General features: G+C 58.4%; 1 protein-coding gene and 1 long non-coding RNA gene across 3 annotated transcripts; one reads left to right on the top strand and one right to left on the bottom strand.

The window, feature by feature from the left end:
- Window positions 1–16,873: 16,873 nt before the first annotated feature.
- On the bottom strand, window positions 16,874–28,847 carry LOC142048168 (maestro heat-like repeat-containing protein family member 2B). The gene is made up of 20 exons (XM_075074810.1): window positions 28,835–28,847; window positions 27,298–27,437; window positions 26,025–26,147; window positions 25,302–25,467; window positions 24,806–24,904; window positions 24,098–24,252; window positions 23,632–23,775; window positions 22,987–23,079; window positions 22,414–22,483; window positions 22,189–22,302; window positions 21,628–21,701; window positions 21,163–21,282; window positions 20,237–20,344; window positions 19,882–20,041; window positions 19,445–19,485; window positions 19,003–19,144; window positions 18,219–18,271; window positions 17,671–17,778; window positions 17,301–17,420; window positions 16,874–17,097 (listed from the first exon to the last, which is right to left on the bottom strand). Exons 1-20 carry the CDS (start codon window positions 28,845–28,847, stop codon window positions 16,882–16,884), a joined length of 2,259 nt encoding a protein of 752 aa, XP_074930911.1. The 3' UTR covers window positions 16,874–16,881.
- Window positions 28,848–31,484: 2,637 nt separating this feature from the next.
- LOC142048359 (uncharacterized) lies at window positions 31,485–41,200 on the top strand. 2 transcript variants are annotated; one of them, XR_012657458.1, is made up of 4 exons: window positions 31,485–31,625; window positions 36,976–37,113; window positions 39,772–39,956; window positions 41,036–41,200. It is a non-coding gene; the product is annotated as an uncharacterized LOC142048359 (long non-coding RNA). The 2 variants fall into 2 exon arrangements; XR_012657457.1 differs by lacking the exon at window positions 41,036–41,200 and having other exon boundaries at window positions 39,772–40,584.
- The last annotated feature ends 18,004 nt before the right edge of the window (window positions 41,201–59,204 follow it).

Raw genomic sequence — 59,204 nt, 5'->3', positions numbered from 1 at the left:
CCGCTGTGCAGCGACTGGACCATGCACACCTCGTAGGGCTCTGATGCAGAGCTGCTCTCCTGGGGAGCCCCCACCTCCTCCCAGGCCACCCTAAGGCGGCTGGGGGAACTCTCCAGCATCCTGCAAATGGAGGAGAGTGGAAGGGGACAGCGGGGCAGCTTAAGGGAAACGGCTCGGTGCCGCAGGGCTGCCAGGGGCAGCAGGGAAAGGCGTGGGCTGCGCTCGGGGTCTCCTCGCCAGCTCCGCGCTCCTGCCCTGTCCCGTCGCTGTCTTGTCAGACACTGCAGGGCCGCAGCCACGCTGGCTATATATGGTGCCGTGGGGTGTCAGAGGGGGGTGACAAAGGGCCCCATTGTGACCCGCTGCCCGGGCCGGGAGGGGCGGGGCGCCGACAGCAGGGCGTCGGGATCCAGCTCGGCATTGGCCTGTGGGTTCTCTCAGGGTGCCCCCTGGTCCCCAGTCTGACCTTACGTCCCCTCAGAACCTTCCTGTGCCCTCCGGCTCGTCCCAGGGCCCTGCATTCACACACCCCGGCATGGACTTCCCTGAGAGACCCCTGCTTCTCCCCCTCTGTGTCGTGCCCCCTTCACGGCTCTCCACTTCCTGGCATCTCACAACTACATCCTTTCCTCGACTCCGAAAATCTCTCTCAGCACCAGGAAGCAAAAGATGTTTACATCGGCTCCTCTGCTCCGATCGGTGTTTGGGGCTGCAGCTGTCGATGGGACTCTTACAGTGTGGATCGCTTACCAGATGCTGTCAGAATAGGAAACCCAGAAGAGATAATCTCTGTCTTCTGCACTGCCTAAACATCTTTAATCAATGCCCTCACCTGCAGCCTAAGAGACAGAGGACTTGAGGAGTCATTCTGAAAAGCCTGCTCCGAACACATGGATCTCTCCGGGATCCAAACCAACGCCAACTGACCTGGACAGCTTCTAAGCTGCTCCTTATTTGTGCCTTTAGAGATGTCTCGAGATTTCTAAGGTGGGCAGTGGCGAGGATGGACATGTTTTGATGGTGTCTGCTGTCTCGCTGATTACAGAAGCTTTCATTCACCACTGTCTTCAGCAACCCTGGCTCGAGGTGCAACTCACCGCTTTAGAGAGTGGGAGACTGTTGGAGGTGGCAGACTAGTTGGCAGACTAGTTGGCCTGGGGTGAAATTGGTGAGACCACAGAGGGGAAACATGCCAGCCAAAAGATTGTCAAGTAGAGCATCAGGATAAAAGGGGAAAAGAGGGACTAGGAGGTGCAGCTGAGAATGAGCCAGGGATGTCTGGCGGTCCCAGTCCAGCAGCCCCGTACCCGCTCCGTGCAGCCTGCAGCAGGACAAGAAACCTGTTGCCCTGACTGTACCGACGGTGCCTGACTGGCTGCTGCTGTCAGGCGGAGCAGGAGCGCTCCCAGCGTCAGCAACGGGGCACCGTGGTGTGCTGGTTTTGGCTGGGGTAGAGTTAATAGAGTTAATAATAAGTATGCCCTATCCTCATAGTAGCTAGGATAGGGCATAGTTTGGATTTGTGCTGAAAACTGTGTTGATAACCGAGGGATGTTTTCGTATTGCTGAGCAGGGCTTACCCAGAGTCAAGACCTTTTCTGCGAGTGGGCTTGGGGCGCACAAGGGGTTGGGAGGGGGCAAAGCTGGGACAGCTGACCCATACTGACCCAAGAGATATTCCACACCGTATGACGTCATGCTCAGTCTATAAAGCTGGGGGAAGAAGGAGGAAGGGGGGGATGTTCAGAGCGGTGGCGTTTGTCTTCCCAAGTCACCGTTACGCATGATGGAGCCCTGCTTTCCTGGAGATGGCTGAACACCTACCGCGCGATGGAAAGCAATGAATGGATTCCTGGCTTTGTTTTACTTGCGTGCATGGCTTTTGCTCACCAGCTCCAGCGTGGCAAGGTTTTGGTAGCAGTGGGGGCTACACGGGTGGCTTCTGTGAGGAGATGACAGAAGCTGGGCCCTTGTCCAGCAGAGCCAATAGCAGCCAGCTCCAAGATGGATCTGTCGCTGCCCAAGACTGAGCCCATCAGCAATGGTGGTAGTGCCTCTGGGATAACATACATAGAAGGGGTAGAAACTGTTGTGCAACAGCAGCTGGGAGAGAGGATTGAGGCTATGTGAGAGAAACAACTCAGCAGACGCCAATATTAGTGAAGAAGGAGGGGGAGGAGTTGCCCTAGGCTCTGCAGCCTGCGGTGAAGACCATGGTGAGGCCGGCTGTCCCCCCGCCGTGGAGGTAACGGTGGCGCAGGTATACACCTGCAGCCCCTGGAGGACCCCACGCTGGAGCAGGTGGATGCACCCAAAAGGGGCTGTGATCCCATGGAAAGCCCACGCTGGAGCAGGCTCTGGCAGCACCTGTGGACCCATGGAGAGCAGCCCACACTGAAGTAACTTTTCTGGAAGGACATGTGACCCCGTCGAGGACCCACGCTGGAGCAGTCTGTTCCTGAAGGACAGCACCCCGTGGAAGGGACCCATGCTAGAGCAGTACGTGAAGAACGGCAGTCTGTGGGAAGGGCCCAAGTTGGAGAAGTTCATGGAGGACTGTCGCCCATGGGAGAGACCCTGTGCTGGAGCGGGGGAAGAGAGTGAGGAGGAAGGAGCGGCAGAGAGGCCATGTGATGAATTGGCTGCAACCCCCATTCCCTGTACCCCTGCGCTGCTCAGGGGTAGGAGGTGGGGAAATTGTGAGTGAAGTTGAGTTTGGGTAGAAGGGAGGGTTGGGGCTAAGATGTTTTTATGTTTCTTCTTATGTCTCATTATCCTACTTTGATTTGATTGTCAAAGTCAATAAATTCATTTCTCCATGACGAGTCTGCTTTGCCCATGAAGGTAATTGCTGACTGATCTCCCTGTCCTTAGCTCAGCCCACAGAATCCCAGAATGGCGGGGCTGGAAGGGACCTCTGGCGATCATCCCGTCCCACCCCAGGCACTCCCAGAGCAGGGGGCACAGGACCGCGTCCAGGCGGGGTGTGAATGTCTCCAGGGAAGGGACTCCACAGCCTCTCTGGGCAGCCTGTGCCCCTGCTCTGGCACCCACACAGGGCAGGGGTTTGTCCTCATGTTCAGGTGGAACCTCCCGTGTTCCAGCTTGTGCCCGTTGCCCCTTGTCCTGTCGTTGGGCACCACTGAAAAGAGTCCAACCCCATCCTCTTGACACCCACCCTTCAGATATTCATAAGCATTGATGAGATCCCCCCTCAGCCTTCTCCAGGCTGAACAAACCCCGGTCTCTCAGCCTTTCCTCATAAGGGAGATGCTCCAGCCCCTGATCATCTTGGTAGCCTTGACCCTTTCATCACGTGCTGAGGAGGGGGAGTGATAGAGCAGCTTGGTGGGCACCTGGTGGCCATCCAAGGTCAACCTACTACAGCTGTCCACCTGGCAAATCCTTCCACAGGTGTCTCTTGGGTGCCCAGAGTGATGCCTGTGACTGATGGGTGGGGAAAACTCCCCCGGCACGGTCCCCATGACAGACCTTGATTCCCCATCATCCCACAGCCCTCCTGCCTTGGCACCCCTGCCAGCACATGGCCCCTTACCAGCCCTGGCTGTATCCCATGCAAGGCTTCACAGGGAGCCCTGCTCTGGGGTCTGCTGGGGTCTGGGCATGCGTAAGCCCAGACTGGCTTGGGGAGGGGGCCCACGTGAACCTCACAAAGTTCAACAAGGCCAAGTGCAAGGTCCTGCACCTGGATCAGGGCAATCCCCAGTATCCCCACTATCAATAAAAACTGAGACATGAACGGATGGAGAGAAGCCCTGAGACAAAGGACCTGGGGATATTGGTGGACGGAAAAAGTTGCTCTCCTGGGGAGCCCCCACCTCCTCCCAGGCCACCCTGGGGTGGCTGGGGGTTCTCTCCAGCATCCTGCAAATGGAGGAGAGTGGAAGGGGACAGCGGGGCAGCTTAAGGGAAACGGCTCGGTGCCGCAGGGCTGCCAGGGGCAGCAGGGAGAGGCGTGGGCTGCGCTCGGGGCCTCCTCGCCAGCTCCGCTGTAATGGTTTTATCTGGGGTAGAGTTAATTTTCTTCACTGCAGCTGGCACAGTGCTGTGCTTTGGGCTCAGTATGAAAACAACGTTGATAACACACTGATGCTTTAGTTGTTGCCGGGTGCACGGGAAGCCGGGAAGGGAGGGGGCACAGCCAAGAGAGCAGATTCAAACTGGCCAAAGGGATATTCCTTTTCACCTAACATCATGCCCAGAGTGTTAACTGGGAGGAGCTGGCCGGGGGAGAGAGGCAGCAATAGCGGCTCAGAGACGGGCAGCATCAGTCGGCAGGTGGTGAGGCTTGTATCGTTTGTGTTTCTGGCTTTCTGCGCCCACCCCACTGGAGGAGCAGGAGCAGTCGGTGCCCGTCACACCCGAGCAGTGGCCCCAGCGGGAGCAGGTGAAGAAGCTGGCCCAGGAGGAGCGGGAGCGGCCCTGCAGGTGACACTGGGCCAGCTGCAGGTTTGTGTGCAGAGGGAGTTCGATGCGCAGATAGCCGGCAAGTACGGCTGCCCATAAGCCACCAGTCCAGCACCGTCCCCCACATCATCCATGTGCAGAGGAGATGCGGAGCCCTGCACCCAGCTGCTCAACCACAGCCTGCCCCCAGATTCCTGTGTCTCGCTTAATTCATTAAAAAAGTTGGGTGTTGGCTTTGCAGCTCCTCTCTCTGCCTGTGGGCATTTGCTCGGCAGGAAGCAGGGTGGGGGGGTTAACGCAGCCCCTGCCCACCCCACGGGTGGATGAGCACAGCTGGGGGTGGCTCCCATAGACAAAAGGGTACTGTTTAGTATGAAATAATACCATCTTATTTTATGAATAATAGACTTATTTAGTTATTAATAAATATTTTTATATTATAATATTTGTATATTATATTAGACATAGACATATATACACATACATAAATACATATGTACCTACGCATCCCACCACAAAACCCACAGAGGGAAAGGGAAGGGGCTGTCAGGAGGGACTGGGATGCGGAAGAGGGGTGACATGACCCCAGGGGCCCAGGACTCACCACAGTTCCTGCTCTCTGCACTGCCAGGCACATGGCACAGCTCAGGCACTTCTGTATGTCTCTCTCTGTCTGTCTCGCCCTCCCTCTGCTGCAGCCCCGCTCCCTCGACTGCCTTCCACCTCAGGGAACCCACGGGTGCCTCACAGCTCGCACCCCACGAGGCCGCCCCGAGGCACAGCTCAGGGAGGCCGGAGCGGGGCCCAGGCCCAGCTGGCTGCTGCCAGGACAGGCCCGGGGGCGGCCTGGGGCTGCGGGACAGGCCTCGGGGCAGGGGCTGGGGCCGGGGCAACATGGCCGCCCGGCAGCCCCTGCCCCAGGCCTACAGCTCCCAGCATGCCCCGGGGCGCGCCTTCCCGCCGCCCGACCCTGCGCGGGCACCGCCCCCCCAGCCCGAGCCAGCCGCCCCCCCGCAGGCCCCACGGCCGCCTCCCCGGGGCTGCCCAGGGCCGGTGCTGGTGGGGAGGGAGGGAGAGGGGCGCAGGAGGGTGAGCACGGGGAGCAGGGCTGGGGCCAGAGAGGAGAAAGTCCCCGGTGCGGAGCAGGCCCAGGGACAGCAAGAGAGAGCTGGAGGCCCGGCCGGCTGAGGAGGGGAGACGGGCAGGAGAGGGGGACAGGCGGCGGGACAGGCAGGGGAAATAAGGCCAGGGCGCAGCAGAGGGTGATAGGAAAAAGAGAGGCCAGGGAGCGGGGGAAAGAGGCGTGGAGAGGGAGAGAAATAGCCAGGGGCTCTAGCGCAGGCAGGGAGGGGTTAGGAAACGCTGACAAGGGTGTGGAGAAGACAAAACCAGCAACAGGTACAGGGCTGAGAGGGAGGGACTAAACAATCAGGTCAGGGAGCTGGACAGAGAAAGAAAGAAAGAAAAAAATAAATAAGTAAAGACAGAGAGGGAGGGATTAAAAAAGGGGGTCAGGGAGCTCGACAGAGAGCGACCGGGAGAGACCAAAAATAGCTGTTACTATCAGTTGTCCCCATTTCTTGAGCACTCCCCAGAAAGTGCGTTACCGGGAGCCTCAAGAAATGTGCTGCCTACAAAAGCCCTGCCCTGGGCCTAATCCTGCAGCCTAACATTGCCGATTGATTGTGGTGTTAAAAAAAAATACTACCTGAGCTCTAAATAGAACCTGCAAGGAAAAAGGAGCCAGGCATACCAGGTTGGACACGTTTAAAGGCCAGACCCATTCAACAGCCGCACGACCCATCGCTCGCTCGCTCCTGCTGCGCACAGTCCACCACCTGCCTGCAGGTACAGGCAGCCGCCCTTTTCTTGCGCACTCCCCAGGAGCAGCACCACCAGGCTGCTCAAAAAGCCATACTGGCTGCAAAGCCTTGAGCACAGCTTAATTCTGGACAGTTATTCCCTCTTTTTAGGCCTGCTGGTTAAAGACTCAGCTATTGAGAGGTGGCTCAGGACTACACCAGGGCTGGCAGGGCTGCTTTCTGGATCCTGTGGCACCAATGGGCAGAAGGAGAAGCTGTCAGATCGATCCAAGGGCTGGGAACACGTGCAGGGTGTCAGGGTCACCCCTGCCTGGTTTTTCCCAGCGAAGCCCCAGCTCTGCCTTCTGCTAGTGCCGGGGGCACCGCAGAATGTCTTGCCCGCTCCCCACAGCCATCCTGACCCACACCTACAGCTCGTACGTGGTGTCCACATGACACAGCTGACTTGGGGGTGGTGGGTCTCTCTGGCGGCGCCTTGGGCATGGGGGCAAAGCAAACCCCATCCCTCCCTTTTGATCTTTGTCCATAAGGTGACCAAGTGGAGGGAGTCCTACCGTGTGCAGGAGAGCGCCGTGGAGGGAGGTGACAGCTGATTGCAGAGCGGCACCGAGACCCGCCTGACAGCAAAGGCGCCCGATGGCCGCAAACAGCCCAGGTGAGCTGGTTGGCTTGGAAGCCACCTGAGCAGCAGGGGTTGCAGAGCACATGGCATCAGAGGGCTGACAGATTGAAGCAATGTCCCTCCTCAGTTGGGTTTTTGCCGTTGTACTTCACAGGAGCCATTTTGCTGCACATTCTTGGCATGTAGTGTGTCCTGCTGCACCATCAGGCAGAGTCATGGCTTCTAAAGCTCAGCTGACCCCCAACATGTGTCATTCCTTATGCCTTTGCTTTCCAGAGCTGTGCTCAGATGCGCCTGGGGCCCGCGGAATAAAGGTGGCGATGGTGGGTCAGGCAGGGGTGCCTCTTGAGCAACCACCCTCTTCGCTCTCCAGCCTGGCAGAAGGAGGGGGAACCACGGCCAGGGAAGCTGAAGAAGGGGAGGGATGAGGCAAAGCTGGGCTCATGAACCCTGTAGCAAAACAACCCATATCTGCAGCCAGTTTCTGAGCCAAAACCAAGGAAGACGACTGCTTGCTTGGAAGCCGTCGTGCTCCGGTGCCACCAATTCCAGCCGCTCCAGACCAGGACCCCTCCTGCCATGCTGCTGGAGCCCAGTACAGACCAGTGCCACCCACTACGGTCCTGCCTGGCTGCTGGAGCCCAGCCTGGTGCCTGGGGATCTGGAGTCTGCCCAGGCTGAGGAATGCAGCTGCCACTTTTACACTTGCAGGTGTAACTAGTAGCGAAGCTGAGCACGCATCCCAGAGGTGCACACAGACAGACACACACGCGGAGGACACCGGCACTGCCAGTCGCGCAGGCTGCCGCAGATGAGGTGCTGCATCAACAGCACCCATGTGCAGGACTCGGATGAAGCACAGAGACAGCCACGTCCACTCCTCCTCTTGGGCTGGCAGAGACAGGAGGTCACCGGTGCAGGCACACCCACGACTCTTTCTACGTTCACAAGCACACGCGTGTTCATGGATCCCCTGAGCCCTCTCCGTCCCCCCACGTACCCCTGCCCGGATCCCGGCCCTCTGACCCACCCCACGGGTCCCCCACTCGCTGGCTGGTCCATCTCGGTGCTCCCTGCAAACAGGCAGCACTCACACGTTTGTTCCACAGGCGCCCCACGCTTGCGTGTCTCCCCAGGTGCCGGCACGGACCCTGCGCCCGCCTGAGACCCCAGCCCAGACCCGAGGCCCCTCTGGTCACCAGCTGGTCCAGCCTGAAGTTTGCTGGTGAGTGCACGTGCACATCTCGTGCACACCAGGTTTGGGGAAGATGCAGACTCGCAGAGCCTCTCACTCGCCTCAATCATGCTGCTCCCCCCAAGTGGGTGGCTTTCAGGACACACACCGTTCCCACCCCGCTGCCTGCTGGCCGAGACCCCCACTCGGTCCAGTAGCTGCACTGGGACCCCACGCCAGGAGCTGGCACCACAAGCCAGGGGTGCCTACACCCCCTGGCTGACTCCAGTAGCTGGCACCCAGTCCACCCACGCCAGCCCCCCAGTAGCTGGCACAGAGGCCTTTCAGTTCATGTACACGCAGGGTAGAGAGTGAGACTATGCAGCGAGCACATTAAGAAAAGATTTAACCAGCAGATCTAAGAAGACAGGACATCATCTTCGGTTCCTTGCATACGTCTGAGCCCTCTGCAAACACTCGCCTTCCTCTTCTTCCTTCCAGAGTGCTAACTTTGTCTCCTCACGTTCTTGCTCCAGCTGTTAACTTCTTTCTGCCATTTCTCTCATGGCTCTCAGATCACGCTCTGCCTCTTCCAGCTGGGTTTGAAGAGAGATGTTCGTTTGCATGGCAGAAGCTCGCTCCTCTGCCACTCACACTAGTGAGGCTAGTGAGCCGGACAACCCAAGCAGCAGTATTGCAGTAAAACCCCTCTGAACACTTCCTTCCCCACTCCCTGACTTACCTCAGCAAGGCAAGCTGTAGCTTGCATGCGCAGCCTAACTGAGTAGAAGTCCAGCCACGGCAAGAGGTTCCTCACCAGACAGGGGGAGATGAGCCCAGCGCGGAGCAGGACGCTGCACAGGGGACGCAAGCGAGGGACACACAGTTACCCAGGAAGGCCTCAGGCTGGGTCTCCAGAATTCACTTGCGCTGATGCTGACACTATTCTTTAGCTCAGGACGACTTCCCAGGCATGCTGGAAGGCTCCCGGCAGCCATTTCCCTGGGCACAGCCCCGCAGGAGGCGGCCAGGTGCCTCCCTGGGGCTCCTACCTGCTCAGGAGATACACCCCCTCAGAGTGATGCAGGGGGTCTTCCAGGCAAGCCCACACTGACTTATTCACGAGCAGCTGCATCCATTTCTGCGCCATGCATTTGCCTAGCACCAACTCTGTAGCGGAAAGGAAGATCCTGGCAGAAGAAACAAAACACAAGATAAGCAAACCCAAAGAAACCACACCAAACCAAATCCCGCCTGGGAGCCGGAGGTTCTCCGTGAAGGAACAGAAGGAAAACCAACCACGACGACTGGTTTCCACACCTAGGAAGCGGGGCAGGCGAAGCACTCCCTCAGCCCCACAAAGGCACACGCCTTGGCAAGGGGAACTGAAGCCAGCTCCTCCATCTGCCCCTTCACCTCCTTACCTGCAGGGCTTCTCCTCAAGGACCTGACCCTCAAGGAACATCCTTCTCCAGCTGCTCACAGGGCAAAGCAGCCTCTCCTTGCTCAGCATTTCACTGGCCCACCTCAGGAGGCTGGGAAGGATGTGGGGAAGCAGTTGCTTGAGCTCTTCTGTGCTCCTCAGGGCAGGCACCACCTGGGAGATGGCATGGGTGATCTGCAGAGAAACGTGACCAAGACACACCTCTTCAGGAAAGGCCTTTAACCACCAGCCTGCCTGGGGCAGGGGGGTTACTGCTTGCAGTTGTCACTTCTGCAACAGCCTCGTGGCTCATGAGCACAAAACTGTCCTGGCTCCCCACTCTCCTTGAGGCCGGCCCAGCACAGTACCCTGGGAGTCTCCACGAGCTTCCCCAAAGGGCACCTGACTTCCTTGTGCCCAAGTACGAGTTTCAAAGCAGAGGCAAAGCTGCAGAAACGTGTCTGCTGTTGAACGTACCATCAGAACCTCCAGAGCGGTCTGACAGTTGCACCGCTCACAAGCAGAGGAGTCAGTCCCCAGGACGTTGTTTCCTGCTCTGTTTAGTTTCTCCACTAAGCACCTCAGGACCTGAATCCCAAGGGTGCTTCTCCCCAGGCTCCTCCACAGCTCCACCGTGTCCCTGCAAGGGAACAGACGTTCACCCCTGAGACCGTATCCCTGCAGGCCTGCAGTGACCTCCAACCGCCTCATCTGCAATGGGGCTTACAACGCCCCACTCACGGCAGAGACACAAGCACACAGCCTTGCAACGCTCAAAACTGTTCAGGCAGAAAAAGAAAGGACCTGCTGCTTAACAGGATCCCCCCAGCGCAAGCAAGTGCTGGGGTCTCCGTTTGACTGCAGCGAGGGGAAGTGCATGGTGCACGTACCTGTCCATGGGCAGACCTTTCTGGAGGAGACTGCTGATCGTGGGTTCCTGGTGAAATCTGGTGAGGAGAAACACCGCGTGGAGCAGGAAGGGCCTGTGGGTGCTCTGCTGCATGTAGGTGTAAAGGGTGTTCAGGATTTTTGGCACCTGCATGAAAGAAGAGGGAAAGAAGAGCTCGGTGCATCCTTTACCCCATCCTGTGGGGGCAGACACAGTCACTCAGCAACTGAGCAATGCCTGCTCCCTTGACAGAGCCCAGATCTAGCTCAAAACGTCACCCCTTCCACCCTGCCTGACCCTGGCCCACGTCAGGAGCTGAGGATGCTCTTGGCAATTGTGCACACGCACGTGCACTCACGCACGCGCTCACACGCACAGCCCCAGTCACTGCATGTGCTTGGGCCCAGCCATACGAGCAGCTGCGTGGCCTGTGCGCACACAGGAGACGGACGCGTTTCACACCCAATACTCGAATAACCCTCCCCACGTGCCTGTAGCGACGCAAGAGCAAGACCAAACACGCTCTTTGAGACCCTGAAGATGCCTTGCACGACCTCCGCCAGGCTACATGGCTCCTTCCAGAGGGACCCAGTTCTCCAGGACACCTTTCCTTGACTCCACCCTCTTCTCCCAAAGAGCCAAACCCTTCTGCACACAGAGGACCTTCCCCCGAAGGAAGGGGTGTTTGTTTGAGCCTTTCACAGCTAGAAGCCGTGGCCATGATAAGGACAAGGAGGCAGCCAGGCCCGTGGTGCAGACACAACCTGCTCTGCGCCTGGGGAAGCAGCAAGGGGTGACCCTGCAGACCGTGGATGCGGCACTCCCGCTGCCCGAAGCGGCCACGGGCTCCACAGGGACGGCACAGGGACGCCCTGCCCTGGCCGTAACAGCAGCCGCCTAACAGCTGGGTGAGCTTTAGCTCAGCTGGGCGCGCTCCTGTGGGCTGCCTCCCATCGTGGCTGTCACTGTGACTGACCCACTGAGTTAGCCTGGGCTGAGCGAGCTGCTGGTGACCCTAGAGCCCAAGCGGAGCGCAGCGGAGCAGGAGCGGAGGAGGAGAGCAGGAGCCTTGAAAGGGCAGGCACAGCCCGAGGCCAGCGGCTCCCAGGCCACTGACGGGCAGCAACTGGTGGCTAAAGGAAGGGCACCTGGCGGGCTGGGGAACACCGCAGTCGGGGAAAGCAGTGCGAGGAATGACAAGTGCCCAACCTGTGGAAAACCTAGCGTGCCCAGCAAAGCTCGGAGTCGAGGGAATTGGGGTCCAGTGGAGAAACAGCAGGGTGGAGTGGATCCCAGGGCTGGCAGGACTGACAGTGACCCTGGAGGAACGGGAGGAACGGCAAGGTTGCTGCCCCCCAGTGCCTCACACATGGGAAGGACCTGGGCCAACGGGAGACTTTGGACAAGAAGTGCCCGTATCCTTGTCACGGAGCAGACGCCAGCAGCAGGTGCTAATGTGCGACTTAGACCATCGGTAGCCCCTCGGTTCGCCATAGACACGGGGGTGTTTCTTCAGCCCATGCCAACTGCACAGGGTGTAGTGCGACAGCCGACAGGAGAAGAGACAAAGTCAAGTGGGAAAAAAAGGTCTCCTTTACCTCCTGGAGTATTTCCATTCTGCATTCCACCAGGAAGACGAACACCCACTCCCACACTTCTCTTGCACATGTGGGTGGGACATGCAGCAAGCTGTCCAGGACAGCAGTCAGAAAGTCTGTAGCCTGTGCTGGGGGGATGCATCTGCAAACAGCCTGGAGAGAAGTCGGGAATGGGAGAGACTGTGTCACAGCTCTGCTCCAGCAATGCGGAGAGGAGAGGAAACTTGATGGGACTGTTAGTTTCGGCAGTCGTGGAGGGGGCAATCACTTGACTCTCCTGCTGCCCATACAGCGCCGTTTACACCTGATGTGGCTAACCGACTTGGAAGCATCTTCCCCCCACGTTGTTTGCTCATATACCAAATTTGTGTTCTGACACGAGCACTCACACACACAGACACACACGTGCGCACAAACACACACATCGTGGCATCTGCTCCAGCAGGCCTAAAGGAGAGTCTTGTCTCAAAGCCGTCCTGGACAGCTCACTCTGGCAACAGCAAGAGACTCTGGAGGGGAGCAGGGATATGTGCAGGAGCCCAGGAGCTGGGCCCCCACCCTGCTGTTTTGTTACCTTTGCTATTTTGGTAGAGGCCTGCACCAGAGTGTTGGTGTCTGGGCTGTTCAGCTCCTCGCAAAGGCGCCTGATCTCATCTGCCTCAGGCACCACCTTCATGGTCTTGGCTGGAACAAACAGCAGGAGAAAAGAGGAGTCACGTCTACAGAAGCCCAACCTCTGGCCCCAGGTACCAATAAAGGAGAACCCAAGTGGTGGCAGTGAAGGCCACAGGGAAAGCCGGGGCCCTCCTCAACTCCGTGCCGCAGGATTTCCCAAACCAGAAGAATGCCTGACAAATCCCGGGCTGGAAAAAGCCTCTTTCTCCTTGAACTCTTTGCTGAGGCTTCACGGTTTCAGCAGCCTCTGCTCCCAGCAGCTGCATTCCCTATTGCCACACAGGCCACCGTCATCTCTGGGAGGCAGGAAACCTCCCCGTGTCTTCCTCAGCACAGGCAGACCCTGCTGCCTGAAGAGGAAAGGATGCAAACACAGTCCTTTGGAGCTCGAGGCCTGCAGCTCAGATCCCTCCTCCCTGCCCAGTGTGCTCTGGGCAGCAAATTGATTCCCTCTCTTGCGCTCAGCAAGAGATCTCCTCCCTGTCAGGGATGAGTCTGGAGACTTCCTGGCTAGCTGCCTGTCCGTCCAGGCTCAGGGCAGGGAGCGAGGGCAAAGGCACCCTCTGAAATGTCAGGGATCTCATCCGAGGGAGTTGTCTGACCACCCTCTTGTCTCTCCTGGAATGTGGACAGACGTGGAGGGGGACAGTCCCCAGCATTGGTGACAACGACCCGCTCTCAGGCAGCAGCGGGGGATGGCCCTGAGCACCCACCCTCACGCATGCCTGGGGGAGGTGGGACTCAGCAACCCTCTCCCAGGGGTCCTTCCTGAGATGGCCGGGGAGGCAGAGGGCTAACAGGGTGGGGGCACAAAACCAGCCGAGCATGTTGCCTCCCCCTTCCCTCCCAGCGGTGGGGCCTGGCCCCACGGGACCCTGGTGGCACCAGGCTAGGAAGGGAGGGAGGATCAGGCTGAGCAAGGCTGGGAATCGCCTGCTCTCCTCACCTTGCATTTGGAGAAGGTAGCCAAGGCAGAGCCATGCCCTCTGGTGGGACGTGGCCAGGCAGTCGCTGGTCAGAGTCCCCAGCAGTCCCACCAGGGAGCCCAACTGCTTGCAAGGACGTCCTGCCTGCAGGGGAGATCAGCAGGAAAAGGGTCGCAGGGAGCCCCAGCATCTGCTCGCCTCTACCGCCCATCCTGCTCCCTGAGCCGCTAGTGACCAGGCAGAGGGCCAGGCAGAAGGGCTGTCCCATAATCCCAGGAGCCCCAAAAACCAGTATCTGCTTGGGCAGGGCTCCCTTCCGGGGCCAGGAATCACCGTGGGAAGGGGGCACCAGGGCACGCAGAGCGGTCCCTACTCACCATGAGCTCAAATCGCTCCTTGCAAGCTCCCAGCACGTGGGCGCAAACGTGCAGGGCTCTCTCCCGCTCCCATTCTTTGGCCGAGGTGAGCCAGCCCTTCAGGACCTGAGGCAGGGTGCATCTCTCTCACAACAGGCATCTTCCTCTCCCTGAGATCCCTCCCCCTCTCCCTCCTTCTCTGGCCCCTTCCCGGCGTGGCCCCTGGCCCCACCAAGCACTGCCACTGCAGCCTCCACCACCTCGCTCTCTCCAGCCGCCTCCGCCCTGAGCCAGGTGTTGCTTCCTTGCCAGCGTCTCCCAGCTCCAGCCTTCCCCCAGGCTGCTCTCACCCACCTCTGGGCTGGCTCTTGGCGTTCCCTCCGGCAGGGCCCACTTCTCTGCCGGTCCTGAGGCTGTCCCCCAGCTCAGACCCTGGCCCCAGCAGACGCACAGCCTCAGAGCGAGGAGCCAAAGCCCCACTTTCCCGTAGGAAAGGTATCCACCTCCTATCACCCTCTAAGGCCTCGATTCTCTGCCCCACAACACTTTCCCTGTTGCCCCATGGCTACTCACGTGGACCATGTCGTCAAAGCAGGCAGAGGTCTCCTCTGCCTCCAGAAGGGTTCCCATGAGATGGCCCAGATCTTCCAAGCCTCTCCTGTGCAGAAGCTGAAAGCAGCAGAGCAGAGCTGAGGTTCTGCATCCTGGGGGCTGCCAGGGCGCACTGTGGAGGGAGCCTGGGCCAGAGGTGGGCAGGCACTGGCCGGTGGGTACCTGCATGTTCACAGCTGCCCTCACTGTCTTCCTTCCCCTGTTCATCCGCGCCTTGGAAGGACAGGACAAGACGCTCTGGCAGCACACTGACAGCAGCTTGCGACTTTCCTCCCTACTCAGAGGTGGCCGCAGCTTGCTGGACGGAGGAAAATGGAAGAGAAGACAGACAGGGGATTTATTAGCCCTCTCCAGAGAGGCTTAAACCACAACTGGGTTCTTCCTAATCAAGGGCCCCATACCCAACAGCCCCAGCCCATGGCAGCGAGCACTGCCTTCAGCTCCAGCAACTCCTGCCTCCTCCCAGGCAGCCGGCAAACCCCCGCCCCTGGTGAAGGAACCCCTGGGGCTCCCTTCCTTTGGGAGACACCTGAATGCTGAACACCCTCCCACTCCACAGCCCCCGCAGCTGCCGGCCCCATGCTCAAGGCCACTGGGGCTGCCCCAGCCAGCTGGGATGGGGCACACTGGGAGTCCCCAGAGCCTGGGAACAGGCCTCACCTCAACTCCTCCAGGGCCTGAAACACTCCATACACCAGGGAGTCGCAGGGCTCCCGCTTTATCCAGTCCTGCAAGTCCCAGGAACACAAGCACAGAGTTGGCAGAGGGCAGGGACGTGGGACAGCCCTCCCACCTCCCCTGGGGACAGGCTCTGCCACCAGGCCTGGGCAGACACTGCCCCACGGACCCCCAAAGGCACCGCAGGAGGGACCCTGCTCTCCAGCCACAGCCACCCAGCACCAGCACTCAAGGGCCCCACCAGCTCGGGACACAGCTCCAGGAGCTGGCATGAAGCCGAGAGACCATCGTGCCTCTGGGGAAACCAGTCCGATGGCGCAGCCCAAAACTGCCCCGTGCAACTGCCCCAGCTATGGGCACTCACCAGCAGGGTCCGCGTCGCCTCCTGCTTTAAGGAGAGCTCAAAGCTGCCGCAGTCGCCCACAGCCTGGATGGCACAGCTGACCTCGGTGATGCTCTGCACCAGGGCGAGCTTGAGCTGCGATGCCTGAGGCCAAAGAGAGCAAAGCACCCCTTGAACTCTTTCCAGAGCTGGGAGGTGGAAGAAGAGCATGGGCAGGGGAAACCCATGGCGAGGTTGGATGTGGACGTTGAGGACAAACCCTTCCTTGGGAGATCTTTAGAAAGAGACTGTCCGTCTCGGTACACCCCAGGCCCAAGGGGCTGGAGCTGGGGCTCCCACACATCCCTGCCCTGTGTGCCCCGCACTCCTACCCTCTGTTTGGCTGTGGAGAGCCGCAGGATGTTGCCCATGATTCCTTTATCCACGCGGCTGAGCAGCTGCTCCTTGGGGGCATGCCATGCGATGCCGCTGTAGGTGCGCATGAGAACAGCGCAAGTGGCCTGAGCTCGCTCCATAGTGTGCTGCTGCCGTACCTGTGTTGACAGAGATGACCTGAGACATTAGCCCCAGGACTCCTGCGGCTCCTGCAGCAGGGCCTGCCCCACACCTTCACCAGCTCTTTGTTTCCCTGGGCACCTCCCAGCAGCTCCCCGAGCTGCTCACTGAGCTGCGAGCTCCAGGGCCGGGAGCTGTTTCCGTCCCGCAGCTTGGCTTCTTGCGTGGCGATGGGCAGGAAGTGCAGCCAGCATCCCACACACTGCTGGCTGTTTCACCACTGATTTGAGAGGTCCGGGAACTGTCTGGAACCTTTCTGTGGAAAGGTATCTGACATAGCCTGTCACGGTCCTGCTCAGAGACACCCAGCCTGTGCAGGTCAGCGGTACAGATGAGCCCAGCCTCTTTGCCTTCCCAGGCCAGGCTACACCGCGCTCTCTGCAGGGCCCTGTCCGGCCCTGCCCTGCCCTGCCCTGCCCTGCCCTGCCCTGCCCTGCCCTGCCCTGCCCTGCCCTGCCCAGAAAGGCTTCCCCACAGCCCCGAGGTGGGGATCAGAGCAAGCGAGACCTCGCCAGGCTCCTGCTCCCAGCCCCCGGCTTTGAGGAAGAGGCACAGTGTCACACCGCGCGCACCCCATCTTGTCACCAGCTCCTGCTGAACTTCAGTCGGGGCAACGTGGCTGCAAGCAAGCAACCGCTGCAGCTGCCCCAGCTGGGTGGCTCTGATCCACCAGGTGCCAAACCCCATCCTTTCCAAAGACACCTCAGGGGCCGCAATGCCAGGACGGCCCCTCTGAAACACAGGTCTCGGGTACCTTGGGTACCTACAAGAGGGCTAATCTAAAGGCACCTGCCGCAGTTTGCCTGCTGCAGCCGTAGAAGTGGAAAGAAGGCCAAAAAAAGGAAAGGCAAACAAAATCCTGGATCCTTTACCTTCCAGCCCATGGAAGTCTGATAGAACCAGTCCCTGGTGAGAGCAGCAGAGAACATGGTCACCGTGTCCAAAACCAGGTGGAAGTGGTTCTCGGCAGCATGGGCCACAACAGATATCATTCCCTGCAGTCACAGAGAAACAGGGAGTCAGCTCCTGCCCAGGCACTCAGCCATGGCCAGTGACAACGGCCAGGCAGGACGCTGCAGCGAGGGGGAAATGGCAGCAACAGGGAAATCACGGAAATCTGGAGCAGGGCCAGCAGCAGCCCTCCCTCTCCCCCAAGAACAGGCAGGGCATGCTCAGGAGGACATGAGCATCAGCTCACCTGGACCTCAGACAACTCCACAGGGTTTGTCTCCTGGAGGAACCTCAGCACCTGCCTTTGGACGTGTCTGAGGTCCTGACAACCTGCCAGCGCCGTCCCAAGAGCCTTGTGCAGGAATGGCTGAAAGAGAAGAGGCCGAGCCTAAGATGCGGTCATGGCGTGGCCTGTCAGGAGAGGGCTGGCCCCAGACGGACCCGACGACCCCTGGGAGCGGGCAAGGCCAGCCGCGGTGCCAGGCTGTAGCCAGACACTGGGGCAACCTGGGGGGAAGTGCCTTCTGGGGGCAAGTGAAGGGGGAGCAGTGAAAAAACCGCCTGTGTGGGCAGAGCACCGGCGCCAGCCCAGCCCCAGCGCGGGGCAGGAGACACACCTTCTCCCAGGAGCTGGGGGCAGAGCTGCCCAGCTGCTGGCTCAGCTCCTGGCTCAGGCCCACGGTCCACGCCTTGTCCTCGATGGGCTCCAGTGAGGCTCGCAGGAACTGGGGTGAACAGGAGAGGAAGCGAGTCTTCCCCTGACCTTGGCCAGGGCACTTTCCACGGCGCGTATCCCGGGATGCTGCTGGGGGAGAGCTGCTGCAAACAGCAGCTTCTTCCCCCACCCCACCCAGCCCTCTTGTCACCAGCCTCCCTCTTCTCCTACCACCTCAGGGGAGACCCCCCGGCACGGCGGACATCGGGGAGGAGGCAGTGCTAAGGCACGTGCCACAGCGTTAGAGGGCATTAGCCATCAGCCGTGGCACATGTGCAGACAGCAGCTCCTCTGAGCGGGCAGGCACCTACTGCGGGGGGAGGCGCAGGGTGCTCAGGAGGTGTCCCCACCTCCTGCTGCCCACACAGGCAGCCCTGAGCTTCCTCGCACAACTTTGCCTGCTCCCTCTTCTCCCCCTCTACTTGTGACACCGCGCCAAGGATGCTGTACCTTAAGCACACGGTGCTCCCACTCTGCAGAGTCCAGGGAGCTCTCAGTTCTTCCTAGAAAGCAAGAAGAAGCAAAAGCTCTTGCTGCTGCTTAAGCTCACACCAATGACAAGCCCGCTGGTCTCCTCTGCGGCCAGACCTCCCAGAAGTCCCAGGCCATCAGGCTACAAAGGGCCTACAAGCACCTACATTGTGAGGCCAAAGATACAGGCGGGGTCTCCCAGGGGCCTTTGTCAAAGTCGTTTGTCAGAGCCACCGATTCAAGCTGGGGAAGGACGCACTGACCACAGCTGATCCCCACTGCTTGACTGCAGCTCCCAGAACAACTCTGACCACTGAGTCGCAGCACGCACCAGCCACACACATTTCCTTCTTCATCACCCACCGCTTCCTGCCCGTTTCAGCCCTGCTCCCAGGCTAGTGCCAAGGACAGCTGCTGCAAACCTGGCCTGGCCTGGGGACTTGGTCCTCCAAAGCCAGAGGCTGGAACCCCTCCAGGAGCGCCAGTCCTGCCCCTCTCCCAAACACCAAGTCAGGCAGGACATGGGGGTGCCACCAAGACCTGCTGTCCAAGGGGACATCAGTGGCCCCGTCCATCCCCTGGGCCCGGTTGACACCGGGGGAACAGATGCCCCCAGCCTCAGTGCTGGCTCCCTGGAAGCAGAAAGGCAGCAGAGCAAGTGCAGGGGAACTGGGGACAACTCTCCTCCGTCACACTGGCAAGCTGCATTTTCCTGCCCCCCTCTCCCTCCCCGCCAGCCTCTTCCTCCTCACCCACACTTTACCTTCCAGGTACTGCAGCAGGAGGGGGACCTCGGTTGCCCACACCGCCCCCAAGGCTCGGTGGATCCTGCCGTGGAGGGCCTGCAGCAGCCGCAAGGCAGCGACTGCGCGTTCGCCACTCCTGTAAGGAGCTGCGGCCACCACCTAGGCGAGGACAGGAGAGAAGAGTCGCTCCTGCTGCCAGAGCCACAGCTTCTCCCGGGAAGGAGGGGAGGAGGGAGCTCGGGAGCTCGGCGCTGATCGGCCAGCAGCGGGCGGCCAATGGCTTCACCCGGGGCGCTGCCAGTCCCGAGGAAGGAGCGGGATCCCTGATGGGCTCGGGCAGGCGCGGGCACGCTGCCGCCTCCTTGGGGGCTCCCAGCACTGGATTAAGAGCATCTCTGTCCCAGGTTCTCCCACCACCCCTGTCCAGAAAAGCTCTTTCTCCAGGGCCCTGCTACTCACCAGCAGTCGAGCCAAGAGGGCCTGGGGAGCCGGCAGCTGGGCTGCGGGAAGGAAGAAAGGCTGGGTGAGCTGATGAGCCCCCACAGTGCCCTGCCCCTTGTACCTCCTATGACCCACACAGGGCTGAGGGCTGAGAGCAGCAGCGCTGCCACAGCGCTGGCCTGAGGGTTATCCCCAGGACAGCCCAGCATGAGACGAAGGCAGCTCCAGCATGGCCAGGAACGAGCCCCGGCTCACCAGGAGAGTGCTGCGAGCAGGAGAGACAAGTCTCTGTGCTGGGCAAGGGGCAATGTAGGGCAGAGCCCCCCACGCCCAGCAGCAGAGCCTGGCTCTGCCCTTTGGTTTCCTGGGCTCCTGCTCAGGGCTGGTGGGGCACAGGGAGACATGGACTGGCCCAACCCCCTGCCAAACCCAGCAGCACTCACTGGGGCTCCTACCTTGCTCCTGGGACTCTGTGGCATCTGTCTCCTCCTCTTCTTCCTTGCACCCTGCTCTCTCCCGTCTCTCAACTAGGGCTTGGAGGCAGTGGGAGAGCGGGACCAGCATGCCACTGTACTGGGCTGGCACGACATACTGCAGCAGCCTCGGCCACAGGAGCTGCAGAGAAGAATGGGGCAATTCACCACACTGGCATTTCCACTCAGCTCCAGGACAAAAAGGATGGTCTGCATTTCCCCGAGCCTTGTGCACTTCAGCACGCATGAGGGGAGAGGCTCAGGGCATGAGAGAGCACGAGGGAAAATGTCCTGAAGGCAAGAAGTAGCCACAGCAGCAGCGCACAGGGCGGCTTACTCGTGTCATCCCTCTCAGAGAGACATCCAGCGAGCCCAGGATGTCCATGCACAGGGCTCGAAGAGCTCCATCCTCCTGGGTCTCCCAGGGAAAAAGGCCTCCTGCCACCTGCAAGACAGAGTTGGCAAAACCCCCATTACGCTCAGGCCCTGACCGACAAGGCTCAGGCACGACTCACTAGGGCTCCTGCGCCAGCCTCCTGGCAGCCCTGGCTGCAGCACGTCCAGCCCAATGGATGGGGAGGAGCATCGGAAGCCCTTTCCTTATCCCTGCTCCCAAACCAGAGCCTCTCTGAGCCTCAGAGCAAAGCGATGCACACGGATCTCTCGGCTAGGGGATGCTCTGGCCAGAGGGCAGATCCTTGGCAAGTCAGCAGGAAGCTCGGCCCTCCCCAGCTTTCATCATGAAAATGCTCACTGAAGGGACGGCCAAATGGCCTGTCCCCTTGCCAGAAGCGGTGTGGGCCCCCAGACTGCTCTCAGATGGACAGGGTGTGCTTTGGAGGGCCAGAGCTCGACAACACCACAGAAAGCTCTTCTAGCCAGGCCCACCCGTCTGCACTGGCTGCCTTTGGGTGATGGTCCATGAGCATTTAAGGACGGAGGATGTCCTGTCCCTGCAAGCCCTTCCCTTTGCAAGGCGGCTTTGCGGAAGGCCCCTGTGGGCACAGCTCAGCCCGTGGGGTGTGCAGGCAGCCCCGCAGTCCCAGGTGGCACGCCCGGGTGCAAACCCACGTCATCCGGTGACATCTCCACCAACATCAGCACAGACACCCACGAGGAACGGCCATTTGGAGGCCGCTCTGATGGCAGTGCCGGCAGTGATGGCCCTGCAGCGTGAGCCCTCCGTGGCCAAGGACGCCTGCAGGAGCTCTCAGCACAGCCCATGCACCGGTCAAAGGCCTGGGTGTCCTGCTCTGCACTTACCAGTCTGCCCGAGGTCCGGCTGAACTCCGTGAAGATGTGCCCCACCACATCCCATGCCCAGCAGCTCTGGCAGACAGAGCTGAGCAGCTCCCTGATGAACTCCAGAACTGCCCTCCGCACCTGCCCAGGGGAGAGGGTGGTTACGACCTTCCTGTTCAAACCCCAAAGGGAAGCCACCTTTGCTTGGGGGCAGCCTTTGAAGTGGCTCGCAGAGGCATGACGAGCGCATGGCAGGAGCTTTTGCTCCTGCCGTCAGGGCTGGGCTTTAGCACGAGGCTGCACGGGCGTTTGCCCCACAGAGCACAACGACCTCCCCACTCCACTCTGTCAGCTCTTCCCAGGGAGGAGCCATCACCCACCTCCTGGGCAACGTGCTGGCGCTTCCCCAGGCACCCCAGCTCTGCCCCAAGGGTAAGGGTTTCTCTGCCTCCCCTGATGGCACCACCCCTACCCACACCAGCTCACCTGGGCACTGGGGTCATCGCACACTGACCCCACAGCCTCCACCACCTGGGGCAGCTTCTCTCTCGTCGCAGGTGCTGGAAGAGATGTGGAGAGGGGGGCGTTGAGGCACAGCCCTGATGGCAGAAGGGATCCCTCAAAGCTTCCAAGCACACCAAGGGGACAGAAAACGGGGCCTGACTCTGACTTCACAGGAGGCAGCGGTGTAGCCAGAGCAACTCTGTTTCTAGAGGCGCAGCTATTTTATAGGGACTGAAAACTAGGGTAATATGGCAACACAGAGGATGAGAGAAACGTCGTGGGTACAAGCAGCTCCTCTGCACACCAGCCCACCCACCATCCCACCAGCCTGCCCGTGTTACCGAGCTTGGAGCACCGCCCCTGGTGTGCCACCATTCCTAACTGCCGGGGCAGAGCTCGAGCCCTGTCACGGGGCATCAGCTCGGCTGGGGGACCTGCTCCTTGCAGCTCCTTTTGGGTGCAGGAGCACCAATTTCAGGCCATTCCTGCTCCCAGCCCAGCAGCCCCAGCCCCTGCCTTGTGTCCCTGCTCCATGGCACTGACCGTCAGAGCGGACCAGCACTGCCAGCAGGCCCACGGCTGCCACGCGACCGGCCTCACTCCCACCGCTCAGCTGGGAGCGTAGAAACGCGACAGTCTCCTCGGCGTACATTTGTGCTGCAGGGAAGAAATCGCATTCTGCATTAGCAGGCAGCTTCCCCTGACCGCCAAGGACAGGGAGAGAGCTGCCACAGCACGGCGGGGCATCGCCCAATCTCCTCTTCTTACCCTGCAGCACGACACAGCGGGACAGCACTGCCTTATGGGCCGGGCCCGGCTCTTTGGTCACATCAGAGAGCTGTGGGAACAAGGTCCGTTTTAGAGAAAGTCACATCAGTGTTGAAAGGGGCTGAAAAGAAATTGTGCTCTCAGCTCCCCTCTCCCTGGGCACTCTGGGCACGGGACCCACAGCTGAAACCCAGCCCACTCCACAGTGGCCCCCCTGGGCATGCACAGAAGTTGCAGCCGCCCAGGCTGCCCAGGAGCTGAGGCTGAGCAGCGTGAAAAGGTGTCGTCACTCCAGAGTCCTCCTGCAACTTGGCCGAGAGGGAAATTGCTGTGGGAGCTGGGCTGTCCCTCAGGCCCATTCTAAAGAGCCAGGGTTAGGCCTCCTGCAGCCTTAACGTGGCGCCTGCACCACAAATCCTGGCGTGCTCCTGGCCTGCAGGAAGGTCCTTGCGGAGGGACGCCCTGCCCTGCCCTGCCCTGCCCTTCCTTGCCTGCCAGCTGGCAGGTCTTTCCCCTCCATGGCAATCAGGTGTGCAGGCCCCAGGCCAGCGGCAGGGCGCAGGCTCCCCTTACCTGGCGGTGCGCAGCAGTGCTGATGGCAAGAGCCGTGCCCCGTGGGACTGGGGTCTGAACTCCCTCCAGCGTCTCCAGGACATAGCTGAGGCTCTACAAGAGAATGGGGGAGGAAGAGGAGGCTAAAGGCACCTTGGGAAAGGAGAAACCCAGCACATCTGTGATAAGGGCAGTCCCTAACACCAGCTCCCAGGGAAAACACCAAACCCTCCCGCACGGGGCTTCTTGTTTGTCCTCCCCTCAGTGTGCCATCGGGAGGGTCTCTTTCCTCTGAACAGAGCTCAGTCTTGGCAACTCAGTTTCCCAGCACTTCCCACTCACCAGACCTCACCCCTCACTGGATGGGACTGGACGTGGCCCTGGGCATTAGGGCAAAGCTCTTCCCGCACGCAGAGCCCCAGGGAGGTGGCGATGCCTCCCTTCCTGAGAAGATGAGCCCTAGGGACTCTTGCCTCCCTCCTCGCCCCCTCTGGGTTGCTCTTCTCTTGCCCAAAGAGCACAGGAAGCCCCAGGCCTCCTCTGCTCTCCCTGTTCCTTCTCTAAGGGCTTCCCACCTCCCCCTGGCACCCCACAGCTCCTCAGCGCCTCGCGGCATTCGCATAGACCCACCCCAGCAGCCACGCCAGGCCCTGCGCAGCACCTCACCTTGGTGACCCGGGAGGTGTCTCGGACCTCCCGATATTGGTGCAGGAGCCAGAGGAGCTGCTCCCAGGCATGCTCTCGGTGCTGCTCCTCACGCAGAAGGACACTCATCATGGCAGCCACCGCCCCGAGGACAGCCTGCTTGGCCTGAAGATGGAAGGCGGAGGCTCTGCTTGGAGGGCTGAAGGACTGCCTAGTGCTCAGCATCCCCTAGACACCACTCGGCCCTTCCCACAGAGAGGGGTCTCCCTTTCCTTTCTGCCCTGCAGGAGAAGGGCTCACTCCACAGGAGAGAGGCCATTTCCCCACGCTGCCCTCCCTGCAGAAAGGCCCCAGGACCCGGCTGCTTCCCCACAGCGAATCCCCCTTCCCTCCCCACTCTGCTCGCACCCCACTGGGCAGTGACGGACCCACCGACGTGGACATCCCCCGCCACAGCCTCAGTTGTGGAAACCAGCGCTTCTCTCACCTCTTCCTCCCTGCAGTCCAGCCAATTTTCCACCACAGAGCAGAAGACCGGGTAAATGGCTTCAGAGAACCGTGCCGCTGCCCCTTTGCGAGGGAAGGAGCATTGCTCCCGGTTGCCAAAGTACGTATTGACTCCTTTCGACCATTGCTCCAGAACTGCGCCAGGAGAAAGGAGAAGGGAGCATGTGAGAGTCTGCTGCAAGGACCGTACCTTGCACTCTCCTCCAAGCCTGCTTTAAGGACAGATGCAGGTTTGGCAGGGCTCAGCCCAGGACCAGATCTCAGTCTGAGGGCAAGGTGTGCTCTTGAGGTGTCTGGACTCAAACAGCCCACTGTTTCCTCCTCTCCATCGTACCTTCTCCTCCCCAAAGGCCCCTTCCCCTCCAGCGTTTCTCACTGCAGCCCCTTCTCTTCCCTTCCCACACATACGCCCTTTCAGAGCAGGGATTTTAATCCCAGAGGAAAGCAGGGGAACAGAAACCGTCGGAAGGGACCCAGGAGTTCCACCGTGCAGCACCACTGTGTCCTACCCATAGAAAACTCCTGGCCTTCTCTTGCTCCTTCTACACACTCGCAGCAGTTTGGGATCACCAAGGCCTGACCTCGCTGTGGGCTGACACCCACAGTGTTCCCTCTGAGATCATACGGCGGCACCAAAGGCCACCCCAGCCCCTACCCCTGGGGCCCCGGCCAAGGAGCTGACACTCACCACTGCAGACGGCGCACAGGATCCGGCCACTCCCCACCCGGCTCAGCACGGCGCGCAGGGCGAGCAGCGTCATTCCCACAAAGGGGATGCACTGCAGGGCTGCAGAGAAGGCAGGGACAGCGGGACCGAGAGGGTCAGTGAGAGGCACAGGAGACTGGGGGGTCTGTCCCTGGCAGGGCTGGGGCTGCAGGGCCATGCAGGATGTGCCAGAGGGCGTGGGGAGGGCTGCCTTCCCCAAGGGGGACGCAGGGAAGCTCTTCGGCGTAATGGGGAGGACAGTGTGGGGCAGAGACCCCACGGGTTTGTCTCTAGCATGTTGTCACCCTTCGGGAACTGGGATCAGGCTGGTAAGGCAAAGCTGCGAGCCGGGCCTGGCACACAGAAAGGAGGCACGACAACTCCGTGGCCCCCCAGTTCAACACAGAGCGTTTAGGGAAGGCGAGGATCCCTTCTCCCCGTATCACAGACCCAAACCAGGAGGCTGAGGGTGCCGTACCGTAGCTGTGGGCCATTTTGCCCAAGGTGAGGAGCACAATCTCATCAGGGACCTTCCCCATGGCCTTCAGGTGGCTCTGGAGCTCGGACATGACAAAGTGGAAGTGGGAGCGGGCCAGAGCCACCAGGACATCACTAGCAGCCATCTTCACGTCACCTGCCACACCCTGCAAAAGCGTCACAGGTTAGACACTACCGAGAAAAAGGCTGAGGCACTCAGACAGGCTGAATGACCCCGTCTCCTCTGGAAGACCCCTCGGGGCAGTTGTCCTCAGGGCTGGGCAGCTGCCACCTCTTGTACCCTGGAGCAGGCGAGCAGCTCCCTGGCGAGACAAGGGCATCTCTCCCCCAGCACAACGCTGTGCTGCTGGCCCCTCTCCCTCTCCACGGAGATGCCAGGAACAAACTGTCACAGACTCACACCCCACCGGGACCTCTCTGTGCGGCTGGTGGGCTCCCATGGCTCTTCCTCAAGGCAGGAGAAATAACCTTGAGCTTGAACCCAGCTCTCGCTCAGTTAGAAACGGCCCCGAGGCAGCTTCTCTGCACAGCTCCCTGCATCCCCTCTCCAAATCCTCTGTAACGACGAGTCCCCAGAGCCTCTCCCTGAGCACCTCCGCTGGGTCTGAATAACCAGGGAACACCTCTGCACCACTCTGTGCTTCCCCCAAGACCGGGGGCGGAGGCAGGCTGCTTTGGTGGCCTTGAAGGAGAACAAGCTCACCTGGGCTGCTCGCATGTCACTGGACGCCTCTGCTATCAGGCGGTTCACAACACCGCTCGTCAAACAGCCGTCGCCTCCCTGCAAGACGCTCTCCAGCTCCCGGTATGTCTCCACTCGCTCACCCTGAGGACAGACCGCAAAGGGGAGTGATGCAACTTGCTTTGCCCTCCTTCTCAGGGAGCCACGAGAGAGACCTGGTGCCCCCCAAATCATCTGTGGGACACAGGCATGAGGTACGAGCTGCAGGCATCGGTCGGGACAGCCACAGGGAACAGCAAGATCTTCTGCAGCGCCTCTGACACTAGCAGAGAGCCAGGCGGGGAGATTGACTCCGGCAGGGTAAAAGGCCATGCGGGAGCCTAGGAAGTCACTCCTGAGGGTGGGGAAGGCGGAGGTCAGAGGGAAAGCACCAGGCAAGGAAGAGTGTGGCTGTTCGCTCAACTCCTGCCCAGATTTTGGCTACCTCAGCTCACATTAAGGCTGATGTATGCTGGGAGCAGTGCCATTAGGTCAAGGCGAGAGCACCACGTAGGCAGGGCAGGTGGCCGGAAAGAGCTAAAGGGCCGTGATGCAGCCCTGATCACCTGCAGATTCCTGTCTGCGGCGGCCATTATCTTTTGTCCGGCAGTTTCCTCAGAATCCACTAACTTATTGAAATGCTACAGACCAAACCTCCAAGCTGGAGGGTATAGAACATGGGCTTACTCAAAAACCTTTTGAAGGAGATCCAACAGCCGCTGAACTGCCGAGGCTTTTGTGCTTCCCGGTGTGATACAGGGGATGCCCACACCGTGACGGAGGAGGAAGGATGAGCCCTCTCACCGTCAGCAAGGTAACATTCTCTTTTTTGCTCATAGGTGCACAATATTAAGAGTTCTAGGTTGCAAGTGATGAGACCTTATGACTTGACTGGTGAATAGGTGAATTCCGGTGATATAGACCAGTCTGGGCACCAGTCTCGCACGCGCAGGAGCACCGGAGCTGGGACAGTTCCCCAGCCAAAGCTAAGAAGGGACCTCGGGCACTTGGGCAAAGGCGCTGGAGAGATGCTGGGATTTATGCCAGAGGCTTTGCCTTGCCCAGGAGAGCACTGCAAGCTCCTGGGGAAAGGAGCGTGAAGCGGTCGCATTAGTCCAGGTTGAGGGGGCAGGAACGGTGCTGGGGGACGACGTGCTTGCAGGAGGGCAGAGGTGCTGTTGGGTGAGATCCCCCTCTGCCACGGCACCTGGCGAAGCCAGGGGCATGGAGGGGAGCCCTCAACTCCCCGCCTCACCTCATTGTCTTGCAGCTGCTTTAGCAGAGAAGTCCCGGCAGCCGCAAAGGTGGTGACAGCCGCAGGGACGGTTCCCGTTGCACTGCCTCTGTCCTCAGAACGCTCAGGGCTGGACTGGGAAGCCACACATGGGCACAGAGCTGGAAGGAAAGACAGACATGGTTTTGCTGGTTGCAGGGCTTCGCACCGGGGAGGGGTGAGGATCTCCCCAGGCACTAACAGCCTGTGCCGACTGTACTGGCAAGAGGGCAGTCAGTGGGGTTAGGGGAGGGAGCCTTCCCCTCACTGTGGCACTGGGAAGACCACCTTGGGGGACTGGGCCCATTCTGGGCTCCCCAGGGACAGAACAGAGCAAAACGCTGGAGGCCCTGGGCTGGCCAGGGGACGGACATGGGGCTCTGCAAGGAGAGGCCAGGAGGACTGGGGCTGGGCAGCCCCGGCAAGAGCCGGCCAGGCCAGGTTGTCTCTGGTCAGTCCCCAGACGCCCCACGGAGGGCAGGGAGAGGACAGAGCCAGAGCCCTCTCGGAGGTGCCTGGCAGCACGATGAGAGGTGACGGGGACGCAACCCCCAGCACCCGGCTGGGACAGACATTGCCTCCAGCAGGCATCAGCCCCCAACCTCCCGCCAGCCCCTCACCTCTGAGCACTCTCATCCTCCCCATGGCAGCAGGATCTCTGGACTGACGCACTGCTCTCTCCGGGCAAAAGCCATGAGAAAGTGGGGCAGCACCAGCCCCAGGAGGGAGATATAGAGCCCAGCCATTGTGACCCCGCTGCGGAATGCGGCACCTCACAGAGGGCTGCTGTGACATGGGGACATGTGCTGGGGACACACCGTGGGACAAGGACCGGACACAGCAGCACCCTGGGGACCCCCACAGGCCCAGAAAGGCAGGATTTCCTCTCCATCACTTGCATTCACTTGTGGTCCTCAAGCAGTTTTAACAAAGTCTTTCTCCAGACAGCCCTTCCCAGCTCTGTCCCCAATCCACGTCCCCCCTCCAGGGATCCAGCCCTGGAAACATTCACGGTCAGGTGTGACGGGGCTTTGAGCAACCTTGTCTAGTTGTGCCATGTCCCTTCTCATGGCAGGGGGGTTGGACTAGATGACCTTTAAAGGTCCATCCAACCCAAACTATTCCATGTTTCCATGATTCTATGACCCAAGGCAATGTGGTCTCAAGGGGACTGACCTGGCCTTTGCCCTCTGCATTTTCTCGCCCCGGTTTTCTCCAAAGAGGATGGCCCTGCCTGTGTCTGTGTGTGCCCTGCCCTATGTCTCCTCCAAGAATAGTTGCTCCCATTCTCCAGCCCAGACCAAATAGGGCAGAGAACGGAGACCTCCAACCCATCAGACCCAACTGTGCCACAGAAAGACAAAGGAGACTCGTATTCAAACGGAATATCCTTTTGCTGTTTGCTGGACTGTGGATGAGCACGGGGAAGCTGACCTTCCTAGGTGGTTTCTCAGCTCAAATCCAGATGAAAGGATGACCAGAACTGCCACCTCTACCACAGTAGGAAATGCACACCTACCCAAGCCCTTCATGCTCCTAGGCAAGCCTGTGGGCTCAGAAAGAAATGTCCATACAGTCCTCTGGTCTTTATGAAAGGCTGCGTACGTGCTCATCTCTTGGATTTTTGGGTGTGGGGCCGTGTGTGGGGGGGGGTTACCCCTTAAGACAGGACACAGGCGAATCAAGACAACTAGCTGGTATCTGAGCGTAGTTTCCCAGGCTGGGCTGTCTGACTCTGCCTAAAGAATAAGGGAGTGGGTTAGGCTGCTGCTGCGCCCTGCAAGAGAGGTTGGTCTGCAGATGTCAGTTTTGGAGCTTGTGAGCAACGGGAGGACAAACTGGCCGTTACTCACATTAGTCATTCCACACCGTGGCCATCACTCCTCCTGGGAACAGACGGGAAAGCTCTGGATGACAAAGGCTGTCAGGACGCGCTCCAGAAACAGAAGGTCAGTGCAAGGAGATCCCCATCACCTAATTGCATAGAAACAATTCCAGCTCAGTGAAAATGAAACACAGAACAGCATCCACCATCAAAACTCTTTCAGTGGTAGGTTTAACTGCTGCAGAGCTGCAGGCTGAGGACCACCACTGCCTCAGGATCCCAGAAGAAATAATAACTGGCAAACAGTAGCTCCACCCATAGCCCATATCTATCTAGGCTGTCAAGGTAGAATAGCTCAGCCTACAGCTCTGGAGGTATAGACCAGCCTATACTTATATCCTGTGTCTACCTACTCGATGATCTGTCCAGAAGGTGAAATCATAATTACCTTTTGCCATGGTTTTAGCTGGGATAGAGTTAATTTTCTTCACTGCAGCTGGCACAGTGCCGTGCTTTGGGCTTAGTATGAGAACAATGTTGGTAACACACCGATGGTTTAGTTGTTGCTGGGTAGTGCTTATACTAAGCCAAGGACTCTTCTAGCTTTCCGTGCTCTGCCGGGTGCACAAGAAGCCGGGAGGGCACAGCCAAGAGAGCGGATTCAAACTGGCCAAAGGGATATTCCATATCATGTAACGTCGTGCCCAGAGTGTTAACTGGGAGGAGCTGGCTGGGGGAGGGAGGCAGCAACCGCGGCTCGGGGACGGGCAGCGTTGGTCGGCTGGTGGTGAGCGGTTGTGTCGTTTGCCTTTCTGTTTTTTTCCCTTTTTCCCTTTTCCTTTTTATTATATTGTCAATTAGTGTTGTTATCATAACCAATATTATTATCATTATTATTTTATTCTAATTATTAAACCGATCTTCTCTCAACCCACAAGTTTTGGTTTTTTTTTTTCTTTTGCTCTTCTGATTCTCTCCCCAGTCCCACAGGGGCGTGGGGGGAGTGAGCGAGCAGCTGCATGGTGTTTAGTTGCCGACTGGGGCTGAACCACGACCGACACCTTTGAAAGAGGATGGAACTGGAGGGGGGGAAGAGAGGAGAAGGAGAGAAATTGCTGGCAAAAAGGGAAAGTGTCAGCACACAATTAAAACGAAAGGAGCTGAGTAATCCTGAAGGCCAGCTCAGCCCAACGCACTTTGGCTGGTGAAAAGCGGTGCAGCTTTGAGGAAGAAAACCCTGACTTTGGTGGTGGGATGCACACAAACATCAGAGTTCAGATCTGAAAGAGCACAAAAGCCCTGATAGGGCTCCTTTTCACTGTCCTCATACCTGTGTGCATGCTGTGACTTCCTCCTTTCCCTGAAATCCTGCCAGACTGACAGGAAAGTGGCTTCTGCCCAGGCCATGTGCCACGAGGAGAAACACTTTTGGCCATGAAGCGGGTAGCAAATAATGCAAAGCAGAGTAGAAGCAGAAGCAAAGGGGCAGCCGCCCCTCGGCTTTGGAGATGCCCAAAGCTGCCCTGAGCCCCAGGAGCTGCCGGTGCCCCAGCATTTGCTTGGCCCTGAAGCCCTGCATGGCCTGCCAGCACTGGGGAGCCCCGGGGACAGACATCAAGGCCGGTGGCCAGCCCCCGTGGGGAGAGCGACGCGGGCCCCGTCCTTCCTTCTGGCCACAGGAGGATGCCCTGGGCCATGCCAGGACAGGGCGTCTCTCCTCCCCACACTCAGGGGAAGGCGAGGCCTGAGGAAGGCCCTGGGCGCTGGGCTCAGCACGGGCGGTGGGAACGGGGGCAGAGCCGTCTCTCCTCCCAGGTGCCGGCCTGGCTGATGCCAGCGGCCTCCTCACGCAGCTCCTCCTGCCCAGGGGCTGTGGCTGGAGCACAGACCGACCCGCATTTGGGGAAGGACTTGCTGACCCAGAGCACACCCAGGGCAGCTCCCCGCCGCTCCTGCCCCCTGCCCCCCCTCCCCAGGCAGGCCCAGCCCCCACGAGCGGCCCGAGGGACGCAGAGCTGCCCACCCCGCCCGCGCTGCTGAGACAACAGCGCCCGCTGCCACGGCCCTTCCCGAGGGCCGCCTCTGCGCAGGCCCAGTGTCCCGGCGCGCTGCGGAACGAGCGGCGGGGGGCGGGGGGCAGCGCTGCGAGGAGAGGCCCGCGCTGCCTGTGCCCGCCCGGCAACGGCCGCGCCATTGGCCGCGTCTGAGCCAATCAGCGGGGCCGGAGGCGGCCTGTCAGTCCCAGCCGGGCTGGGGCGGGGCCGGAGGGGGCAGAGGCCGAGGGGCCGGAGGAGGAGAAATGGCGGGGGCGGGGGGAGGGGGTCGGGGGTGGCCGCTCTTTTTTCTTCGGTGTATTTTTTTCCAAGGAAACTTCACTAGTGGAAGTGCAGCGTCGAGCTCTGATTGCTCCTTGTGTGGATGGTGTCTGTCCTCGGCCGTGCGCACAGTAGCTTTCAGGCGAGGAATGGGACTATTCCAGGGTGAGGTGAGCAATCGGGATCCCAAACCTGTTTTGTTTCGGGCAGCCAGGTGAAAGTGTGCGGTTAGAGCTGTCTGCGTTGCTTCCCTGTTTGACTGCAGCGCTCCCCTCTAGTTCTGTGTAACTCTCACTTCTACTACTTGGCTTCATCAGGTGAAAATTCCCGTAAATTGACGCTGCCCTTTGCAACTGTTTCTGCTTGATTCTTCACAAATGTGAAAATCCCCTGTTCAGCTGTCTCTACCTCCTTCTCCCCGCTGTCCTGGAGCAGCGTTCCCTGTGCAGCCCACCTCCGGGGCAGAGGGAAGGCAGCGGGGAGGGCAGGTGCCGCGCTCCCGGCCTGGCTCCAGCCTGGCTCCGGCCGGCTCTGAGCTAACGTCGGGCTTGGAAACGAGGGCTGGAGGCTTCAGGTGCCCCGTCCCCTCTTGCAGCGCCCCTTTCGCACTCTTTCTTTCTGGCCATGGGGAATATGGACATCCCCCCCCGCCAAGGGCTAATCCAGCGCCGGCTCACCTGCTGGCGGGTCGGCTGGGCTTGCACAGGCAGCCGGGCTTCCACCCCTTAAGGCCATGGTGGCCAGTGGCTTCTTCACCCGCTCCTGAGAAAGCGTGGGAAGGGCATGCTATAAAGTCATACATAGTCGTAGGGTTCCCGAGGATTCATTAACATACGTAAAAGTTCAATCTGCGTGCATAGTTGTCTTCTTTAGTGGTCTTTGGGGGTCCTCCAGTGGTCTCCGATGGTCTTCCTCACCTGTCCGCTGGTTGAACTTTGGGTTTCCTTTGCCCATATATAGTCATTGAATTAGCTCACCGGTCCTTTGGCCGTGGACTATCACAAGGGGCTGATTTAAACTAGTTCCTGGAGTGCTTATCTCGGCACTGATGTCCCGAGTCTATGTTATCAATGAATTTATGAGCTTATTCAAGATCTTTTTAATCCTATCAGGCACTAAGTTGCATTCTTCAAATGCCTAAAACTACCTTTGCAGGAGAGGAAACCACAAGCAAACAAGGATGCTTACAATAAGGTCCGAGTCAGGGATTGTCAGGGTTTTAGTCCTTTCAGGCAGAGCATCCTTAGAGCAGCGAGCGGCAGGACGGGTGCCCTGGGGGCGCCGGGAGCAGGGCGTGCAGTGCCGAGCTGTGAATTGGGTCTGGGTGCCAGAGGGCAGGGAAAGAGGGACCTGCCCCGAGCCAAGAAAGCCCCTGGCAGGGAGCAGGCGTGATGAAACGCTGTGGGATGGTTCTGCCAGGGATGCTGAGAGGCTGGGACGCAAAGTATAGCATTACTACCCAGATCACGCCAGCATCCCAGCCTGTGTGACGCCTCTGTGAAACCCTCCCCTCACCTGCCATCAGAGGTGAGGAACTGCAGCAAGCCTGACTCTGGTGACGTCTAGATCAAGAAAGAAGCAGACGGATGACGACACCACAGAATTAGAGTTGCTTTGAGAAAGAGCGGCGCGCGTGCGTGTTAAGTAGCGACTGGTCAAATCGCATTGGACCTGAACGCTTGAACGGTCTAAGAACCACGTGCAAGACCACATTCGGGGTCCCCCAGTGTGAATGTTGTCATGAGGTCGATTTTAATGGATCTGCCCCCAAGTAGACGGGCATTTTTAGCCCTGCTGGGACATGGGGTTCAAACTCCGACAATGGTAATTTCTAAGATGTTTCTGTAGGGTTTGTTCTTGGGGTTGATTGTTCTGGGAGCCGAGTTGTACATCCTGTTTCCTGCACATGGAGAGATTCCTTATTATATGTGTTTGCTTTTAGACTAAAGACAGATACGCACTGTAGTGTAAACTTATAATTTGCTCCCACCCCAGAAGAGTCTGATTGTCAGTGTTTGACTATTTCTTGCCTTTGGGGGAGAGGGGGCAGGAAACAGCAGGTGTTCTTCCACCCCAGATCTGGGGTTTTTGCATACTAGCTATAGAGGAAAGACCAAGGGTTGCCAGCTGGTGAGCCATGCAGACAAGAAGTTTCATTCACAAGAGACTCCAACAAGTTTCCTAAAGACAAAGTCCGTTTCAGGCGAGAGCAAACGAACAATATCCTCAGGTGTATTGCCTTCTGTGTGAGTACGATGAAGGAATAGTTAATCATTTCAAACCTGAAACTCAGTAAGCACCTTAGCACGTTAGCAAATGCTACCAGTTCTCTTTCTAAGATATCATTTCTACCCTAAGCTGGTATCTGTGCTCCGGGTTTTTATTCTGTATTCTGTGTTCCTTGTTTTGGGGGTTAATTGAGCTACGTATGCGTAGTGCTGTCTGGGCGATGCACCCTCCGTTTCTGGTTGGGCGGCACCGTCTCCTGGTATTGTAATGCTGCCCTGAAATGAGAGGAGAGAGGCTGCTGTCATCAAAGATCAAACTAGTACCTGTATGCAGGGACACGGAAAGAATGGCACTGCTGTTCTAACATGGAAAATGAACGAGACAGATGAGCTTTCTATTCCTTCAGCTGGAAACATTGCAGAAACTGCTGTCAGGGTGGTTCAGGTGTGGGAGTGAGGAATGGAGGCTGTAGTGGTGGAGAGACCTTCACAAACGTGTTACTGCCCTTGTGGTGTGTTCTTCAAGGTAACTGGTTGAAGAAACCCTTGCGTGGTGATCTAAAGTACGTCCTTGTCCTTCCTCACCTTCAGGAGGTGCGTGGCTGTAATTGCGAGCCTGCTGGTGTTCCAGCAGTGGCAGGCAGCACGAGCCCTTCTCTTTGCACATAAATTCCACAGCAGCCTTTGAATTGCCCTCTGCTCATGGGACACTTTGGATGAGGTATGAATTGTTTGTTAACGCTATCAGTGGTTGCATGTCTGATTTGTGATGAGTAGCATGCAGCTACAGATCAATGAGTGTGTGAAATCTCAGCAAGATTTCAAATGTAATAACCATTTCCTACAGCACTGTAGCATTTTCCAGGTTATCTTAAAGCAAAATCTGGCAATTAAGACCTTTCTGGGTTTTGTCCGAGGGCTCCCGAATCGCACCGAATCCTAGGAACTCCTTTCAGGTGACATTTCCACTCCTATTTTCAGGCAATATAGCATATGTAACAGATTTAGTATTTTGGCACTTTGATGGCTAAGTATGGTAGCTTTCTGAACACAGGGCTTGGGCTTCCACAAAGAAACACTGTTCTAAAGACGATGCTGCTGACATTGTTGTTATTTGTTTGTCAGATCACTGATTTTTTTTTCCACTTAAATAGACTTTGAAGTGTCTAGACTATCACCGTTCTTCCTTAGAAATTGAAGTACCGTATCTGGTACCGATCTGTAATACTGGGGCTATACAGTCTGGCTAAAGGTGCCTTCGTGTTTTGATGGTTGATTATTTAAGAACACAAAACTGTAGTGCAGGCTTCATAGTTTTGATCCTTCTGCAGCAGAGACAAAACACCTGAGGGTTTCCTCTTGCACTGTTGTGTTCTGGGTCCTGTATGTGGGAGGGTAACTTGTGACAAAGTAGAAAAGGGATTTTGGGGGGCTTTTTTAGTTGCACTGACTCTACCAAGAGAGAAGAGTTTATGTGTACGAATGAATTTCCACGTTCCCTAGGCTATCAGAACATCATGTTTTGATGTTCAGGCTTTATAACTTGTTTGCACTGCTTGATGTTGGGTACAAGTGCTCTGCTTGAAGTTCTGATCACCTTTCTTTATTCTTCTAGAAGTCAAACCGAGCCAGTGAGTGGAACATCAAAAGCAGTACGTAAAAACACAGTCTCACAGGTTTTTCTGCACACTGGACTTAATTCTGAACAATGGAGCCTTGTGACAATTTTCCAAACATTAACTTAATATGTTTTCAAGAAAACCATAGACTGTGTTGTAAAGACAATATGTTTGATTCGGCATAGTAAAAACTAGTAATGCCATCATTTGCGCAGTTCTAATGTGACTATTGGTATTGGTGCCCAGTCATGCGTTGTATTTCATCCTGAATATGCAAGGATATTTCCTGAAAGGCTGTGTGTTGTACAGATCGCTTTTAGATGATGTAGGTTCAAGGTTTGCTCAACCGAACATGGTGCCATGCTCTACATCTGCCTGTCTACAGCTAGTAATGTGCATGTTTGTGTAGCTTGTTGTGTGCTTCTGTTCTTTGCAATAAGAATGGTTTGGAGTGTGCTTTTTACCATTTTCACCTTGTATCACTTAGCTTCTGTTTTTAAATACTTTTGCTTTGCCTAATGGTTTTTGAAATTGTTACCAAAACCCACTGAGAAAGCATTGTTACTGAACTCGGTACAGTTTCTTCCTTTTGATCTGCGGGTTTGAACAAATACCAAACCCAGCAGATGCCCTATGTTTTGAGGACAGTTCTGTGCAGCTCAATGACTCCTTTTCATGTCCGTAAATACTTGAGTGTTTGTTCCTGAAACCATATAATGGAAGTGATGTTGTTTGGGCCCCTCTCAGTACAGAAATGTCTTCAGTGGACTGCCGTGAAGGTAAATATTATCGTTGCTACACAAAGTGGTGTTCTGAATTTCTGCATTTGCTCTTTCCACTTTCTCTGATGAAGCAGTTGACTAGTTTGCCTGCAAATGAAAATCCCTAAAACCCAGTGTACAAATTTTGGCACAGGGTTAGAGCCCAGTGCCTTTGTGGGTCAAATCCCCCATTTTTGGATCTGGGTGACCTCAGGGTTGGATGCTGCTTTAGTTTCCCAAAGGTGAAGCCTTTCTTTAGTATAGCACGACTTTGAATTTACATTTGGAAAAGGGGCAGCATTTTTCGTCAGGTTTGAAAACACTGTCGTTCTGCTACTAAAATGTAAATAACAGAAGGAAATACTGGACTGGTAATGGCCTAGATCGTGATTTGCCACTTGGGTCGAATACTGCGTGTAACTACACATTTTAAAACGGCCCTTGCAGTATCAAAATTACTATGTGGTGTGTTTACTTTTCGTCTTGATGTTTGGTATAGCTGCTTTTCCTTCACTCGAATGGTGTGAGGCATTACTCTAACCCTGGCTCATTGGAGCTGATCACTTGATAAGCTGTTCGGATAACTTAACCTAGAGATTCATGAGCTCAGGGTCTGTGCCTGTGAAGAATACAGCTGCTGATTCCCATGGAATGGGCTACAATCAACCTAAAATTGAAAGCCTTTTGTATGTAGGTCTAAATCTGACATCCGTAATTCTGTCCCCGATTGGTTCAGATTCCTTTTTGGACATGAATGCCTCTCCTTGTGAGCTTGAGTGCGCTGAGAGGAGAAAAGGAGAGTTAGTTGAAAAGGAGAAGATGACAGGCTTTTTCTGCTTAAAGTAATCGTGGAAATGTCATTTTAAGTGTGGGTCTTAAGATGAGATGTATGTGCGTTTCTGTCCTTAACAGGACAAAAATTTTGAGCCTGTTCCCAGAACGGAAAGAGCACAGGAATTCCGTGGAGTTTCATGGTGGGGGTGAAAGGTCCCAACACAAGGGTGCTATGCTGACAAGCAGTGGAAAATATGCAATGCCAGCTCTTAATGCGTAAGTATGGAATCAATGGGACTGACCAAAAAGTGAACGAGAGGAACCTTGGGGAAATGTCTGAGTGGCAACGCAACCGACCTGGCCAGCCCCTGCAGTTACGGGGGAGGAAGCATTGCCATTGTACCTTCACCTTAAAATGTGGGATACTTTCTAATATTACAGTAGGGGGGTCCTCCTGTTCATGCCCCTGGGAGCTGGTTAATCGTGTGGTGTGCTAAGAACCTGTATTTCTACAAAACATTTCAGCGGTGGTTACAGCGGAGTCATTCTCTTTGAAAGCTGGTTTTGGTTCTGTTTGATATTGCAAAGGCTCCTTGCAACATTTTAACAGCTGGCTGTTGGACTGAGATTTCCTCCCCCTCTGACTTTTATCAAATGCCATGTGTGGAACAGCCTGAAGTTTTCCTGTTGCTATAAGCTAAGAAAATACTACTGTGTGCTGACAAGCGTGGCTGTTTTAAAATGCACTAGGTAGCACTTCTGTTTCTCTGTCACGGATCTCCTTCTGTAGAAGCTGTAACGTAGACTACTTCCATTTCTAAAATGTAGCTACTTGGAGACTAACTTGGTCCTGAGCCCGCAATTTACATTTACCCGCTGGCAAAGGAGAGGTGGGATTCATTTCAATTGATTTCTAGCTGTCAGAAAACCTATTTTTCCTAGCCTGAGCTAATTTCTGGGTTGATCAAACGAATGGGAGAGTTCTGCAGAAGGTGAATTGTTGCCCCTCCCTCTTCTAGTGTTGTGGCTGTAGAAAAGTAGTTTAAACTAAAGGCTAATGTGGAGCGAGAAGAATTCCATCTGTTCTCTTCCTCTGATAAAATCCAAAGCTTGGGAAAGTTTTCCTTGACCCATCTTTAACTAGTGTCTTTTTCCTTCCCCCACACCCTGCTCCAGGGAAGCTTATGCGAGAGAAAAGAAGGAAAGGTCCCTCTTTTTACCAGAGGAGTCGTCTTTCTCCTCTTCTTCCTCCTCCTTGTCCTCCTCCTCCTTCTCTGGTGATGATCGTATTCGAGATGAGTTGCTGTGTCTCATTTGTAGTAGGGACCCTGTAACCCAGTTGGGTTATTGGCCATGCCACCTTTTCAGAGGACCACACCCAAATTCCTTTAAGGCATTGCCCAGGTGTTTTCCTGTTGGTTCCTCATCCATCAGCAGCCCCTGGCTCTTCTCAGTCACGGGGTACACTCTTCTCTGAAATGGGGCACACTTTTACAGGAATCGCTGCCCGAGGTAGAAAATACCACAGCAACCATCTCAGAAACCCCAAAGGAGGGTAAAAGAAAAGAAAAACACGGCCAGTGTGGACAGGGTGAACAGGGTGGGCGGTTCTTTTTGGAGAGGCTAGGGGTGGTAAAAGACTAGAAGTTGAGGTGGGGTGGAAAAGAAAAATGGAAGCCCGAGGTGAGCAAAGGATGAGATCAGGGCTCTTTCAGGGTACCTGTCCAGCAGCCCTGCCCTGATGTGAATCACTTCCGTGGTCGGGGTGACCCTTACTGCTCACCCCAACGCCGGCAGCAGGGAGAGGGAGGGAGGACAGCACCCTTCAGGCTGGAAGGGACCTCGTGGCTGGTCACACGTCAATCACTTGCCTGGCCCCGCCTCCTCAAAGGCGATTGGCTGTCCTGGGCCAGCTGACTCCCCTCTGGGTGGGTGTTGTGGGCGACTGGCTCCGCCCTCAGGGTTTAGACCCTCCGGGTGAAACTGTGGGCCCTGAGGAAAGGCTCTGGGTCGTAACAGACAGGTTGTGACCCTGAAAATGAGGGTTTCAGCCCCACAGAGGTGGCTTTGGGCACTGCAAGGATGGGCTCGGTGTTGCAAATGGCGCTCCGGAGCCTGAAAACGAGGGCAACCTCTTGGTTCTGACCGGAGCTGGCCTTGGTGCCCAATAACTCCTGGCAACAGACCACCTCTCCTGCCCTGAGGGACCACCACAACAGATGGAGCCCACAGTCGCGGACCCAACGAACTCAATGGACGTTGTGTGGACATTTCATGGGCGTTTCACAGCGCTGGTCCGTAGACTGAGGGAATGCTATCTGTGTGTTCGGTCAAAGGATGGGAACGGGGGTGGTGGTTCACGAGGTTGTATTGGGTAGTGCGGGACCTGAGCCTGGCAGTAATGGTATGGAAGAAGGGGTGGAGAAAGGACTGTTGTGATTTAACTCTATCCCAGCCAAAAGCAGCACAGCTCCCCAGCACAAGAGGGGACTTTGCCGGGACACGTGATGACTCGCCAGCTTGGCACAGCTGGGTGCCTTTTCCTGTGCTTTGTGCCCTGAGATGTCTCAGCAGGGGCAGGTTGGGCTAAAGCCTCTCTCCTCCTCCCCTCCGGGTGCTGTGGTGCAGCGGGGCAGCTGGGGCTTTGTTGCAAGGACACCCTGGGTCTGGGTGTGCCGTCCTGCGGGCAGCGGCAGAGGCCAGGAATGACACTGTCTGCTCGGCACGCTCAGGGTGCTCCCCATGGCAAGGACACCATGGGACTGGGCTTCTTGTTCCAGCTTTACTAGATTAAAAAAACAAAAAACAAAAAAACCAACAACAAAAAAGACGACTACAGCCATTTTCCATAGAGTTTAATGTCTCCGGGGCTCAGCAGAGCCAGCAGCACAGTGACCGCAGGCTCCACCCTGATGCTGGCATCTCTTTTGTCAGGACAAAGATTGTCTGAGCTGCCAGGGACCTGACCGACTGTTCAGGATCTCCCCCCAAGGGCAGGAGGGCTGCAAGAGAAGGGAGCAGAGCAGATGTGAACACCCACTGCCTGCAGAGACTCCCAGGACCCCCCTCCAGACCATGCCAGCCCCACCCATCTCTATTTCCCTGGCCAGGAGGAGCAGGTGAGACAAACAGAACAGCTGCAAGCTGCTCTCAGGAATGCCCCATGTGCCCCAGGCATGCTCCTCTGCCCCTGAAGCATTTCCCTGGAGCAGGGCCAGGCACGGCAGCACCCTGCCCAGGCTCTGTGCCCTGCCCTCCAGCCCGTGCCAGCACAGCACTGCCCCTACTCACCGTTGCAGATCTCATACAGGCTGTCTTTGCTCCAGTTCCTCAGGCGCCGTGCAGCAAGCCCTAGGCACAGAGCTCCTGTCAGACCTCTGCTCCCCAGCACGCTCCCAGCAGCACGGCCCCGGCCCTGCCAGCTCAGCCACACACCCTCCTCCCCCTCAGCAGCGCCGGCCCCAGGGAAGGACGCTACCCGAGGGTGGTGGGACTGAGCAAGGCTCCCAGCAGCCCACGTGCGTGGTGGGCCCTGCACAGGGCAGCCGGGGCTCTGGCAGCCACGGGGCTGCCCCTTGCTGCCGGTGCAGTGGAGGGGACAGGGGACAGGCTGCCAGAAGAGGGTCCCCGGGGGCTGTGGCTCACCGATGAACCTCACGGCTGCCTCTCGCAAGGTGGCCTGAGGGTCATTCAGGTACAGCAGGCTCTGACGCACATATTCTTCTACCCTGTGCCTGTTGTGCTCCAGCTGGAGAGAGGAGAAGGGCATGGGGCTGATACAGACCCTCCCCAGCAATCTAGACCAGTCCCTCCTCCCAGTGCCCTCCTTCCCTCTCAGCCAGCAGCCCTGTGGGACTGAGGTTCCGAGAGTGCCACAGGCACAGGGCAGTAGGGGTTGATGAGAATGCTCTGTCCCACTGCCAGGGCTTGCACGGGCCTGGGTCTTGTTTGGCACCCTGGAGGCAGGGAGGGGAGAGGGGCCTGGAGAGGAGCCCTTGGGGCCTCTGAGCTTGAGGGCAGGGAAGGCAAATGCAGCTGCAGGCTGTGGGCTCCGGGCTGGAGCAGGGGAGATGAGGCACAGCTGCATAGCCCTCCCCAGGGGTACGAGGGGCGGCCCTCATCCAGCCCGGCCCTGGGGCTTGGGGCTTGTCCTCACCAAGCACTTTCCAATCAGGTCTCTCTGATATGTCTTGGCCAGGTCGCTGAGCTTCCTCCACGCCAGGAACTCTGCACAGGTGAGGAGGGTGTCCCTAGAGGCCTGCAGAGAAGCAGAGGCTGGGAGATGGCACCACAGCTCAGGGACGAGACCTGGCATCCTCCTCCACTTGGCCAGGCTCCGAGCCCTTCCCAGCCCCTTACGGGAAGAGGCAGTGGGGGACGGAGACTGAACCGGGTTCAGTGCTGAGGGCAGGGACACGGGGCGGGCACGGCCTCAGGTATCTCACGCTGCCGGCCAGCAGAACAGAGATCCTCAAGAGCTGCCGAGCTCCTGCCAGGGATGGGGCAGACTGAAGGGCAAGGGAGGAGTGGGCCTACGGCTGTAGGCAGCGAGGGCTGGAGTCCCAGAGCCCCTGGGGCAGGACGGAGCCAGCAGCACCTCCCATGGGCATCCTCCAGCAGGACGCTTGGCTGCCCAGCTGGGGCTGCCCCAGCTCCTTCACGCCCAGGCTCCGGACAGGCAGAGCTTTGATCCCGCGATGCAGTGCCAGGCCCCTTCTGGCTGCATCTTCCTTCCCACTGCTCTCCCTGCCCCAGGCTGGGGAACAAGCTGGCTCTCCCCACCCCTTGGGAGTGCTGCACCTCTCTGCAGAGGCCAAGTTCACCAGCCCTAGGTGAGGGCACCTGCGTGAGCAGGGCTTTGTTTCTGCAGCGCTCCTGCTCTCAGGGAGCTGGGACGTGCCCTGGCCCAAACAGCTGGGGGTCTCTTGGGCGCAGCCCTGGGGGACAGGGGTTGGGGCTCAAAGCCCAGGCCTCCCACACCTGCAGGGACAGCTGGGAAGCCTGTAGGGACTCGTGTGTTTGGTGGCCATGGGCTGCTACTGAGCCTTGCTGGAGCAGGCAGGGCAGGTCGGGGAAATGCCTGTGCCAGGTTCTCTGGCCCAGCTCGTACTGGGTCTGCAGGCTGTGCTGGAGGAGGGCTGAATGGGGAGAGCGGGTGTGGGGGGACCCCAGCTCCCCATCCACCTCTGCAGCAGGCAGCAGGGGGGCAGGAGGAAGGCAGTGGTGGGAGCAGGGCAGGGAAGGAGGGGAGCAGTGGGACCCTGAGGTGACACGCTTTCCCAGACTCTGACATCGAGCAGCCCTTGCCCCTTATGCCCAGGCCACCCCCGTGGTGTCAGCACACCCCTCCCCTCAACACTGGTTGCTGGTCACTGCACCTTGGCCACGCTCCTGATCTGGTCGCTCATATGGAAGAAGAGCGGGAGCAGGACCCTCTGCACTTTCTTCTTCATCATCTTCTTGTTTCTCCCCACCACACTCTTCATCACGTCCTTGAAGAGGCTGATGGAGAGCTCACGCACCTGGCTGCACTCCTGGTAGGGAGGAGGACGGGGGACTTCAGCAACAGCCGCTCCTTGCCCGTGGTGAGCAAGGGCGTCAGCGTGGCTGATGTGAGGGGAGACGCTCTGAGGCCGGATCCTGAACACAGGGGCTGTGGGCCAGATCTGCAGCGGCGGCTCAATGGCCCCAGAGCCCTGAAAGGGCAGGCAACAGGAGTGAAGAGGGGAGGGGAGCCCTGGCCAAGTGCTGCCCACGGGGCTGGGCTGAGGGGCAGCACTCTTTGCAGAGTGCCCCTCTGTAGGGCTCAGGCTCCCGCGGCAGCCTTACATCATCAAAGAGGGGCTGGAGCTTCTCCACCAGCTGCGGAGCCATCAGGCTGGCCTCCTCCCTCTTCATGTGACCCATCATGTTCCTGATGAACACCAGGGCCTTCACCCTGATGTGAGTGTTGGCATCCTGCAGGGTCTCCATCACGTCTGGCAGCAGGACCTGTATTTTTCTTGCCTGTATGAAGGACACAGTTTCCTTATTCTGAAGCAGCGAAAGACCACCCTGGCATGCATGCAGCGGTCGGTGAGCACCAGGCTCCCGTCCGGCTTCCCAGCAGGTGGCACAGGAGTCACTGCAGCAGCCTCCTGGCAGGCAGTGGCCACTGATGGGGATGTGGGGAGAGCCCGAGGAAGGGCAGCGAGGGCAGGAGAGCAGTGTCACCTGCTCAGCCACCCCCGTTCCCGACCATCCAGAAGGGGCAGGTGGATTGGTAACCCTCTGTGCCAGGACGGCTCCCCAGGCACCCACCAGCCCCCTCCATAGCAGGGAGGGTGACTCTGTAGCCCTCACCCCACGTTGTGACTCCCAGCCAAGGCCAGGCCACCGCGTTACCCGCTGCCAACATGGCTCTGCTCGACTATACCCTGCTCACCGTCTCCGGAGTCTCCGAGAGTGTGATGAGGCCCCTGAGCGCCAGTGGGAGCATCGCCAGGCTTGCATGCCTCAGGTACCTCTGGGCTTTGTACAGGGCAGCAAACTCCCCTGTTTCGATGTCAGCGCGGACCAGCAGCTAGAACGAAGGCAGCAGTGAGAGACGAGCAGAGCCCACGGGGCTCCCTCCGCCTCCACCCAGGCAGGACACGCGGGCGGCGGCAAGTGTCTCCTCTCCCCAGACTTGAAGCCACTCACAGCCAAGGGGCAGAAGAAGGCGTCCTCTGCAGCACAGCTGAACACCTTGCGCAGCCGCTGGTCCTGGAGCACGCTGAGCAGCTCCGTCAAGACATTCCACAAAGCCCAAGGCACGGAGGCCATCACCTCCCACATGGCCAGGGCAGCGCTGCAGACCCAGAGTGCTCGGTCAGCAAGGCTGCCTCAGCCACTGCACCGTGCCCGGGCCAGCCTCTCCAGCCCCAGGCTGCGCTGCAGCCCTGGCTCTGCCCACCCCCCTCGCGTGGGGTGCCCGGGGGCCCTGCCCGTGCCCGCAGGAGGGGGCTGAGGTGGTGTTCCCCGTGGGGCAGGGAGGAGCGTGGTGGCGGGGCTCTGGCTTGGCCAGCTTTGGCTGCTGCGGGCCTGGCTGACCCACTGGGGCTGGGAAGGGTGGTGGGATGGAGGGCCCTGCTCCTTGCGGATGTCCTGCCGTTTTCCCTGGGTCTGGCAGCCAGAGGGTCTCTGGGCCCCTCTCCCCGCAGGGAACAAGCCCTCCAGGCTGTCGGGGCCAGTACCTGTCACATGTTGGAGAGATCATCAGCAGGCTCCTGACCACATCCCTGGGGCACCACTTGGTCAGCAGGAGAAGGAGTGAGTGCAGGCTGTGCCGGGCTGGCTCCCTGCGGATGCACTCCACGTTTTTGTGGATGTACCTCATGATCTTTGGCACCTGGTGGGGACACAGGTCAGGGTGGTGCTACCAGTGGAGTGCAGCCATTTTGCAAGCTGCCAGTGAAACTGCTGCCTTCCCCATCCCTCTCTGCTGCCTTGAAGGGGCTTCAGGTGCGCGAGAGAGCTGGGTTAGGGAAGAAGGGAAGAGCAAGGCCTGACAGGGCTCATGGGCAGGGCAGGCCAGCCACAGGGCACTTACATCCGTCAGCCAGGAGGCAGGGTCTCTCACAGCCGTGTCCAGGACTTCGCTGCCCAGCTCCCTGTCATAGCTGTCGTCTGCTGTCAAGGCCTCAATGGCCACGAGGAGAACCTCTGTCTTCTGAGAAGGCTGGAGGTATTCTCCAAACAACTATGGGAGGGAGGAAGGAAGGGAGGGAAGACACGTCACGCCGAGTGCCTGGATGGTCTTGCTTGGCTGAGCACCGCGAGCAGCTCTGGCAAGAGATGCCCGGCAGTGCTGGCAGCAGTGGCGCAGGACAGCTGGAAGCAGGGATTGCATTCTCTGCAGGGGAAAGGATGAGAGCTGAGGGGCCCCAGGGTGACGGAGGAGGGCTGGGGTCATGGCTGCCGTGTGTTGGCCCTGCAGAGAACCAGGGCTCACTGGTGGCCAGGAGGGCTGCAGTGCTGCCCTCGGATAGTCCATGCCGGGGGTCAGCAGTGTGCCAGCCCCACTGATTCTGGTTCCCTTTGCTCACACAAACCTCCTGCCAATGGCACGGGCAAGAGTCCAAGCAAGGGGGGAGCTCATTACCGTGCTCATGTCGCTGCTGTCGAGCGATGAAAGCAACCAGGTGCTCTCAGAATCCCATCCCAGTTGGAGCTCTGGATCCTCGGGATTATCCTCTGGCAGTGTCTCGCCTACGTGGAGGAGAAACACCGAGGAGTCAGTAGGACACAGCATCTTTGCCAATGAGCTTGCCAATGGGGGAAACAGGCTTGAAGCTTGGCACGGCTGAGGAGGGGGGCTGCACTGGGGCCAGATCCCAGCCCTGAGCAGCCCTGGCACTCAGGCACCATGTGCCCCCTGCCCATGGGACCCCTGCTGCCAACGTGCCAAGGAAGCGGGATCCCAGCATCGAGCTGGTTGTGCTCGCTGGCCCCGACCCTGCCAGTCCGGGGGGGCCCCTCACTCACCGCTGTGCAGCGACTGGACCATGCACACCTCGTAGGGCTCTGATGCAGAGCTGCTCTCCTGGGGAGCCCCCACCTCCTCCCAGGCCACCCTGAGGCGGCTGTGGGAACTCTCCAGCATCCTGCAAATGGAGGAGAGTGGAAGGGGACAGCGGGGCAGCTTAAGGGAAACGGCTCGGTGCCGCAGGGCTGCCAGGGGCAGCAGGGAAAGGCGTGGGCTGCGCTCGGGGTCTCCTCGCCAGCTCCGCGCTCCTGCCCTGTCCCGTCGCTGTCTTGTCAGACACTGCAGGGCCGCAGCCACGCTGGCTATATATGGTGCCGTGGGGTGTCAGAGGGGGGTGACAAAGGGCCCCATTGTGACCCGCTGCCCGGGCTGGGAGGGGCGGGGCGCCGACAGCAGGGCGTCGGGATCCAGCTCAGCATTGGCCTGTGGGTTCTCTCAGGGTGCCCCCTGGTCCCCAGTCTGACCTTACGTCCCCTCAGAACCTTCCTGTGCCCTCCGGCTCGTCCCAGGGCCCTGCATTCACACACCCCGGCATGGACTTCCCTGAGAGACCCCTGCTTCTCCCCCTCTGTGTCGTGCCCCCTTCACGGCTCTCCACTTCCTGGCATCTCACAACTACATCCTTTCCTCGACTCCGAAAATCTCTCTCAGCACCAGGAAGCAAAAGATGTTTACATCGGCTCCTCTGCTCCGATCGGTGTTTGGGGCTGCAGCTGTCGATGGGACTCTTACAGTGTGGATCGCTTACCAGATGCTGTCAGAATAGGAAACCCAGAAGAGATAATCTCTGTCTTCTGCACTGCCTAAACATCTTTAATCAATGCCCTCACCTGCAGCCTAAGAGACAGAGGACTTGAGGAGTCATTCTGAAAAGCCTGCTCCGAACACATGGATCTCTCCGGGATCCAAACCAACGCCAACTGACCTGGACAGCTTCTAAGCTGCTCCTTATTTGTGCCTTTAGAGATGTCTCGAGATTTCTAAGGTGGGCAGTGGCGAGGATGGACATGTTTTGATGGTGTCTGCTGTCTCGCTGATTACAGAAGCTTTCATTCACCACTGTCTTCAGCAACCCTGGCTCGAGGTGCAACTCACCGCTTTAGAGAGTGGGAGACTGTTGGAGGTGGCAGACTAGTTGGCAGACTAGTTGGCCTGGGGTGAAATTGGTGAGACCACAGAGGGGAAACATGCCAGCCAAAAGATTGTCAAGTAGAGCATCAGGATAAAAGGGGAAAAGAGGGACTAGGAGGTGCAGCTGAGAATGAGCCAGGGATGTCTGGCGGTCCCAGTCCAGCAGCCCCGTACCCGCTCCGTGCAGCCTGCAGCAGGACAAGAAACCTGTTGCCCTGACTGTACCGACGGTGCCTGACTGGCTGCTGCTGTCAGGCGGAGCAGGAGCGCTCCCAGCGTCAGCAACGGGGCACCGTGGTGTGCTGGTTTTGGCTGGGGTAGAGTTAATAGAGTTAATAATAAGTATGCCCTATCCTCATAGTAGCTAGGATAGGGCATAGTTTGGATTTGTGCTGAAAACTGTGTTGATAACCGAGGGATGTTTTCGTATTGCTGAGCAGGGCTTACCCAGAGTCAAGACCTTTTCTGCGAGTGGGCTTGGGGCGCACAAGGGGTTGGGAGGGGGCAAAGCTGGGACAGCTGACCCATACTGACCCAAGAGATATTCCACACCGTATGACGTCATGCTCAGTCTATAAAGCTGGGGGAAGAAGGAGGAAGGGGGGGATGTTCAGAGCGGTGGCGTTTGTCTTCCCAAGTCACCGTTACGCATGATGGAGCCCTGCTTTCCTGGAGATGGCTGAACACCTACCGCGCGATGGAAAGCAATGAATGGATTCCTGGCTTTGTTTTACTTGCGTGCATGGCTTTTGCTCACCAGCTCCAGCGTGGCAAGGTTTTGGTAGCAGTGGGGGCTACACGGGTGGCTTCTGTGAGGAGATGACAGAAGCTGGGCCCTTGTCCAGCAGAGCCAATAGCAGCCAGCTCCAAGATGGATCTGTCGCTGCCCAAGACTGAGCCCATCAGCAATGGTGGTAGTGCCTCTGGGATAACATACATAGAAGGGGTAGAAACTGTTGTGCAACAGCAGCTGGGAGAGAGGATTGAGGCTATGTGAGAGAAACAACTCAGCAGACGCCAATATTAGTGAAGAAGGAGGGGGAGGAGTTGCCCTAGGCTCTGCAGCCTGCGGTGAAGACCATGGTGAGGCCGGCTGTCCCCCCGCCGTGGAGGTAACGGTGGCGCAGGTATACACCTGCAGCCCCTGGAGGACCCCACGCTGGAGCAGGTGGATGCACCCAAAAGGGGCTGTGATCCCATGGAAAGCCCACGCTGGAGCAGGCTCTGGCAGCACCTGTGGACCCATGGAGAGCAGCCCACACTGAAGTAACTTTTCTGGAAGGACATGTGACCCCGTCGAGGACCCACGCTGGAGCAGTCTGTTCCTGAAGGACTGCACCCCGTGGAAGGGACCCATGCTAGAGCAGTACGTGAAGAACGGCAGTCTGTGGGAAGGGCCCAAGTTGGAGAAGTTCATGGAGGACTGTCGCCCATGGGAGAGACCCTGTGCTGGAGCGGGGGAAGAGAGTGAGGAGGAAGGAGCGGCAGAGAGGCCATGTGATGAATTGGCTGCAACCCCCATTCCCTGTACCCCTGCGCTGCTCAGGGGTAGGAGGTGGGGAAATTGTGAGTGAAGTTGAGTTTGGGTAGAAGGGAGGGTCGGGGCTAAGATGTTTTTATGTTTCTTCTTATGTCTCATTATCCTACTTTGATTTGATTGTCAAAGTCAATAAATTCATTTCTCCATGACGAGTCTGCTTTGCCCATGAAGGTAATTGCTGACTGATCTCCCTGTCCTTAGCTCAGCCCACAGAATCCCAGAATGGCGGGGCTGGAAGGGACCTCTGGCGATCATCCCGTCCCACCCCAGGCACTCCCAGAGCAGGGGGCACAGGACCGCGTCCAGGCGGGGTGTGAATGTCTCCAGGGAAGGGACTCCACAGCCTCTCTGGGCAGCCTGTGCCCCTGCTCTGGCACCCACACAGGGCAGGGGTTTGTCCTCATGTTCAGGTGGAACCTCCCGTGTTCCAGCTTGTGCCCGTTGCCCCTTGTCCTGTCGTTGGGCACCACTGAAAAGAGTCCAACCCCATCCTCTTGACACCCACCCTTCAGATATTCATAAGCATTGATGAGATCCCCCCTCAGCCTTCTCCAGGCTGAACAAACCCCGGTCTCTCAGCCTTTCCTCATAAGGGAGATGCTCCAGCCCCTGATCATCTTGGTAGCCTTGACCCTTTCATCACGTGCTGAGGAGGGGGAGTGATAGAGCAGCTTGGTGGGCACCTGGTGGCCATCCAAGGTCAACCTACTACAGCTGTCCACCTGGCAAATCCTTCCACAGGTGTCTCTTGGGTGCCCAGAGTGATGCCTGTGACTGATGGGTGGGGAAAACTCCCCCGGCACGGTCCCCATGACAGACCTTGATTCCCCATCATCCCACAGCCCTCCTGCCTTGGCACCCCTGCCAGCACATGGCCCCTTACCAGCCCTGGCTGTATCCCATGCAAGGCTTCACAGGGAGCCCTGCTCTGGGGTCTGCTGGGGTCTGGGCATGCGTAAGCCCAGACTGGCTTGGGGAGGGGGCCCACGTGAACCTCACAAAGTTCAACAAGGCCAAGTGCAAGGTCCTGCACCTGGATCAGGGCAATCCCCAGTATCCCCACTATCAATAAAAACTGAGACATGAACGGATGGAGAGAAGCCCTGAGACAAAGGACCTGGGGATATTGGTGGACGGAAAAAGTTGCTCTCCTGGGGAGCCCCCACCTCCTCCCAGGCCACCCTGGGGTGGCTGGGGGTTCTCTCCAGCATCCTGCAAATGGAGGAGAGTGGAAGGGGACAGCGGGGCAGCTTAAGGGAAACGGCTCGGTGCCGCAGGGCTGCCAGGGGCAGCAGGGAGAGGCGTGGGCTGCGCTCGGGGCCTCCTCGCCAGCTCCGCTGTAATGGTTTTATCTGGGGTAGAGTTAATTTTCTTCACTGCAGCTGGCACAGTGCTGTGCTTTGGGCTCAGTATGAAAACAACGTTGATAACACACTGATGCTTTAGTTGTTGCCGGGTGCACGGGAAGCCGGGAAGGGAGGGGGCACAGCCAAGAGAGCAGATTCAAACTGGCCAAAGGGATATTCCTTTTCACCTAACATCATGCCCAGAGTGTTAACTGGGAGGAGCTGGCCGGGGGAGAGAGGCAGCAATAGCGGCTCAGAGACGGGCAGCATCAGTCGGCAGGTGGTGAGGCTTGTATCGTTTGTGTTTCTGGCTTTCTGCGCCCACCCCACTGGAGGAGCAGGAGCAGTCGGTGCCCGTCACACCCGAGCAGTGGCCCCAGCGGGAGCAGGTGAAGAAGCTGGCCCAGGAGGAGCGGGAGCGGCCCTGCAGGTGACACTGGGCCAGCTGCAGGTTTGTGTGCAGAGGGAGTTCGATGCGCAGATAGCCGGCAAGTACGGCTGCCCATAAGCCACCAGTCCAGCACCGTCCCCCACATCATCCATGTGCAGAGGAGATGCGGAGCCCTGCACCCAGCTGCTCAACCACAGCCTGCCCCCAGATTCCTGTGTCTCGCTTAATTCATTAAAAAAGTTGGGTGTTGGCTTTGCAGCTCCTCTCTCTGCCTGTGGGCATTTGCTCGGCAGGAAGCAGGGTGGGGGGGTTAACGCAGCCCCTGCCCACCCCACGGGTGGATGAGCACAGCTGGGGGTGGCTCCCATAGACAAAAGGGTACTGTTTAGTATGAAATAATACCATCTTATTTTATGAATAATAGACTTATTTAGTTATTAATAAATATTTTTATATTATAATATTTGTATATTATATTAGACATAGACATATATACACATACATAAATACATATGTACCTACGCATCCCACCACAAAACCCACAGAGGGAAAGGGAAGGGGCTGTCAGGAGGGACTGGGATGCGGAAGAGGGGTGACATGACCCCAGGGGCCCAGGACTCACCACAGTTCCTGCTCTCTGCACTGCCAGGCACATGGCACAGCTCAGGCACTTCTGTATGTCTCTCTCTGTCTGTCTCGCCCTCCCTCTGCTGCAGCCCCGCTCCCTCGACTGCCTTCCACCTCAGGGAACCCACGGGTGCCTCACAGCTCGCACCCCACGAGGCCGCCCCGAGGCACAGCTCAGGGAGGCCGGAGCGGGGCCCAGGCCCAGCTGGCTGCTGCCAGGACAGGCCCGGGGGCGGCCTGGGGCTGCGGGACAGGCCTCGGGGCAGGGGCTGGGGCCGGGGCAACATGGCCGCCCGGCAGCCCCTGCCCCAGGCCTACAGCTCCCAGCATGCCCCGGGGCGCGCCTTCCCGCCGCCCGACCCTGCGCGGGCACCGCCCCCCCAGCCCGAGCCAGCCGCCCCCCCGCAGGCCCCACGGCCGCCTCCCCGGGGCTGCCCAGGGCCGGTGCTGGTGGGGAGGGAGGGAGAGGGGCGCAGGAGGGTGAGCACGGGGAGCAGGGCTGGGGCCAGAGAGGAGAAAGTCCCCGGTGCGGAGCAGGCCCAGGGACAGCAAGAGAGAGCTGGAGGCCCGGCCGGCTGAGGAGGGGAGACGGGCAGGAGAGGGGGACAGGCGGCGGGACAGGCAGGGGAAATAAGGCCAGGGCGCAGCAGAGGGTGATAGGAAAAAGAGAGGCCAGGGAGCGGGGGAAAGAGGCGTGGAGAGGGAGAGAAATAGCCAGGGGCTCTAGCGCAGGCAGGGAGGGGTTAGGAAACGCTGACAAGGGTGTGGAGAAGACAAAACCAGCAACAGGTACAGGGCTGAGAGGGAGGGACTAAACAATCAGGTCAGGGAGCTGGACAGAGAAAGAAAGAAAGAAAAAAATAAATAAGTAAAGACAGAGAGGGAGGGATTAAAAAAGGGGGTCAGGGAGCTCGACAGAGAGCGACCGGGAGAGACCAAAAATAGCTGTTACTATCAGTTGTCCCCATTTCTTGAGCACTCCCCAGAAAGTGCGTTACCGGGAGCCTCAAGAAATGTGCTGCCTACAAAAGCCCTGCCCTGGGCCTAATCCTGCAGCCTAACATTGCCGATTGATTGTGGTGTTAAAAAAAAATACTACCTGAGCTCTAAATAGAACCTGCAAGGAAAAAGGAGCCAGGCATACCAGGTTGGACACGTTTAAAGGCCAGACCCATTCAACAGCCGCACGACCCATCGCTCGCTCGCTCCTGCTGCGCACAGTCCACCACCTGCCTGCAGGTACAGGCAGCCGCCCTTTTCTTGCGCACTCCCCAGGAGCAGCACCACCAGGCTGCTCAAAAAGCCATACTGGCTGCAAAGCCTTGAGCACAGCTTAATTCTGGACAGTTTCCCCTCTTTTTAGGCCTGCTGGTTAAAGACTCAGCTATTGAGAGGTGGCTCAGGACTACACCAGGGCTGGCAGGGCTGCTTTCTGGATCCTGTGGCACCAATGGGCAGAAGGAGAAGCTGTCAGATCGATCCAAGGGCTGGGAACACGTGCAGGGTGTCAGGGTCACCCCTGCCTGGTTTTTCCCAGCGAAGCCCCAGCTCTGCCTTCTGCTAGTGCCGGGGGCACCGCAGAATGTCTTGCCCGCTCCCCACAGCCATCCTGACCCACACCTACAGCTCGTACGTGGTGTCCACATGACACAGCTGACTTGGGGGTGGTGGGTCTCTCTGGCGGCGCCCTGGGCATGGGGGCAAAGCAAACCCCATCCCTCCCTTTTGATCTTTGTCCATAAGGTGACCAAGTGGAGGGAGTCCTACCGTGTGCAGGAGAGCGCCGTGGAGGGAGGTGACAGCTGATTGCAGAGCGGCACCGAGACCCGCCTGACAGCAAAGGCGCCCGATGGCCGCAAACAGCCCAGGTGAGCTGGTTGGCTTGGAAGCCACCTGAGCAGCAGGGGTTGCAGAGCACATGGCAGCAGAGGGCTGACAGATTGAAGCAATGTCCCTCCTCAGTTGGGTTTTTGCCGTTGTACTTCACAGGAGCCATTTTGCTGCACATTCTTGGCATGTAGTGTGTCCTGCTGCACCATCAGGCAGAGTCATGGCTTCTAAAGCTCAGCTGACCCCCAACATGTGTCATTCCTTATGCCTTTGCTTTCCAGAGCTGTGCTCAGATGCGCCTGGGGCCCGCGGAATAAAGGTGGCGATGGTGGGTCAGGCAGGTGTGCCTCTTGAGCAACCACCCTCTTCGCTCTCCAGCCTGGCAGAAGGAGGGGGAACCACGGCCAGGGAAGCCGAAGAAGGGGAGGGATGAGGCAAAGCTGGGCTCATGAACCCTGTAGCAAAACAACCCATATCTGCAGCCAGTTTCTGAGCCAAAACCAAGGAAGACGACTGCTTGCTTGGAAGCCGTCGTGCTCCGGTGCCACCAATTCCAGCCGCTCCAGACCAGGACCCCTCCTGCCATGCTGCTGGAGCCCAGTACAGACCAGTGCCACCCACTACGGTCCTGCCTGGCTGCTGGAGCCCAGCCTGGTGCCTGGGGATCTGGAGTCTGCCCAGGCTGAGGAATGCAGCTGCCACTTTTACACTTGCAGGTGTAACTAGTAGCGAAGCTGAGCACGCATCCCAGAGGTGCACACAGACAGACACACACGCGGAGGACACCGGCACTGCCAGTCGCGCAGGCTGCCGCAGATGAGGTGCTGCATCAACAGCACCCATGTGCAGGACTCGGATGAAGCACAGAGACAGCCACGTCCACTCCTCCTCTTGGGCTGGCAGAGACAGGAGGTCACCGGTGCAGGCACACCCACGACTCTTTCTACGTTCACAAGCACACGCGTGTTCATGGATCCCCTGAGCCCTCTCCGTCCCCCCACGTACCCCTGCCCGGATCCCAGCCCTCTGACCCACCCCACGGGTCCCCCACTCGCTGGCTGGTCCATCTCGGTGCTCCCTGCAAACAGGCAGCACTCACACGTTTGTTCCACAGGCGCCCCACGCTTGCGTGTCTCCCCAGGTGCCGGCACGGACCCTGCGCCCGCCTGAGACCCCAGCCCAGACCCGAGGCCCCTCTGGTCACCAGCTGGTCCAGCCTGAAGTTTGCTGGTGAGTGCACGTGCACATCTCGTGCACACCAGGTTTGGGGAAGATGCAGACTCGCAGAGCCTCTCACTCGCCTCAATCATGCTGCTCCCCCCAAGTGGGTGGCTTTCAGGACACACACCGTTCCCACCCCGCTGCCTGCTGGCCGAGACCCCCACTCGGTCCAGTAGCTGCACTGGGACCCCACGCCAGGAGCTGGCACCACAAGCCAGGGGTGCCTACACCCCCTGGCTGACTCCAGTAGCTGGCACCCAGTCCACCCACGCCAGCCCCCCAGTAGCTGGCACAGAGGCCTTTCAGTTCATGTACACGCAGGGTAGAGAGTGAGACTATGCAGCGAGCACATTAAGAAAAGATTTAACCAGCAGATCTAAGAAGACAGGACATCATCTTCGGTTCCTTGCATACGTCTGAGCCCTCTGCAAACACTCGCCTTCCTCTTCTTCCTTCCAGAGTGCTAACTTTGTCTCCTCACGTTCTTGCTCCAGCTGTTAACTTCTTTCTGCCATTTCTCTCATGGCTCTCAGATCACGCTCTGCCTCTTCCAGCTGGGTTTGAAGAGAGATGTTCGTTTGCATGGCAGAAGCTCGCTCCTCTGCCACTCACACTAGTGAGGCTAGTGAGCCGGACAACCCAAGCAGCAGTATTGCAGTAAAACCCCTCTGAACACTTCCTTCCCCACTCCCTGACTTACCTCAGCAAGGCAAGCTGTAGCTTGCATGCGCAGCCTAACTGAGTAGAAGTCCAACCACGGCAAGAGGTTCCTCACCAGACAGGGGGAGATGAGCCCAGCGCGGAGCAGGACGCTGCACAGGGGACGCAAGCGAGGGACACACAGTTACCCAGGAAGGCCTCAGGCTGGGTCTCCAGAATTCACTTACGCTGATGCTGACACTATTCTTTATCTCAGGACGACTTCCCAGGCATGCTGGAAGGCTCCCGGCAGCCATTTCCCTGGGCACAGCCCCGCAGGAGGCGGCCAGGTGCCTCCCTGGGGCTCCTACCTGCTCAGGAGATACACCCCCTCAGAGTGATGCAGGGGGTCTTCCAGGCAAGCCCACACTGACTTATTCACGAGCAGCTGCATCCATTTCTGCGCCATGCATTTGCCTAGCACCAACTCTGTAGCGGAAAGGAAGATCCTGGCAGAAGAAACAAAACACAAGATAAGCAAACCCAAAGAAACCACACCAAACCAAATCCCGCCTGGGAGCCGGAGGTTCTCCGTGAAGGAACAGAAGGAAAACCAACCACGACGACTGGTTTCCACACCTAGGAAGCGGGGCAGGCGAAGCACTCCCTCAGCCCCACAAAGGCACACGCCTTGGCAAGGGGAACTGAAGCCAGCTCCTCCATCTGCCCCTTCACCTCCTTACCTGCAGGGCTTCTCCTCAAGGACCTGACTCTCAAGGAACATCCTTCTCCAGCTGCTCACAGGGCAAAGCAGCCTCTCCTTGCTCAGCATTTCACTGGCCCACCTCAGGAGGCTGGGAAGGATGTGGGGAAGCAGTTGCTTGAGCTCTTCTGTGCTCCTCAGGGCAAGCACCACCTGGGAGATGGCATGGGTGATCTGCAGAGAAACGTGACCAAGACACACCTCTTCAGGAAAGGCCTTTAACCACCAGCCTGCCTGGGGCAGGGGGGTTACTGCTTGCAGTTGTCACTTCTGCAACAGCCTCGTGGCTCATGAGCACAAAACTGTCCTGGCTCCCCACTCTCCTTGAGGCCGGCCCAGCACAGTACCCTGGGAGTCTCCACGAGCTTCCCCAAAGGGCACCTGACTTCCTTGTGCCCAAGTACGAGTTTCAAAGCAGAGGCAAAGCTGCAGAAACGTGTCTGCTGTTGAACGTACCATCAGAACCTCCAGAGCGGTCTGACAGTTGCACCGCTCACAAGCAGAGGAGTCAGTCCCCAGGACGTTGTTTCCTGCTCTGTTTAGTTTCTCCACTAAGCACCTCAGGACCTGAATCCCAAGGGTGCTTCTCCCCAGGCTCCTCCACAGCTCCACCGTGTCCCTGCAAGGGAACAGACGTTCACCCCTGAGACCGTATCCCTGCAGGCCTGCAGTGACCTCCAACCGCCTCATCTGCAATGGGGCTTACAACGCCCCACTCACGGCAGAGACACAAGCACACAGCCTTGCAACGCTCAAAACTGTTCAGGCAGAAAAAGAAAGGACCTGCTGCTTAACAGGATCCCCCCAGCACAAGCAAGTGCTGGGGTCTCCGTTTGACTGCAGCGAGGGGAAGTGCATGGTGCACGTACCTGTCCATGGGCAGACCTTTCTGGAGGAGACTGCTGATCGTGGGTTCCTGGTGAAATCTGGTGAGGAGAAACACCGCGTGGAGCAGGAAGGGCCTGTGGGTGCTCTGCTGCATGTAGGTGTAAAGGGTGTTCAGGATTTTTGGCACCTGCATGAAAGAAGAGGGAAAGAAGAGCTCGGTGCATCCTTTACCCCATCCTGTGGGGGCAGACACAGTCACTCAGCAACTGAGCAATGCCTGCTCCCTTGACAGAGCCCAGATCTAGCTCAAAACGTCACCCCTTCCACCCTGCCTGACCCTGGCCCACGTCAGGAGCTGAGGATGCTCTTGGCAATTGTGCACACGCACGTGCACTCACGCACGCGCTCACACGCACAGCCCCAGTCACTGCATGTGCTTGGGCCCAGCCATACGAGCAGCTGCGTGGCCTGTGCGCACACAGGAGACGGACGCGTTTCACACCCAATACTCGAATAACCCTCCCCACGTGCCTGTAGCGACGCAAGAGCAAGACCAAACACGCTCTTTGAGACCCTGAAGATGCCTTGCACGACCTCCGCCAGGCTACATGGCTCCTTCCAGAGGGACCCAGTTCTCCAGGACACCTTTCCTTGACTCCACCCTCTTCTCCCAAAGAGCCAAACCCTTCTGCACACAGAGGACCTTCCCCCGAAGGAAGGGGTGTTTGTTTGAGCCTTTCACAGCTAGAAGCCGTGGCCATGATAAGGACAAGGAGGCAGCCAGGCCCGTGGTGCAGACACAACCTGCTCTGCGCCTGGGGAAGCAGCAAGGGGTGACCCTGCAGACCGTGGATGCGGCACTCCCGCTGCCCGAAGCGGCCACGGGCTCCACAGGGACGGCACAGGGACGCCCTGCCCTGGCCGTAACAGCAGCTGCCTAACAGCTGGGTGAGCTTTAGCTCAGCTGGGCGCGCTCCTGTGGGCTGCCTCCCATCGTGGCTGTCACTGTGACTGACCCACTGAGTTAGCCTGGGCTGAGCGAGCTGCTGGTGACCCTAGAGCCCAAGCGGAGCGCAGCGGAGCAGGAGCGGAGGAGGAGAGCGGGAGCCTTGAAAGGGCAGGCACAGCCCGAGGCCAGCGGCTCCCAGGCCACTGACGGGCAGCAACTGGTGGCTAAAGGAAGGGCACCTGGCGGGCTGGGGAACACCGCAGTCGGGGAAAGCAGTGCGAGGAATGACAAGTGCCCAACCTGTGGAAAACCTAGCGTGCCCAGCAAAGCTCGGAGTCGAGGGAATTGGGGTCCAGTGGAGAAACAGCAGGGTGGAGTGGATCCCAGGGCTGGCAGGACTGACAGTGACCCTGGAGGAACGGGAGGAACGGCAAGGTTGCTGCCCCCCAGTGCCTCACACATGGGAAGGACCTGGGCCAACGGGAGACTTTGGACAAGAAGTGCCCGTATCCTTGTCACGGAGCAGACGCCAGCAGCAGGTGCTAATGTGCGACTTAGACCATCGGTAGCCCCTCGGTTCGCCATAGACACGGGGGTGTTTCTTCAGCCCATGCCAACTGCACAGGGTGTAGTGCGACAGCCGACAGGAGAAGAGACAAAGTCAAGTGGGAAAAAAAGGTCTCCTTTACCTCCTGGAGTATTTCCATTCTGCATTCCACCAGGAAGACGAACACCCACTCCCACACTTCTCTTGCACATGTGGGTGGGACATGCAGCAAGCTGTCCAGGACAGCAGTCAGAAAGTCTGTAGCCTGTGCTGGGGGGATGCATCTGCAAACAGCCTGGAGAGAAGTCGGGAATGGGAGAGACTGTGTCACAGCTCTGCTCCAGCAATGCGGAGAGGAGAGGAAACTTGATGGGACTGTTAGTTTCGGCAGTCGTGGAGGGGGCAATCACTTGACTCTCCTGCTGCCCATACAGCGCCGTTTACACCTGATGTGGCTAACCGACTTGGAAGCGTCTTCCCCCCACGTTGTTTGCTCATATACCAAATTTGTGTTCTGACACGAGCACTCACACACACAGACACACACGTGCGCACAAACACACACATCGTGGCATCTGCTCCAGCAGGCCTAAAGGAGAGTCTTGTCTCAAAGCCGTCCTGGACAGCTCACTCTGGCAACAGCAAGAGACTCTGGAGGGGAGCAGGGATATGTGCAGGAGCCCAGGAGCTGGGCCCCCACCCTGCTGTTTTGTTACCTTTGCTATTTTGGTAGAGGCCTGCACCAGAGTGTTGGTGTCTGGGCTGTTCAGCTCCTCGCAAAGGCGCCTGATCTCATCTGCCTCAGGCACCACCTTCATGGTCTTGGCTGGAACAAACAGCAGGAGAAAAGAGGAGTCACGTCTACAGAAGCCCAACCTCTGGCCCCAGGTACCGATAAAGGAGAACCCAAGTGGTGGCAGTGAAGGCCACAGGGAAAGCCGGGGCCCTCCTCAACTCCGTGCCGCAGGATTTCCCGAACCAGAAGAATGCCTGACAAATCCCGGGCTGGAAAAAGCCTCTTTCTCCTTGAACTCTTTGCTGAGGCTTCACGGTTTCAGCAGCCTCTGCTCCCAGCAGCTGCATTCCCTATTGCCACACAGGCCACCGTCATCTCTGGGAGGCAGGAAACCTCCCCGTGTCTTCCTCAGCACAGGCAGACCCTGCTGCCTGAAGAGGAAAGGATGCAAACACAGTCCTTTGGAGCTCGAGGCCTGCAGCTCAGATCCCTCCTCCCTGCCCAGTGTGCTCTGGGCAGCAAATTGATTCCCTCTCTTGCGCTCGGCAAGAGATCTCCTCCCTGTCAGGGATGAGTCTGGAGACTTCCTGGCTAGCTGCCTGTCCGTCCAGGCTCAGGGCAGGGAGCGAGGGCAAAGGCACCCTCTGAAATGTCAGGGATCTCATCCGAGGGAGTTGTCTGACCACCCTCTTGTCTCTCCTGGAATGTGGACAGACGTGGAGGGGGACAGTCCCCAGCATTGGTGACAACGACCCGCTCTCAGGCAGCAGCGGGGGATGGCCCTGAGCACCCACCCTCACGCATGCCTGGGGGAGGTGGGACTCAGCAACCCTCTCCCAGGGGTCCTTCCTGAGATGGCCGGGGAGGCAGAGGGCTAACAGGGTGGGGGCACAAAACCAGCCGAGCATGTTGCCTCCCCCTTCCCTCCCAGCGGTGGGGCCTGGCCCCACGGGACCCTGGTGGCACCAGGCTAGGAAGGGAGGGAGGATCAGGCTGAGCAAGGCTGGGAATCGCCTGCTCTCCTCACCTTGCATTTGGAGAAGGTAGCCAAGGCAGAGCCATGCCCTCTGGTGGGACGTGGCCAGGCAGTCGCTGGTCAGAGTCCCCAGCAGTCCCACCAGGGAGCCCAACTGCTTGCAAGGACGTCCTGCCTGCAGGGGAGATCAGCAGGAAAAGGGTCGCAGGGAGCCCCAGCATCTGCTCGCCTCTACCGCCCATCCTGCTCCCTGAGCTGCTAGTGACCAGGCAGAGGGCCAGGCAGAAGGGCTGTGCCATAATCCCAGGAGCCCCAAAAACCAGTATCTGCTTGGGCA

This window comes from Phalacrocorax aristotelis, chromosome 25, assembly GCF_949628215.1.
Source record: "Phalacrocorax aristotelis chromosome 25, bGulAri2.1, whole genome shotgun sequence".
NCBI lineage: Eukaryota > Metazoa > Chordata > Aves > Suliformes > Phalacrocoracidae > Phalacrocorax > Phalacrocorax aristotelis.
Note: the sequence above shows the minus strand (reverse complement) of the source record. Positions and strands in the feature narration are given on the sequence as shown.

Excerpts from the sequence above, each read along its gene's own strand:
- LOC142048168 (XM_075074810.1), bottom strand. Across the intron at positions 21,702-22,188 it reads AGTGCTGGTCCGCTCTGACG|CACCTGCGACGAGAGAGAAG; the intron begins GTCAGTGCCATG and ends CATCTCTTCCAG. Across the intron at positions 19,145-19,444 it reads CCCTCTTGGCTCGACTGCTG|GTGGTGGCCGCAGCTCCTTA; the intron begins GTGAGTAGCAGG and ends GTCCTCGCCTAG.